Genomic DNA, 72089 nt, shown 5'->3' on the forward strand with positions numbered 1-72089 from the left:
GCAGTCGCGACAGTGAATTCTAAGTGTCCCGGCATAGCTCGGTGCACATTGTAATCGTGTTCTTTTAGCCTTGGATTAAGGCAGCGGCCAGTCTGGCCTATATATCTCTTCCCACATGATAGGAGAATTGAACAAACAACCTCAACAACGCAAGACCCAAATAGCTTCTTGTGCACGGCCGAACAAGCATTGGTGCGCAGATGGAACGGTTTTACGGCCGTACAGAGCCTGCGTAGCGTATCTGGCGCGGAAACACTAAACGCTCTGTTCTTTCATCTGGCCGGCGCGGCTTGTTAAGAAACAAGCTCAGCCGCTCAGACGAAAGAACAGAACCGCAACGTAGAAAGGAAGACATTTCTACGTTGCGCTGTACCAACTTTAGAATGCATTTATGATACCCATTTCGAGAACATGCGTGCTTGCAAAAAGGTCCGGACAACAGCCTTATAGCTGAGCACTGCAAGATCTACAGCACTACAACCACGCTTTTACAGTGCGCAGTTTTATGAAGATATTCTGAACAACGGAAACGTATAGCTTTTGAAGCCTTCGCTATCCTGAACGCGGTAAAATCTGCCTTCGTGCCTTCGCTATCTCTGCATCACAACAAAATCACGTACCTACCCAGCACGGCACGTAGCTCCATAAGCGTCTGTATTACCGGCTTGTTTGTTACCTGCTTTTTATGTCTCTTCTAATGATTGCGCTTTCAGTAGATACTGATGTGGACGCGCAATGGAAATTGGTTGTTAGTCAGCGCCGTGCTTTGTCTCTTCTTGTAATCGTCCCGTGCCTAGCGCTGCTACCATGAAGTTATTGACAATGTTCAACATTCAGCATGAGAGCATTGTTGATAAAAACGAAAATCCGCTTTCTACATCACTGGAATATACCTTTTTTTTACAGCGAAGCTTTTAGCCTCTACTTGATCGGGATTTCTTGTCTGCGGATGCGAGACCTTTTCTCACACGAAAGCGTGGGCTGATCCCGGAGACAGTGCACAGAAACGGACAACGCACAGTGTGCTGCTTCTCCAAGAGGCACAACACGACGCCTACAGGTGGCATCATCAAATGACGAAGACGTAATGTGACGTGATGATGACGTCGGAACAAAAGCGAGGACGACCCAGCTCCGGCAGCGCTGGGTTTTGAACTATTCTTTTTATTTTTTATGTTGCACTGCGCACGCTGCGCGGCCAGGAGCTAACTTCCCTCTTCTTGACGGGCGCTGCAAGCGGAGCGAGTTGTGGCCTGCGGCCCCAGTTTGAGTTAAGGGGCGCTACAATGTGATCAGATTATGTCATCCGGTGATGCCGCCACCAGACGATGCCGTTATCACGCCACTTCTGATGTGATGATGCAATCACGGTACCATTGTTGTGGTCCCGTTATCACGCGACCTTTTACGCCATTACATAATCACGTTACGTCATCATGAGCCGACCTCGGAAACACTAGAAGGAAGCAGGAAGTGCAAAGTATGCTTATTCTCCAAGGGGCACCACATGACCTGGTCCGGTGATATAACCCCGGGATGATGACATCATCGCGGGAAGCCAAGTTTGGCGTGACGATGTCATCACATGACGTCATCATGCGATATAGTTACGCGACGATGCTATTATCACGTAACGTAAGGTTTCACGGACTTATTTCAACCCGCCACCTTTGCTTTAATGACGTCATAACGCGACCTCTGAGGTTAAGACTTAATCACGTTTAATCTTGGGCTGGTCCTGGAGACTGTGTAAAGAAGCCGGAAGTGCACAGTGTGCTGCATTACAACTTGCATAAAACGGAATTAAAGGAAACCATTGTATCTATCATGATTTTAAAGCTGCAGGTCCACGAACCAAATGACCTAGCAGGACGTTATTGTTCGCGAAAAATAATTAGATGGTGCTATAAATTTGCAACATTACAGCACCATGAACTAAATGTGTTGACGCGAGATAGGTGTTATTGTATAATTGGGAGACAATTTCTTCTTGGAGTAGGTGAACAGGCTATTTTTGTGCTGATGATGATCGTCGATGCGGCGTACCACAATTGGGGGAGCCCATGAGTAAGCCGGAGTCTGTAAAGCGGATTTGACGCTGAGGTGGGTCTTATTCAGCCTGTATTGTGAATCTGTACGCAGGTATCATTGGTCATAGTAAACTCTTAGTATTTACGTCGTTCGTAGCATTAGAAAGGAGACCATGCGACTGATCTTGGGTGGTTGGCAATAGAACTAGCCTTCAGTATGTTTTTTTTTACCCAAAAATCATGAGCCATTCCCCTCTGTGAAGGTGGTTGGCCAGCGAAGTTGTTTTGTACACGACAGGGAGATGACACACAATTTTGAACAAAGGCATCAACTCATTTATTCTCTTGATGGGGTTCATCGTGACGAAAGGTACGCATACTCATTTCTTGTCTTGATCGGTGGCCATTATTTCGCTCGCGACTGCGATCACATTCTTGGATAATGTCAAATCGATGCACGCAAGCCGCTGGGAGGCCGGCTGGGGCGGTTCGATGTGGCATCGTAAGAGATATGTCTGCAACACGGAACGCGTAGACTGCTCCCATTTTGGTACCAACACATCCACATAGAAATCGGCGACAACAACAGCAGGGGTAGTGTCATCGCAGCTAATTCACACAAAGTGAGTAGCCATAAACCACATGGGACTATGAGTCATTGAATTTTTTGCTTGCTTACGGGGGTATGAGGCATTCCTGACGGGCAATCGCTCATCATGTATAAGCCATTGATGATGACAGTTTTCGACATGCTTTTCCGTATGTTGTATGCGTGATTAGAATATAAGCTCTGTGAGCTTCGCTTTGCTGAGTGCTTGTAGCCTCTGCCTTACGGGTCTATGAGCAGTTGCATTTTTTGCTTGCATACGGGAGCATGAATGCATACGGGGATATGAGCTATTAGGGATGATAATTTATGTTCACGGAGAACAAGAATGCATTAAACCCTAGCCATATGCAGCTTCGTTGTAAAAACACCGTCTGCTCAGCCTAACTCACTACGTACAAAGACTACGCCTTCCACGATGTCGTACTCAACTTGCATTGGGGGTGTTGTATCAAAAAGATTACTGTGGAATGAGGGGAGCTCCCATTTGCTTGCAGCACTGCTGGTTTGATGACTACGACAAAAAAGTAAAAGTCGAAGATTTGATCTCCGGCTGCTACAGCCGCATTCTGATTGGAGGGATACGCAAAGAAAGCGCTCGTGTTCAGACCACATAAAAAACACACGCCGTGAAAAACAAAGTCCATTATTTTGCCCCCACAACTACGTCAACTATGCTTAAATATGACCTAGCAATGTTAAAGCCCTCAAGTAATTTCAAACTGTATATCTGAATGACGTATGCCGAAGTACAAAAGCTCGAACCTAGTGGCTAATTCGCCGACACAAACTATAATTTCAAGAATGAGGACTGCATTGTTAGGCATAAGCTCCCGTCCTCCGAAAAGCAAAGTAAAAAAAAAAAATAGGTCGACTGCATTCGAAGCGAATAGTCATGCAAGGCGTGGTGAACGTTGCATAAGTGCGGAATCGTAAAGCAGGAACACTTAAAACTGTCGGTATACTCTAGAAACATTCAAACCTGAGCCGCATTGTGCCAAAAGAGCTCGTTTCCAGAGCTCGTGTCCACGAACCTGATATTTGCAATAAAAGGGGGCGCGAACGTGTAGAGAAAACCGAAGCATATAAATATTTTACAAGCAAGCATGGTCGCTGTAGCTGAGGCCTGGGGAAAGACAGTAATGCAACATGTTAATGGAGAATGCTCCAGCTCCTCATCTGCGTACTGTCCAATGTTTACCAGTGAATCAAGTTTAGAGCTCGAACAACGAACTACTTTTCTTGCCGTACGTAAATGGAGTGTCCGGAGACACTCTTATGCTCGCAGCCACCCTCGATTTGTCTTTTTTTTTTCTTGAAGAGGTAATTGCAGCCGCGCACGGCTCTGACACTGCAACTTTATTCAACCACGAAGTGGTTTGTACGTGTCATGCCTTGCTCTACCTAGTTATCTGCACCTAATGTGCACGAGCATTTGTAATGACGAGGTTTACGTAAAACAAAATGAACACGATTCTCGCTGAGAATGTCTGTCAGTAAGCACGTAATGCAATTTGACTCTGGCGGCGATATGGCGGTATATGAATATCTGTATTTTACATCGCACCGCGTCGGCATGCATTAAAGAGAAATTAAGCGTCGCCGACGACATAGAACACGTCAAAGTGGCGGGCCTTTATTTGGTGCTGCAGCGTCTTCACGATACGCAGCTTTTGTGCCACCGTCGTCGTGTCGTTTGTAACGGTGTCATCGTCACCGTTTTATTTTCGTCGTAAGCGTGCCGACATAGCCATCATAATTGGTCGTCTTGATAGCGCCGTCATCGCGCCGTTGTCTGTTTGTTTGACAGTGCGCGCTGTATGAATAATTCATATTCATAAAAAAAGCCGTCGAGCCGGAACAAAACTTGTGTCTCCGAGCGGAGTGCAAGCTCATCACGCTTGTTTTGTGAACGAGCCCCTCCATCCGATTCCCTGGGCAGTTCAGCAGGGCAGAAGCAACAGTGGGAACAGGTTATGGCAAATCGACCGCAACTGTGCAGTTAGCAATGAGACGTGCCACTTTGTGCATAATCCCTTGAAGAGCTTAAGGCTCAAGTTGATAGCATCGGAAATCTACAATTTGAATGAAATAGTTATGTGGGAGGGCAATCGCTATTTTGCGCATGCTTTTCAGAATTTGGGGTGGAAAGCGTTGGAGCGCTACCGGGTTGTTGAAGAAAGTGTTGCATCGATGACACCACTGGCACCGAAATAGAGGGCTGCCTGTTCTTGCCGCAAATTGAGAAGCCTTTAGAGCGCATGTCTCCATGACCACTTGAATTGCTTCGGAGCATGCATCGTATTGTTCGTCTTCAAAGATCTAACATCGGAGGTTAACTGTGTAGCACCTTCGGCTATTGCGAATACATCTTGTAGGCTGTCGAAATGAAGTCTCTTCGTTCCTTTTTTTTTCTATATTGAACGTTGCCAAGAAGAAAACGAACCTAAAATGGCAAAGTTACTTCAATATAGAGTTCGACAATAGTGTCATATCTCTCGATGGCCTTTAAGAAGACACTAAAGGCAAATAGTAAGTCAAGTTTGTGATAGATTAGTGGTCGAGAACCTTTAAGGGGTCAATATTATCCCAAACAGAGCCTTAGTAATCGAAAAATTGAAGTACATGCAAGACACAATTAGAGGCTCCCTGGAACGTTCAAGTACTTGCCCGATGACGAAGGTATTCATCATTTAAGTTCGCTCACTAGTTTTCAACCATTCGTTATAAAAACATCACTGCATTGTATTATAACAGTAAATAAAATCTGACTTGTCCAGTCCTATTTTATTTTTAGGCAAAATAATCCATTCGCATTACCCTTGATAGCGACGCAGGCGGTGGAAAGATTTCGTTTTCGCTCGACTCTGCGCCGCCCGCTCTTTGGTCTTTCAATAGCTTCGTCATCGCGTAGTGCGGCGTTGGTTTTGCTGGCTCGCGAAACTCGCAAAAACTACAAGTAACAGAGAACTCCACTTCTATTTGATGTCGCGGGCTACCCGAATGGTCCACGCCACTTGACCAAAAAGCAGCTGCAACGGCGAATCCAGCGTTTTGTCTTGCCTCGGTTTGTCCATACACACTAAACAAAAATAACGCGAAACGGGAGTAAACCGCTCGTCCTGTATCGCATTCCCGTTTCTGGGTTTTTTTTACTACGTACCAGTCAAGGTAAAAATTTACTACCATGCTGACCAAGTTTTTTGTATGTAGAAACGAGAGTAATTTTTTAATCTGTGGGAAGGTTTTTAGGGACGATAGTGCGACTATATTTTTACTCCCATCACGAAGTTCTAGCGGCTATTCCTGAGAGCTATTTTTCAAGCCCATTCGCGAGTTTCTTGGGTCTGATGTGAGAGTATTTTTTTACCTCCTTCATTAACTTTTTTCAGCTTTATCTGATAGTAATTTTTCAAGCCCATTCTGGAGTTCGTTGGAGGTGATGTGGGATTACTTTTTTACATCATTCATCCAGTTTTCTAGGCTATTCCTGGGAGTTATTTTCAGGCCTATTCTCGAGTTTGTTGGTACTGATGTCGGGGTATTTTCTTACCTCGTTATCAAGGTTTCGTAGCTCTACCTGAGAGGAATTTTCAAGCCCATTCTGTGGTTTCTTGGAGCTGATCTCGGAGTATTTTTTTACCTCGTTCATCAGGTTTTCTCGGTTCTTTCCGAGAGTAATTCTTCAAGCGCGTTCTGGAGTTTCTTGGGCCTGATGTGGAAGTAGTTCGAAGACAATTGAAAGATTACAAGGATGATTTCATGGATCCCAAGCATGAGTGATTGTTTATTAGTTGTGACATGCTTCTCATAAAAAAGTCAGGCATGAGTTAATCATCACAAAACTATAGCCTTACAAAATGCTGTGATAAGCATAATAAATATCTGTACTAATACACAGACTGGGGGCTGGTAACTGCCCATTAGATCTCTCATAGCAAAATAAAATACATCACAATACATTCAATGTGCAATCCCACTAAAGTACAGTGAAAACAAGCAACATTCAATATAAAATCTAACTGATAAATATACAGTCAGTACTAGAGACGTTCACATTAAACCCACTGAATATGCAGGTCATTCCTTCAAACAGGCAGTTGTCCAGAACATGGGTGTGCAGTGCATCCAATGGATTAGTATGAACATAACTATGCAACATAAAAATATTGCAATTAAGGCCAAATGGCATCTGCTGCTAACGGCCATTACTGCGCCAGACAAAATGAAACAACCATGTGGTAAATACAGCAAGCATTCGTACTATCAGATTAGTGCCGGCCACTGCCCATCATATCTCTCACTGCAAAAGGAAAACCATCAACCCATTCACGATGTAGTGAAACTAAAGCACAGCGAAAACAAAATGACACACAATACAAAATCTAACTCACAAATACACAGGCAGTACTAGAGATGTTCACATTAGACACACTGAATATGCAGATCATTCCTTCAAACAGGCAGTTGTCCAGAACATGGGTCTGCAGTGCATTCAATGGATGATTATGGACAAAACTATGCAACATAAAAATATTGCACTTAAGGCCAAATGACATCTGCTGCTAACGGCCACTACTGCCTCAGACGAAATGAAACAACCATGTGGTAAATACAGCAAGCATTCGTACTATCACATTAGTGCCGGCAACTGCCCACCACATCTGTCACGGCAAAATAAAAACTATCACAACACATTCAAGATGTAATGAAGCTAAGTCAGCAGTAGAGATGTTCACATTTGACCCACTGAATATGCAGATAATTTCTTCAAACAGGCAGTTGTCCACAACATGCGCGTGCAGTGCATTCAATGGATCATGAACAATACTATGCAACATAAAAACATTGCACTTAAGGGCAGCTAGCATCTGCTGCTAATGACCATTACTGCCCCAGCGAAACATTAGTGTCGGCAACTGCCCACCTTATCTTTCATCGCAAAAGAAAAACTATCACAACACCTTCAAGATGTAGTGAAACTAAAGTACAGTGAAAATAAACAAGTGACACAATATACAAAATCTAACTCTTAAGTATTGCAACAAGCAAATGAGAGGGCACTAGAGATTATCATTAGACCCATCGACAGCATGCTGACCTTCAAACAGCTAGTTGCCCAAGACATGGGTGCACAGTGCAATGAATGGATAGTTAGGAAGAAAACTGCAACAACCATGAGCAACATGTTCTATAAACTTTCAAACTTTCTAAAAAATGACCTCACTCAGATAAGGAAAGTGGTGATTGCTAATACACACGACAAAACATATATGTGAAAACAGCCATTAACTGATACTAAAGCCCCTCCATACACGTTTCCGCCGACCAGGTTAAGTACCGCCAACCTACCCTCTTCCTCCACGTTCCTCTGCCACTCGCCCCCTTAGCTTCCAGCGTCAAGCGGAACTTCCGTACCTGCAGCTTCCTGCTCCGAGTGGAAGTAACGCTATGTTTTTCTTAACGTTGTTTACTTTCGCGTCGATGGAAAGGCTTTAATTGCACCAGCTGCGGTTTAAACTGTGAATGCGATTCCATCCAAGTACCACCGCCTATTGTAACCAGCGATCTGATCGTGTTCGCTGTTTCGCGTCAACCTGCGATGGGTTGTGCCACGAGACAACGTACAGTGGAATGTAGTGCCTGGGCGCTTGGAGACCACTGCCATTTTTCGTGCATTTAGAAAACAGCGACCGCGAATTACTACTTCAGGGGAATACAACAGCTTGTCGCCTTTGCATTCTTCTCATGGTGACTACCACAGCTCTGCTAAGCACGCGTGGGCATCTCACCATCGGCAGTCAAAGCGGAAATTCCCGCAGCACAACTCCAGGAAGCGGTAACGCCGGAACTGGAAACTTTGAAACTGGAAATGCTGGAACCGGATTTGATGTGAGGGGAAAAGGCGGCGCACAACAAAGGTTGTCGCTACTTAAGAAAGCGGCAGTGGCGCGTGGATGGAGGGGCTTTAACTGATACCACTCCCCCTTGTGCTCCAAGAAAACGTATGCAGCCCTTTTTCCACACAAGAGGAACATGTTATACAACTGTATTGCAGTACTTATGGGTACAAGCCAGATGTCAATTTCGTTGCCTAAATATTGTAGTGCTTCTTAGATAGAATAAAAGGTAATTGAGTGTGTTGCCCTTGCCTCTTTCTAGGCATGCAGTTGTGATGGATGCCATATGCTTGTGTGACAAATTGAACATAGTGCTATAGGTACGACTACAAGGATGTATATTCGTAGCTGCCCTCAAACCCCTTCATGTTGCCAGTCAGCATCTATGGTGTATCTTTGTATTGCTCATCTAACACTGTTTACACACAGAAGGCATGTCTGAATACCAAACCACCTTATTCTTCACAGTTACTTTAAAGTGAATGCGTTGTGACAAAGTGTAATGTGAGAAGTCCATGCTAAAGAAAAAAAAAAATAAACAGCTAATTCAACTCCCCCCTGAATTACCAATTTCTGGGCCATTAAGTTTTGCATAATACACTTGTGGTGATTAACACAGAGCCATGTTGGCCTAACCCTAGTGGCACAGGACATCCTTCAAATTATCAGTTGGTACAGAATCACTGAGCATGCTGCTGGTGCTCTTGCCCCCGCTGAGAATACCTGTCGCAAACTAACACACATATTGTTGCTAAAGGTCCATTACAGAGATACTAAAGAGAAACAATAAATCATTTTAGACTGATAAAACAATCTTTCAGAAATGTATTCATGAACATTGTGGCAATAAGCGGATTAATAGATGAGAAAATGAAGATTTAACTTTCAAGTTTTATTCAGTGCCAGCACATCAGTGTGGAGTCATACTTCAACTAAGTATATTCTTTGACACCTTTACAACAGAATTCATCAATATTGGCCAGTAGAACATTAGCTAGACCCGAACAGACACCGTCAAATTCCATATCACAGCGAGCTGGTGCAGGAATTATAAGGTGGTGGTGGCGACACCAGTTTTCGTTTTTGCAAGTTATCTGGCTTATCAAGCCAATTCTCATGGAGGGAGTTGTTTTTTCGGTGTTGTAGAAAAATGATTTAATAACGCTCAAATAAATTTTCCCTTTCGTGTCCCTTTAAAGCAAGCACTGTGCTACATGGCTTGGGCAAGCTGCCAGCCACAGAACCCACGAGTGCTTTTGTTAGGCAAAATAATTTTTACAGAAACTTTCTTGAGGATATGCATCTGAAAATTTTTTTGCCTAGCAATAGTTCTTGTAAATATTGACTAAATCCAATGCTTTCACCTGCAGCTTTGTGTAGCTCAAATCCAGAAAGCAGTGCTCAATAAATGTCAAAACCCTGTGGGCCTTTTCGAGTAGATAACGTGGAAGACCCAGAACGAAGCGAAAAGGCAGGCCAGGCCTGCCAGCAGTGACGATGTCACAAACAATCGCTGCGCATCCATGTGTAGCGCCTCCCTTCAACCTCTTCTTTTGTAAAAGGAGCCTTAAGGAGGCCCCCCGCGAACTGAAAGCCTGAGTTGTTAGCATCCAGGCGCAGCCTCTTCAGCAGGCACTTTTCAACATATACACCGTCGCCGATGTCTACCTGTGAAACAATAGAACAAGCACAGATTAATTTTCTACACTTTTGATCAAGGAAAGGTTAGGAAATAGGGTAAGGTTTGCAAAAACGGAAGTAGCTGCTTCTTGTTGATATGGTTTAAAGAACAAAGTACCCTTACGTATACCATACATGCGTTGTGCTGAGCTGTGTACTTTCACCTAAGACTAGAAAGTATTGGGAACTTCAATGCGAAAGAAAGACATTCATCTGCCTAGCTCTAAGTGAATGCGTTCCACCCCTTGGCACAGAATGAGATCTGGTGCTGTTCTGGCGATTAGCAGACATTGAAAGCTTCAAGCCTGATTTAGTATTAGGCCAAGGGTCAAGCTGTGCTCGATTATAGTCGGATACAACTTTAGAAAAACAGGGGCGTTTACTCCTCCGAGGCGGATGCACACAAGCATCCACTAATGGTTGCGCACTCTGGACTGATGTCATGCGCCGGACGGCCGGTGGCCCACCGTCGGAGAAGATGGCCGCCCGGGCTTCGAACTAGGCCAAGTCGCGTCAGCTGTGCGCGTCAATGCCTCGTCACAGTGAATTCCCAAACAGTTTGTCATTGTCTATCATGCCGGAAATATTACTGCGAGCTTACGATGCGGCATCTGTGCTGCGTGCGTGTATTCTAAGCCGTGATCCGGCGAAGAAACATTGCAGCGAGCATTGCTGATGCTGCGCTATGCTTTGCCTGAAAACAGGATGTCTTGGTGACTGCTGCATACACACATCCTGCCTGTTTGTTCCATGTTTTTTATTTCGCTCCCAATGAAGTTAGGACAAGAAAAGTTTTCCAAAGTCTGGTGCCTGCTGTCAGCTGCGGGTGAGTTTGTGTACCGTGTCGCTGCATTTTCCGTCGGACGGGGTAAAGTGATGGAGCAAAACCATTCTGAGGAGAAATTAGAAAAGCGTGCGTGCATGAAACAAACCTACGAGCGTCTCAACAGAAAATATTTGCAAAAGAAGCCTCCAATGCAAAGATTTGTCGCCGTCAACTTAGCATGAATGATTGTTGTCAACAGTGAGATAGCCGAGCGTCTAACAGCGGTGTTCGAGCGTTGTGTATAGCACCGTCGATTGATTTCTTTCCACCAGTGCTCACCGCGCACGCAAGCTGTAGAATGCGTGCTGTGGCACAGTCACGCATAAGTTGTGTTGCCAGCGTTCCTGCTTCCATGCGTGTTTGCACTTACTCATATTTGTCCTTTTATTTTATATTAGCATTTGTTTTTGCTAGTTTTCTTTCAGCAAAGTCTTTACACATTTTCATTAGCCAATCTCATTCAAAGCACTAACTCCTGTACACTGCACAACTGGCCTCTTCCATCTCATTAAAACCTTTCTCGCTGGTCTACCTCGTCTTCTCAATCTGCCTACTCGCTGCGTTTTCTGTCCTTGTTTCTTGTGCTGTTGCTGCAATGTGACTAACCAACTTGCTCAAAATCAAAACAAATTTTTATCGCCTATCAAAACAAAAAGGTTTAGAGATACATTTTCTTAAAAGCGTCATGTGGGTTGCACAGTAACTGTGCCTCTTACCTCTGTTCATGTTTATGCGTCAGTGCATGTGGCAGCTAGCCAGAAGTGCACATGAAAGGCTGCATATTGTGAAACACCTTGCTATGCTGTTGAATTTTTCATGCATGCAGTCTTAGTAAACAAACGGTTTCACTGCCTATCACATATGATGGTGAAAATTTTCAGCACGAATAACAATGGGCAGTGGGGTGTGATTTCTGTCTGACGCTTTCGCCGTTGCAAAGACATTATTCAGTGAATGGAGCCCAGCAAAGCAGTGCACTCAGAGCTTTTGCAACTTTCACCCTTTATTACTTCACAAATGACATTGTCTGAACCTGGCCGTTGATCGACATGCCGATGGCTTGTGAATTAAATAATTGCCTCAATAAAACACATTCAACTTCACTCAGCATTTTTTAGCACAATGCTAGCAGAGCTATTCAGGGTGAATAATTGTGCTTACATTGGTGTTACTTGCCCGGTCAGATAAACAAATACAACAATGGCTGCGGTATGACTGTGATTTGACATGCAGACTGCTAATGGTGCCTTTTGAGCGTGCCCTTGACTACTGCTATTAATAGCTACCCGCCTGGGTATATTGGGCCTAACTAAGCTAATGATGTTTGATAATTGTTCTCTTATTCGCATTACTTGCCTGGGCCAGGTAACCAAAATAAACAATGCCACCACATGAATGTGTGTTTGCATGCAAGCTGCCAACAGTGGCTGTCATTCTCCATTGATTGCTGCCATTTCACCAACAGTGACGACGGATTGACTGCGCTTTGACGTGCAGACTGCTAATGGTGCCTTTCAAGCGTGCCCTCGACTACTACTATTAATAGCTACCCGACTGAGTATATTGGGCCTAACTAAGCTAATGATGTTTGATAATTGTTGTCATATTCGCATTACTTGCCTAGGCCAGGTAACCAAAATAAACAATGCCACCACATGAATGTGTGTTTGCATGCAAGCTGCCAACAGTGGCTGTCATTCTCGCATTGATTGCTGCCGTTTCACCAACAGTGGTGACGGCTTGACTGGGCTTTGACGTGCAGACTGCTAAGGGTGCCTTTGAAGCGTGCCCTGATGACTGTTATTTCATCACAGGGCCCGTCATGCTCATAGGTGGCTGCCCAATAGAGTATTGGGCCTTCTGACATTGGCATTATTCATCTCAACGGGCTGGAAAAAACAGTAGGGGCAGCACAACTGCACGCAAAGCACAATGTGCTTTGGCGTGCAGGCTGCTAAGAGTGGCTGTCAATTTCATTCACGTTGACTACTGCTTTTTCGTGTGAAGCTGGACAGTGGATGCCCGAATGAGCATTTCGGACCCCACATAGTTATTCAGGATTAATAACTGCATTTGCATTCAGATTTTCCGGTTTCAGCACGTTTCCATGCCAACGCTTATATTGAGCATGATCTGTGCAGGACGTTGCTTCTTCAGAATTGGGCTTCCATTAAAAGGAATATGTCATCAAATGAACTGCTTATTTATTTGAGAGGCCACGGGAGAATGCTTGGCTGCTGTGCTTGACACACAGTACACCGCTTCAGTGATGGGAGATCCATTGTTGCGTTTGCCGAGGTATGTGTGGCTGGCAGGAGGTCTGGACCTCGCTTCACGCAGAGTCAGAGACGAGGAGAGTTTTCTCTGCGAATAATTCCTTATACAATGTTTACATGTTGTCGTCGTTATCAGGACAGAGACCAACAGAGCGGCTGCAAGCTGCTTAAATAACACCCCTCAGTCCAAAGATCCCCCAGACAGTCCCCAAGGACGAAACAAGGTCGAGAGAGAGAGGGTCCGGGCAGCCTCCGGGGTCCTAATGCCGCTCTCGGTGGCCGGCGCTTCCTTGAACCGCGCTGCGGCGTCGGGACGATTTGGCGGTCGGTCAGAATGGTGCGCCGGTCAAGTTTTATGGCCCGCATAGGACAAAGGAAACCAACTGCAAGGCACTGGGTCGAAACACAGCCCTCCTTTGGAAACTGTCCCCAACACAGCGAGAGTCGTTTGTGGTGCGGGCGCCGCCGGACAAACGAGGGGGAGGGGGGGTTGCATTGCTGCCGGGACGGGGAGGGGCTGAAAAGCAGTCCGTGATCCGGTGGCTGCTTCCATCGTGGACGCCGTGCAGCCGCGAGGAAACCCGAGCCGTGCACGTAGTCGTGTCCGAAGCAGGCAGGCACCATGCAGGGATGAATGCTGCCTCCACGGTCGACAAACCATAGCACTGGCCTTCCGTCAGGCAAATCCCAGGGCACAAACATAACACCACATACGCTTCGAGAACTCGTTAGTGATCTTCTCGATCGTCGGTATCTCGTTGTGGTGAAAGAAATCGTGCACACGACCTCAGCGCACATGTGTCCTACTTCGTGCTGCTTCTTCTTTTCTCCACATTTCGTGGGCGTTTTCACGAGGGTGTCGACAGTTTGCCACCCGAAATATGCGAAGCTTTGACCTCCCTCCTCACCTTTAACCCGGTGCTTTCGCTGACACTGAGCATCTTGGGTTTGTAATGGTTGCGATAAATGCATTGTTTTATATAAGTACTTGTTCAGTAGCAACTGATTCATTTGAAGCTCGGAACAGGAGTAGTAAATGTGCCGTGTACATGTAAACAAGCACAAATGCCATGCAGAGTTGCTCTTTCTACTTTTGCCACTTGCAATGAAGCTAAAGAGCAGACGACGGGCAGCGTTGTGGAAGGCACGGGGTTATTTTTCTGTCGCGATCTGGCATGTGCTGTAGCACATGAGAGCTCTACTAATCCAGTCATCAAAGTCTTTATTTATACCGAGAATTGCGCGTTTCCGAAGCACGATTTTTCGAGCGGGATTATTTTAGTCGCGGAGGCAATCAGACGTCGCGCTTCAGTCATCTGGGCGGGGCCTCCCCTTTTTTCTAAAGTTGTATCCGACTATAGTGACGCACAAGTGCTCGAGAACTATTGAACAAGACGCAATTGTTTTCGATTTACTGACTGCACTTGGGTGTAAAGCTTTTGTCTGAGAAATGAATAAACCACATACACAAGCAGCATTTTCACAGTTAGCACAGTCTTTAATAGGTACTGATACCTTCAATTTAGAAAGCCCTGTATATTGGGCCTCATCAAACTAATTTCATAAAAGGTTTGGCAAGGTAGAAGCATAGAATTTTAGAGTCATTAGAAGACAGGTGAAATGAGTCATTTATTGCAATTATTACTCAAATTTAAAATTTAGACCACTCGTCCAGTTTGTACATGCCACATAAGCATGTAGATATCAAAAATGGGAATTAGAGAAAACCTTCCCTTGGAGGTTCATTATTGGAAGCAGTCATGCCCTCGAGGAGAAATAACTTCTTTTTCTGTAGGCAGAAATGAGGCTCGGGTATTTTATTGACACATATATATGCCCATGCATATATGTTATCTCTGCTGTAAACCTTTTTTTCATGTATATGCAAGGTGTGTGTGTAACATCTCATTGTGCACAAAATCAAATCCATAAGAACCCGACAAGAAGCTAAACAAACAAGAGAGCAATCCCAGTGACAAGCCATGCTAACCCAACGAGGTAGCCATCCCAGTAACAACCCGTATCAAAAATTTTACTGACATGAATTCTGACCTTTGAAACATAACATGTGTATATGAATACTATCTACATTAGGGCGATGGGCAACTTTACACAATGGCTACGCCAACATCAGAACTACGTGGATGAGAAAAGAGTGGCATCAAATGCTTTGGCAGAGCATGCAGCAATGACTAAACACAATAGTGACTGGATAGTGTCTAGCATAATCGGCCAGGAAAGAAATTGGAAGCCATGCCTGTACCCGGATTCCCTGGAGATGCAATCAACAGGACACACGTTTATCTGAAACCAAGGAGCCCACGCCCATCTTATGCTAAAACTTACTTAATTAAATATGCACTTCCACTTTTTTTAGCCTTATTGTGAACAAGGCTTCCATATGGAAGCCAAAATGTATTGCTTTTAATGTTGTATTTGGTTGGTCTATGTCTTTCTTTGTCATGTTTCATACCGACCACACAGGCTTCTATGAAACTCTTGATGATACAACTTTTGTGCGAAAGCATTGCTTAAGGCACTTTTGCCTAAACCATGTCTTTAGGCGGTACAACGCATTTTTCGAGACACGAAACCTCAATTCATGGTTCTTAAAAAGGCATTTTGGCTAGATTAATATAGTCTATATGGAGTATATAAGGCATAATTACTCAAGCGTCCAATTATATTTAACTCAGAGGAGGCTACTTTAGGTAAATTCATTAAACTGAGGGCACTCCACCAAAACATAAAATTCGTGATCAGCCACTAGAAATCCTGAAAATGGCAATACAGTAAAATGATTGCATATTACACAAATGTATCCTACAACTCGAAAGGCAGCGCCAGTTTTGTACGCACCTTTGAGAAAGCACACAGATCACGTGCTTTATTGTCGTGCTGTCCAGCTTCCAGCAGTGCAGCAGGTTCCTGCTTGATGTAGGGATGCCTCCAGAATCCGCATAGCCTTCAAAAGTAAGAAATGTTTAATGTATTGTGTTGTGAACCTGGGAATTTGTGATTTACCAGTGTCATGTGGAATTGCAAAGAGAGCCTCACACAGCCAGCTGCATGAATTTGCGTCTGGTTGCACAAATGTCTCTTTGTTATATCTAAGGAGGTTACACTGATATTTTGTAACAGGCGAAGTTTCAGAAAGGAACGAAATCAGCAACAACAGGCTACCAGGACAATCAAAAACAAAACTCAAATATGCAGTAAAACGTGGCGCATTGGATTAAACAAAAATATTAAGCACATGAAAAGCATTCTGAAAGCTAGATCGCGATTTTGTAGCGATGCTATTCCTTTTCGTTATTCGTTAGTGGTTTGACCGTCGCCCCGGCCCGTGCTACGTACTGGAACAGCCGGCCGTTTGCGGTGGGCGACAAGAGTGGTATAGAATCGAGGGGTAAGTATCGCTACAAAATCGCAGTCCTTACTTTATTACGCACTGCCGTATAACCTACGATTGCAAGAGCTGGCATCCCGTTCGTAAGAATTGGTTGGTCTATGTCTTTCTTAAAGGCCGGTGTCTGAAATGTCTCGATTAAAAATAAACTTCGTTACTGTAATATCGGCCTATGTCGGGTCTGCAACATAGAAGACAAATACGCGAAGACACTCAAGAACATAAACAATACACAGGTTCTCGCGACGTGGTCATCCAAACCAAACTGTATACATAGAAAAATCTTCATACAAGCTTCTATCTGCTTAAGCGTCAAACATAGGAATCGTGTGCCAACGCGCGAAGCCCATGATACATCGACGGATACATTACACATGTACTGTACTTGCGGGAATGCATATATAACGAATAACTTCTTGCCAGAAAACTACCGAACGAACAGCAACTTTCAGTGTTTTCATAATTGTGTGCCCATTCAGGCATAGCAATCAAGGCGGGTAGCATATATTTTACAGCAGAATGCAAGTACGCTGTAACATCAGAGGAAGCCTTCGTGAAATTGTTTGCTAAATGTGCACAGCAAGACGGTCAACCTACGATCAGAAAGCGCGTTGCTCTAACTAGTTACACAACGTTCATTACGTAAATCATAAGTTCAAGAATGCGCGCAAGGGCCAAACTTGCTTACCTTTCAAAAAGACTTGGCCAACGCTCCTTCGTCTCAAAGGTACCGAGGCACCGACGTTTTTCTGGCGCAAGCACTGTAGAACTTCCGATGAACTCCAGCTCCACAAAAGCACAACCTTCAACAGTCTTCCATACACTACGATTCGAAGCTCCAGTACCAGACTTTTCACGAGAGCGCGGGCAGGCAGCTCGGCAGAACAAAGGCAGCTCGGACGGGCGCTATAGTAAGACACTCACTGTCGACACTGGTAGATCGCACGAAACACACGGCGAACTAACGGCGTTACACAAGTCCGGAGGGTTTGCGATGGTTACTGCACACGACAAGGAGCAGATTTTGTCTAGGCACTTCTAAAATATAACTCAAATACCGCCTTACTGCAAGGTGCATTCACTACAACCAACGTGGTACGTCGACCAAACAAATACTGCAGTGGCGCCACTCTACGGTTTTTAGAAAAATGTATCGTAAATGAGAAAATTACGTGTTTTTTCCTAACTACAATCGGTAGGGACACTTTAACAAATTTCTTGGGTCCAAAAGTGTTAACTTTGTATAAATATGCACTTTTTTATACGAAGTTTAAGAAAATGTACTGTATATATTAAAAAAAAAAAAAAATGAAGCGGATGTCGCCTTCAAGATTCGCAACCGCTTCAGTGGCATGCATTTTACAAAAGCACGGCCTTCGAAATCGGACTTTGTCGCTCAAACGAAGCCGCAGCTGGGAGGAGGGCAGGCATTTAGGCCCCAATTGTTGGGTTTACAGTGCCTAGGTAGGCTTCCTTATTTATAAAGAATATACAGGGACTTACGCCGAACCATGAGCGAGCTTTAAGCAGGGGACACACGGTACGATTTGGCGTCCGATCCAACGTGCGTGTATCCGAACGGTCGAGCGGCGCGTAAGCTCCGCCCAGATCCAGCCCCCCCCCCCCCTCCCCCCCCCCGCTGGAGTACATATTCACGTCGAGAAACGCAATATAAACAACTCTGCACAACACTGCTTCGCTTTACGTGAATACTGTCAATAAAATTATGCCCCTGCAAATGACAGAACACTTCACGACGGCGCGTTGTCCACTGCCGGCTCCGGTGACAGCCAGCGATACGGCCGGCAGGCATAGCTAGGCGGACGCTGCGGCCGACGGCGCTTGATTCAGCCCGAGCTCGATGAAGAGGGCTTATTTTTGCCAAAACAATTAACGCTGTGCACTTAGGTAGCCCGTAATTAAATACAATTGGTTTACTCGACGCAGTCGTTGCGAAGGGCAAACGTGCAAGCGAAGCGAGCAGCCTCGCTCAGACGGTCGGCGTGTGCTGTTTGTCCGCGGAAAGGCCCTCGCGTCGCGGCTCCCGATTTCGACGGTAGCTTAGTGCTAGTGTACTAGGCGCTGTTTTGCATAATAAGCACACGTTCGAGATAACTTTATTGAACTGGTAACTATTTCGTGTCGGCAACAAACTGCAGCAGGCAAGGAAAAAGACGGCGAGAAACCGGCCTGCCAGCGCCACCTCCGTGGAAGGAACGTCAGAGAACGTCACATTAACTGCGGCCAAACGACGGTGTGGTCAGTGCGGTTGTCGGACACATCAGACGATGAAAATTTGCCCGGTTGGTCGCACGCCGGACGTCCGATCCGGCGGTTCGGCACGGCAAAACACCTCGATTCCGGCTGCCGTTCAGGCGCGTTGGACGCCGGATCGGACACCGAATCGGGCCGTGTGTCTCCCGCTTTAGCTGGCGAACACGAGCCCATCAGCGCGCCGTCCGTGCAGCTCTGTCTGCTTGCAATAGTGGATGGCCTACGGGCTTCTTTGACGCCTACTGAGCACAAATTCATGATCACCGCTCGTATACACGCTTCCTACAGCGCTAGCTGTCGTGTTTACGAGATTATATGCCCTCATCTTGAATTGGTGAGACCGCTCGACATGATCGCATCTACTTCTAGTGCGTGAGGCTTTCCATTGACTGTCACTACAACTTACCAACGTTTTGTTTATTTTGTGCTACAGTGGGTCGTGACGATTCCGTTCACAGCTTCAAAGTGGACAAGAGACAGTCGTTTTCTAGCTCGTAGAAGCATGAAAAAGTGGGCTTGTGCTTGGCAATGAACTTTGACCGACACGCTTGCTTCAGGCCGGAGCAGCAGACGCGACAACTCGCCGTTTGTAGGCTGCCGGCCGATGGCGGTATCCCTCGCGAACGGCAAGATATTTACCTGCCGTAGAGAGGATCGGTCCAGGAACGATTCTTGAGGCGATTTTTGTCGCTGAATGCGAGCATGGCCACGCCGGTTCGCCGTGCAGAGCGGAATCGGAACATTATTTTTCGATGAGTTCGCACTGACGCAATGCAGTCGATTGGCTCGTCGGTCGTGCAACGGGCGGCGCGCCGGCAGGAAGCCGCGTCCACTTGAGGCACCTCTTACGCGACGTACATACGTTCTAAGTTTCCAACGTTCTGCCGTTCCGCTGGTGGATGCACCGCCACGGCATCGATCTTTGCTATTTCTGCCGCGGCCGTGCCTGTCGCCGAGCATAGGCTTAACTGGATTGGGCGGAGCTTGCAATGATCGAGACCTTGGGGAGTAAAGTGGTAGTATTTAATCACGTGATCTTCAGGTTGGTTCCAGATCACGTGGTTTTAAACTCTCAATAGATGGTTTTTGGTCACGTGATCTAAAACTCCGTACGTCGTAAAGCCGGCTCATGACATCCTTTTACTACGTTTCTCAGAGATGGTAGTAAAACGATGTAATGTAACGCATTTTACTGCCTCATGCCAGAGTAATTTTCTGGTGCAAGGTAGTCTTCAAAGCTCATGAGCCGCAAAAACCCCAATGTCGGCTAACTTTTGTTTACAGTGTAGCCGCGCGTTTGCGTTTTGTGCGAAAATCCGTGCCGCCCTCTGTCGTGCGCAATTTTACTCCCCGACGGTCAACGTTACTAGATGTTCCCGACAGCAGCAAGGGGTGGTGATCGCGCATGCAACGTCACCACTCCCCCGGCAGGGTGGCGGGAGGTATGAGTTTCGAAAAAAAAGCATTCGCACAATTAACACACAATTTTCTCGTAAACTAAGTCTTTTCTTGGCACGGAAACAAGCGTGGCGAGGTGTCTGGAATGTTGTTTAAACAGCCCACGCCGACTTAGTATTTGCCTTTAGGTTACTAATCAATTTGGGCGCAGTCACCAATTCTGCATTTTACTCATCGTGAGCATCCCTTGAATGAGTATTTTAGTTACTTTTTTTCGAGCGCATATCAGCAATGTGACTAAGTTTGAGAAGGCGCGCTCCTAACATTACGCTTTTGCCTGAAGAAATACTTGGTCAGTATTGCACAACAAGGATTGGTAATAACTTCCCCATCATTAGTGTCGCAAAAAAAAATTTACCCGCACGTGCATGCATGTAACCTTAATTAGAGATGACAAATTCACCTTTTATATGCATAATCGCCTCTAGTATGGAATACTTCAGCTGGTATAATAGAAAGCAATTACAAGAAAACACAGAAATGATAGTGTAGTGAAAGAAAGTTTTGACGTAATGGACGGGCCCCTTATAAAATGAATATTTTTGAAAGTAGCTACGGATACCTTATACCCAAGTATTTATCTGGCATTAGGAGAAAAATTTAATCATTAACTGTTTCAACCACACACGGAGTTACCACACTAGAACTTTAGAGGAAATTCACTTAATTTATTGAATATATATGCTATACACGTGAATAACAGCTGTAGTCGTGACACCCGTTATATTTATAGATGACAAAGAAATTGGAAATGAAAGATCTCTTGTACAGCTGGGGCCGAAATAACTTATCGGACAGATCAAGTACAACGTCTTCATGACGCGTGTGGTTCTCTACTACTTGGCTGCGCCGATGGCTATCGTTGAGTCTACTTTTTCTGCATTTGTCTAGATGCATTGCACCTACCTTTGCGAGTAATAACAAGTGCCACTTACGACAATGGCCGTATATGTTCAAGATCCTCTCAACAGCACGCGAACCGCAGTACGTAATCTTGAGAGTAGGGAACTGGCCAATGAGCCATCATTGGTTGGTTCAAGGCGTTATAACTCCTACCGTGTCCTGGTAGTTAAGTGTACTCCGTGGCGGTCGGTGACGCTTCCAATGCTAAGGTTAATACTTTCATGCTAATACTTAAGAAGAAGCTTTAGCTCAGGCCCAACTCCAACGCGGCCTATTCAGATACATGTAAAACGGAAAAAACGTTTTTATGAGATAACCCCTGGACCGATCTTAATGAAATTTGTTGCATTTGAAAGAGAACATTATATTGTAGTGACTGTTGGAAGCGTAATTTCGATTTAGGGCTTGAATTTTCTTAAAACGATTTTCAAATATCTTACCGTTTGAAAAATATAGAAGCACGAAGTTTACAAATTCATAGTTCTGCCCCAAGAACCGATATCGCAGTTCTGTAAATGGCATCCATTAGGTCATTCAGAGCGGACAAATTCTGTGTGTTATTTTTACATCTTACGTGAATTTGTTACGTCGATTACAAGGGTTCTGCGAAAGCTGTATTTCCGAATTACTAAATTATTTATATTCATGTGTAACATATCAATTTTGTCCGCTTTAGATAGGGTATTTGATGAAATACACAGTATTGTATTATCCTTTTTCATTGTTTAGTTACAGAGTTGTAAACTTGACAGTTTCGTTTTTTGAAAATTTCCGATTTTTGCGGATATTTGATAAAAAATGTACAACTTAACTCAAAAATTCGACACCAACAGTCAGTAGAATTTAAGTTTTTCTTTTAAATGCAACAAACCTCGTCAAATTTGGTGCGATGGTTGCCGAGAAAAGCGAATTCTCCTCTTACATGTATTTAGAGAGGAGCAGTCGAGCTAAAGCTTCCTCTTAAGGCGAGAAAGAAAAGGGGTAGGGGGGCGCACAGCACGTGTACTGCGTAAGGCGCAGAACGTGCCATGCGTAGTTTGTTGGCTCAAGTGCTACCGGCAGTCTGTTGTCTGTGTTTTTTATTCTCACTTGCCTTTTCGTTTAGCGACATATAAATCATCAGGTGAATTCGCTACTTGCGCATATTTACGGGGAATTTCACTTAGAAAAGGCTGTTCACTTATCATGCTCTTTACATGTATTTAGTGTTCGGCCACCCGGGTATGATATCCAGTGATGTTGCACAAGTTCTTGTAGATTCTTTCATGTTATTTTTTTTGCACTAAATGTGTGTAGGCAGATGTTAGCGCATCACAGAGGCACCGACTACTCTACTACAAGCGATAGAGAGAGAAAAACACCGAGGAGCACAAAGTCATGGAGCTACAAAAAGCACTCACGCACGGCAATCCTCGAGTCTTCTACCTGATGTTTGTTTCTAGCGGTGAAGCGTAGGACTTAAAGTGTGCCCACGCTATCAGCGACACAATACAGTACGAACTACTTCATGACAAGCAGGCCATTTAAAGAACACGGCCAGCTCACGCAAAAGGAAAGACATTACGCAACGCGCATACGCAGTGCAGAGCGTTTCAGCAGGCAAAACCAAGACGCGCAATGAGCAGTGCCTTGGCACCACTCACAGCAAACTTTCTTTATTCGTTTTGTGATTTCTACAGTTAGTTACAGTTGCGAATGCGGCAGCCATTCTGATATCTCGACAACTGTTAAGCAGGCCATGCCCGTTTGAAGAACATTACAAACGCAGACTAGTTCTATAAACATATAGCCTCTTCACGTCGGTAAAAAAAAAAAAAAGCAATAACCGTCGTGTTGTCGCCAAGAAAGGGTACGCCTGTTCTCTGATCGGGTGTGGCACTCATCGATCGACGCTTTCCTAAGGAAGAAGCGTTCTCCTTCAACGAGCGCTCTCTTGCGCTAAAGGCATTCGGTGTCGCTTCCCTCAGGACAATAGCATGGACAGCCTTATTATATATGCACCACCGGCGTCAAGTGTTGACGGGATGCACGTGCCGTGTGAATGCGCAATTTCGGCTTAGTTCCGACACGCGGCCTCTCATCAAAGGGAACTCTCTCTACTACGGCTAAACATTCCTACTAGGCACGTGCTGTTGACCAGTAAGGCAACTGCAGCTCCACTGTGGATCCTGTAGCGTTCACGCAACCCCTCTACTCCTAGAGCTTGCTTTCGCGGACACGCGAGGACGCTCCCGCTGCAGGTGTTTGCGCCAGGGCGCTAGCTGTAAAACGAGACAGACGAATAACTCCCACAACTGTATTTAGTTCACTAGTAGACGTGTAGCTACGCTTAACAAGAACTACCCACAACGCGGTCTCGTGTTACGCCCAAGTCTAACTCGCGACTATTCTGAGAACAGCAAACTCTGCAGGAAGTTGCGTCAGCCCTTGCAACACGTTCGTAACACGCGCTCGTGAAGGATGATCTTAGCTACTAGGGGATTCGCTAAACAGCCACAGGTCCTCTGAACCACCGCCTATATATAGGATACTCGCGTTGACTCCGGACGCTCTGTAGAAAAGGGAGAGCAGCAGTGAAAACATGATCGTAAATAGTAGAAAACACGCAGAACAAAGAAGAGGACCCAGCACAAGAATGCCAAACTGCGCAAATGCTTTGACCAGGTTACTATGAAGTATCCAGACTATTTCGCCCAGGTATTTATTCTATTACTGCGATGACAGGTGTGGCTAACGTGCCTATGAGTGCACGTTATAGTTCATGTTAAGCTTGGGGCTTCTCATTGAGAGTCTGTTGCGACAGGAGGCGTGGTAAAATTTTCTCTCACGTGTCGATAAATTGTAGGCCGTCTGAACGAGCGAGGTGGCTGAAATTGAGCAAGGAGTGTGCTGCCTGTTAACCCCAAAAGCCCTACGCGCCATCATGCGTTTTCGACCCACATGAATTCCTCTGACTCCACTTTAAATCCTCGTGCGTGTAAATGTCCTGCCGGGGCGTTCGATCTTTTTCTATGCATTATTTGACACTTGTTTCTTCCGCGCTACCACATACGCCGCTCGTATTAGGATTACACAACTGAGCGCTACTCTTTGCAACCGCCGAGCCTTATTTTTATTTACATTCTGAGTTTAGCCCTTGCTTCCTTTCTCTATAGGGGATGTACGAAATATTGGAATACGGTCTTTCCACACCATTAGGTTGCGTTACACAGGATAGCCGATCTACTGCTCTTTTCAATGTTGAGTCCGACAATATATGGCATAAACATCTTTGAATGAATTTGTAATGTTGTTTTCTATTATTTATTTAATCCGACGATGAAACTCTCTAAAACTGTAGCTCACTCTTCATTGCTTATTCCTATATAGGGCGTCGCTGCTCCCTGCAGCGCCATTTGTAGGCGCGTGCTTGAAGCCACCTGAAAAGAAGAAAAAGGGGATGAAATTAACTTTCTCAGCTTGCTCCGTTCGGGCTTCGTTCGAACGCTCCTCGGGCCTGTCTGCGGCTCCTGTTTCTTGGCTAAGTTTTGGATGGTATTAAACTTTTCTAGGCTTAATGGTTGCGCTTCCTATAATTCTTGCGCCTGCTTCATCCTAGGCTGATGACCCAAAACTCTTCCGGCAGGGGTTTTTCCCTTTGGACATCATCTGTTCCGACAGATGAATTATCCATGAATTTGTTTACCCGCAGTGGCGTGAGCAGCATCGCTGTGGCCCTGGTTCATTCTAATGGAGGCTCTATACGGTTGACCAACCCCCCGGCTATCCAGAAATCTCTCCGTGCTGCCACCTCTGCATACCAGACCATCACAAAAGTGAGACAGTTCGGCCGCGGAGGTATCGTGTGCAGATCACCAGACCAGACCTGTGTCGCGGTTTTGCTTAATTGCTGATTGTTCGCATCAACTGCCGGTGAGTGCCTTCATCCCTGCTCACCTGGCATGCCCCAAGAAAATAGTCAGATGTGTCGATGCTGATCTGTCTCCATCAGAAACATTAGGGAGATTCTCTGAGACTGGAGCAATTGCTGTTTATGGCTGCAATCCAGTGATAGACAATAAGAGGATCTCAACAGAATCGGTGATTGCAACATTCGCAGGAACCTCCTGTACGTCAACATTAAGGTCTGGCCCTTTGTGTTCAGAGTTGAACCTCTGGCATCGCGTCTGCTGCAATGCTGTAATTGATGGCGATACGGCCATATATTAGTGCAGGATGCAAGTCAAGTCAGCGTTGTTGCAAGTGCGGGGACGAACACGATCAAAGTGTTTGTAGTGCCCAAGATGAGCGATGCCTCTGTGGCGGAAGTCACCCAGCCAATTATTCTAACTGCTCTGTTTGATCTCAGGAATTGCAGGTAGTAGAAATAATTGACAGACTACGTTGCTAGAGGAAGGAGGCGGTAAGCATCGTGAAAGAAAGGGCGCTTGGTTATGTGGATGTTACTGAGAGGAAAACTCTTTCATTTCATTCATTTAATTTATTTTCGCCTCAGCGGCCCGGATGCATTACATTAGGGAGGGCTTTAATCCTTGTGACAATGCTAGAAGAAATGTACAGAACAGTAAAGAAACAACAGTATACAAAAACAAGCCAGGAACAATTGGGAAAAAAGGGAAACATCGTGTTAGAGTAAGGGTACGTGGGATCGGTAATTAGGCAATGTGGTTATTTAACATTTCGCGGAACGTTTTACGGTCAGTGCTTGACACGATATGTTCTGGGAGATGGTTACAATGGGTTATTGCACCGGGGAAGAATGAAGTGTTCGTGGCAGATGATCGGGTGTTAATGTTTGCTATGGGACGACTGTGGCTTAAGCCAGATGGTGTACGTAAGGATGGATTTAATAGGGAATGCATGGAGTGTGGATGGTAATAAAGGGCGTGAAGCAAGCAGAGACGAGAGATGATCCGGCCAGAAGCAAGTGATGGTAGTTCAAGTGTACGTTTTAGTGTGCTTATGCTGGTTTCACGAGTGTAATCGGAAGTTATAAACCGACAGCGCGATTTTGTATAGCTTCTATGACATAGGTAAGATATGGTTGGAAAGGGTGCGAGATAGATGAAGCATACTCTAGCTGCGGACGTACGAATGTCAGATATGCTAGCTTTTTTATGTCTGGTGATGCGGCTTTCAGGTTACGTTTTAAATATCCAAGGGTACGTGAAGCATTAGAACAGATGGTGTCAATATGAGTTGCCCATAGTGTCGATGTAATGTGAACGCCGAGATATTTGTAAGACGGGGCATGATTGATAGGAGCAGAACTTATTGTGTAGGTGTGACTGGTTAGGCTGTGGTTGCGGGTGAATGACAGAGCTATGCATCTTGTAAGGTTACACAGCATGAACCATTTCTCGCGCTATACTGCGATGGAATCGAGTGCGAGTGTTCTAGCGCGGTGGTGCCATTAGAGCCTCTGATAGGGGAATATAGGACACAGTCATCCGCGAAAAGACGTAAATTATTCCTAATGTTAGCAGGTAAGTTATTGATGTAGATGAGGAAAACTAGAGGTGATAAGCCAGCGCCTTGTTGCACACCCGATGTTTCGCTGCTAAGGGATGAATTATGGATTTGCAGAGGTACCTCAGAGGTACATCGGACGTATCACTAACAGCAAAGGCCGCTGTAAAAAAGGCAGTTACAAAAGCTATGGAACGGCTGGCAATGAGCCTTAGGGAACGTATATCACAGGCCATCTCTAGTAACTTATCTCATTTGATGCAAGCCAGCTGTCTTAGTCCTACCATGACCCAAAAAGTTGATTCCACGCCACAAACCAGTGTTAGGCGTTCAGATACCCATCCTTCTAATGACGGTGTTGAACCTTCGACTTGCTCTTCCACACGGCCTGCCAATGATAATCTGGTTAACACAGATTCGGAAATGACAGATGTGGAACAAAAGGCTCGAGCGTATAAAAGAACAATGTCACCAATCAATGATTCTTCCTCCGATCCTCACTCAAATGCTTAGAAATGTCAGCCCAGTGCTATAGCATTCTACAGAAGGCACTTTCGGCTCACTGTTGCAATCACCGATTCTGCTGAGACCCTCTTATTTTCTATCACTCGATTGCAGCGATAAACAGCAATTGAGTCACTGAAAGTGCTTCAGTGGAACTGTCGCACTTTATATTCAGCTTCAGTACATTTAACTTGTCTAACTACTGAACCTAAACCCTGAAATAATTCTTTTGAAAGAAACTTGGTTAAATTCTGCAAAATATTTTCAGATAAACGTTTTCAGATAATTCCGTCTAGACCGTCCTGCAAGAGGTGGCGGATCAAATACATTTATTTAGCCTCACACTTGCCATAAGGCTAAAATTTCTTTTGAATTTTCTAATTCTGAGTGCGATATCCTAGCGATACACGTGAATCTCCCTGGATGTAGCCCCTTTACCATAGTAAATGCACATTTTCCTTTTGGAGTGCAGGACACACGCGCACTGGACATGGTTCTTAGTTCCTGTGGACGAGACATCCTATCGTCAGGTGACTTCAACTCTCATCATATATTACGGGGATTAAAAACAGATTTGTATGGCACCAGATTACGTAACTGGGCTATGGAAAATGCGTTAACGTGTGTAACCTCAGGATCTATTACGTTCATGCGGGGTAGATCCTACGCTGCAATAGATCTTACATTTTGTGGCCTAAGTGTCTCCGTATCTTCTTGGTCGACTGTTGAGTATGCGACAAGCAGTGACTACCGTCCAGTAAATTTTTGAGGTAGCACGCCCTGTAACGTTTATAATCGATCAGCTGCGCACTTTCATTATATACAATGCTTTTAGAAAATGCTTACGAAATACTCCTTGATCGCTGTCTGACGCGTGCACTATGGAAAAAAACTACGATTATCTGTTTCGCTTTGGAAGGTTCTCACAAAAAGTCTGAATTTGAGATTCGTCTAAGCAACAGAAATTGATACAGCCCTTGGTGGAACGAAAAATGTGCTTGTGATTATAGAAAGAAAAAAAACCGCCTGGAAAAAAATAATTACATAACCAGAGTTCCAAAAATTGGAGCGATTATAATTTTTTTCGAGCTGTCTTTACACATACAGTATCAAAGGCCAAGACAAATACGACTGTAAGCCTTTTGACTTCCTAACAATAAAAATAAACGCCCTTTATTCAGTTTTCTCCGCAGTGGAAAAGTTTTGCGTCCAATTAATAGAGACTCTATAGTCTTAAGTAGTGCTGAAATGAAATGTAACTAGAAGAAATCGCGAAGTTATCAGAAATTAGATTTTCTTGAGTTTTGACACATTGGTCCAGCTTATGAAGGAGATCAGATGATTTCATAAGAATTACCATGTTAGAATTGGCTGAAATCGTGGAGCGACTGCCAGATTCAGCTTTCGGAGCAGATGGGGTAACCTCTGCCATGATCAAAATTTATTTAAGGAAGCTCCAGACGACCTTTTAGCTATTATAAATCACTCAATTAGATTTTCATGGATCCTGTCTGCATGCAGAATTGCTAAAAATAATTCCAGTTTTTTAAATATCACGGGAAGGATATACAATAGATAACATTAGACCAATCGTGCCACCCTCAAATTTGGTGAAATTATTTGAAATAATATTATATACACCAAAGGCTTGCTTAATTCCTGCCAAATTGGATTCCGACCATCATGTTCATTTTGGCATGCTCACTTGGACTGAGAGAGTAAAATAAAATTAGCACGGCGACAAAGACATAAAGGTGCTATTGTGACACTAGACATCTCCAAAGTCTACGACAATGTAGAATATGTAATTTTATTGGATATATTAAGAGATCTAGAGTTTCCAAATTACCTTGTAAACCGGTTATGTGAATATATAAATGGGCGAAAGTTTTACTGCTCTCTAAGAGGCTTTTCTTCGAGCACACATAATCACTCACGAGGTGTTCCTCAAGGAGGTGTCATTTCTTCATTATTATTTAACGTTCTGATGAGTTCCATTCATTGGCATCCGAGTGTACAAACCTATGTATACGCAGATGACATTGCTTTCTATGCATCAGACAGCTATATTTACTCCCTACATCATTGACTACAGAACTATTGGTTAAACAAGATTCGCCTTTCACATAACGTGAGAAAATGTTCAACATTGGATTTATCTTTTAACAATCCCGTTAATATATCACTATCCTACCGTCTCGACACTATACCTCAAGTGGAGTCGGTGAAGTACTTAGGTGTAGTCTATGACGGCTCCATCAGTTTGCTTGGCCATATTGACCACATAGTTAAAAAAGGAATGAGAGCAGTTGGCATGCTACGTGAGCTATGCAGCAGTCGGTCGTGGATGTGGAGAGGCCCACTACTAATGATTTATAAAATGTACGTGCGACCCATTTTAGAATTTGGATGTGTGCTCTGTTCTTGTGCGACAGCTTATAAATTACGCCCCCTTGTTCTGATTGAGCGGGTAGCCCTGCGATTGTGCTGCAGATTACCGAAATTTGTGGCTAATAATGTATTGCATAAAAAGTCGTGTTGCCCTCAATATTGTGAAGATTTCGGTTGCTGACGGTGCAAAGATTCTTAAATATGTACGAATACCCTTATAGAAGATTGGAAAACGTATTCATTTCCCAGCCTGTATCATATTTTGGAGTACACTGGCCCCGGTTTCATACACCACAGGTGGTCGTTGTAAAAACATTTATTAACCCTTTAAATGTACGTGTTTGGGAGGTGCTAGCTGTTTTTTATTTGCGAAAGAGTCTACAAATAATCTATGATGATATCGACTCTAATAATGCAAAATTTTTCTCTCAAAAAATATTAAATGGACTATTGCAAAATCATTTATTAAGTTTAGGTATAAATACAGTCATCGCAACAGACGCCTCGCAGTGTAGAAAAATATAGAATTGGCATTTTCGCTCCTGCTCTAGACTGGTCATTCTCAATTAGGATTATGGACTACTTATCCGTATTTCAGGCTGAATTCTAGCTGTAGTATTAGGCTTACGTAAGCTAATATCAGCGATATCGGCGCTAGTGATAATAACAGACTCTTTATCTTTTTGTACATCGCTCACAACAAAGAGTGGTGCTAGCCTTCTAGTACACTTCATTTTCTAGTGCCTGACCGCATAAATTTAATTTGATTACTTTTGGTGCCTGGTCAACGGGGATGAACGAGATGGCTGACAGTCTCGCGAGAGCGTGCCTCAATGACCCTGCATTATCATTACTTCCGGCATCAGCTTACCTAACTACTACTAGATACAGGAGGTATCCAATTGCTCTAGACACTTTGAATCCAGCGATAGCAAATTTTTCAGAATATCGACACCTCCTATTCCCTGGGGACAAAAATTCATTTCACACCAGCAAAACTGAAGTAGTTTTTACCCGGTTACTCTCTCAAACACCGTTAATAAACTTTTATCGCCACAGGGCTGGTCCGGCACCCTCCCCTCTGTGCCCATTTTGTGGAGTAGATGAAACCATCCATCCTTCTTTCTTATTCTGGCGTCATTTTTCTGCTTTAAAGAAAAGCATTTTAGAATGAACGTTCACGCAACTTGGTTTAAATTTCTCCAATTAAAATATCCTTTGTCTAGGAGCCTCCTATCTTGGCAACTGCCACAGAGATATCTGCTCAGCCATGGAGGAATTCGCAGTTGTTTCAAGACGTTTTTCTTAAGTTATTCAAACATTATTTTTATTCCTTTCCACATTACACTTTAACCAGTTTTTGTACCACCAAAATCTTCCTAATACGATGCAAATCTTGGCCAATCCCCCGCAGTGGTTACGCGCCATCGAAAAAGGAGATCCTATCCAATCGGAGAAGGATTGAGTAATGTCTCCATTGATATCGTACTGAGTACCATGCACGATATAGCATAATTAGCAACGAAGATTTAACAACCCATGTGCCAGCAGTTTGCCTTTCATCTGTGCCTTCGATTGCTGCATATCATCTTCTATGATGAGTATTTCGGGGCTACAACCACCACCTCCGTTCCTGTCGTCACCTGGACGTACCCGGTCATCATATATGGGAGCAATGGATTCAAGTGCTCAAGAGCTACATGGGGGCGTCGGGCGCCTCCGACCTACCTTCCAAGCGTAGGAAGGCAATTCTGCTCAACTGCTTGGGCTTGGAAAGACAACATATCTTCCAAACTCTCACCTCCGAGGACGACCCGCGCTTTTTGACTTCGAGCGTGTCCGGAGCGACGCTGATGACTCCTGCCCCAGCTGAGCTCGACTGCGATGTTTCGACGCTTGAAGGTTGCTACAAGAGCTCTGTCAATGTCACTGCAGCGCGTCACCGTTTCCGTCGACGTGCGTAAGCTCCAGGTGAGACTGCGGTCGATTACATTACGGCGCTACAAGGTCTCGTGGGAGCGTGTAATTTCGGTGACTTAGCGGACGACATGATACGCGACCAGCTCATCGATAAAAACTACTAGCGAATACTTGCGCGAACGTCTTCTACTGGAAGAATCTCATACGCTTTCTCGGGCCCTTACCATTGCGAGACAACATGATCAAGCAAATAGAGAAGCGAGAGAACTTGCACGACATGGAGCACAAGTGCATCACGTTAAAGACAGAAACCCTTCAAATACGAGAGAAAAGCACTGTGTCACGTGCAAATGCTATAAGACGCCAACTGAAAGTCGTCGAGCTTTGAAAGGGCAAGAATATTATCGTTGTGGTTCTTTAGAACTTCTGGGGAATATCCCTCACTGCAAAGCTGACAGATAACTGTCGCAAATGTTTAAAGACTGCAAGAGCTTCAAGAAGTAAGTGCCGCCCATCAGGTTATCTCTAAAGTTAAGCAGTTTACCACTACTTCATGGCCTGACAAGAAATCCTTGTCAAAGAGCTACTGCCTTACTTTCACGTGCGATCTGAACTCCCTGTTGTTAGCGACATCCTGTGCCGGGGTGAGAGTATTGTCGTGCCTACAACTATGACCCCCTGTCTTATGGATCTGGCACATGAGTTACACCCAAGAATTAGTCGTACCAGAGCTCGTCTCAGAGAGACGTATTGGTGGCCATGCATGGATAATCTCATTGAAGAACTTGGGCGAACATGTGTAACGTGTCAGTCATGTGACAAATCCGCACGTACCACTGCAGCTCCTATACGACCCGCCACTCTTCCCGAGAAAGCCTGGAAAAAAGTTGCTATCGACCATTCTGAGACCATTTACGCAAGCTTCCGCTGACTGCCGTTTTGCCATTACGATTATTTACTATTACAGCAGATGGCCAGAGGTGGCTTTCGTACGGGATATAATGCCTTGTGTACTACCACTTCTGTAATGAACGAGAAGAGAGGGGGTTAACCGAGGGTCCCGATTTTTTTTTATTAGTCATATCATTAGAAGCCAACAAACACTGACACCAAGGACAACATAGGGGAAATTACTTGTGTTTAATAAATGAAATAAAGAAACGATAAATTAATGGAAACTAAAGTGGATGAAAAAACAACTTGCCGCAGGTGGGAACCGAACCCACAACCTTCGCATTCCGCGGGTTTGTTGACCAGTTGCCTTCACCCAAAAAGATTGCGTTCTCGTGACGCCTGCGGCAAGAAGGACGTTCCACGTCCGCCGCGAAGGTATGTGAGTGATGGCGCTGGCTAACACTCCCAGGGTTCTACTAGGGCACATAAATACCCAAGAAAGTGGATGGGGAAACAGCGCCGCGGTAGCTCAATTGGTAGAGCACCGCACGCGTAATGCGAAGGTTGTGGGTTCGGTTCCCACCTGCGGCAAGTTGTTTTTTCATCCACTTTAGTTTCCATTAATTTATCGTTTCTTTATTTCATTTATTAAACACAAGTAATTTCCCCTATGTTGTCCTTGGTGTCAGTGTTTGTTGGCTTCTAATGATATCACTCCTGTAATGGTGCTATTTCGGTCTAAAGTGAAAGCAGGTGGCGCTTAGTTATTCATTATCGACATGACGGCACAGCGCGAGAAGACGAGGACAGAAGAAAGGACGCAACACATATTCTGACTTAGTTGAAGCTTAGTTGAAGTCAGCACCTGTGTTGTGTGTCTTCTTTTTTGAGACGCGCAACATGGCCTTAACATTTAGATGCCAAACTCTGAGCAAGGGTGCACGGTTAACTTTAGGAGTGCTTTTTGATCTGAGCTTCTCTTGGCAGACTTGATGAACGCTGACACGTAGAGATCACGTTTTCTGTTGTCAAAATAATTGAGCCAAAATTTTGCAGTTGCCAATTGCAAAAGTATGCTATATTAGTGTGATGGGTTTCCGAGGTACATATTTTTATGTATAGGTACAATAACTTAACATCCAACTCCCCTGCTGGAATCCACATCACTCGAAGCTTTCGTGATGTGGTTATTTAAATGCTGTCAAAACATTTAGTTTCCGCACGGCTTATAGCGGCATAGTGGTACCTGCTCCAGGAATTGCATGATAGTGACTCAGTTTAGTGTTGCACGATCTCCAGGATCGGCACGCGTTTTCTGTCACGCGGGTGCCTGCAAAGTGTGTGCAGTCTTCCTACCATTCTATTACATCATCAGGCACATTTTATGTAAAAAAATGCGTGAATATGGCGTCGTCTCCTCCATATTCTGTGCGCAATTCTTAACGTGAGCATGGTGAGCGAGAGCTTTTAGGCGAAGCGCTAACGGGGCTTTATGCACGGCAATTATTGAAACGCGCCCAGAAATCAAACTGTCTTCTTTATTATGCTTTTGAAAACGTTCTTCTTGTTACTGCCCGAGCATAAAAGCTCGTGTTCTGCTTGAATGTAGAATTATCAGAAAGCCGATACTATATTCGCAGTTACTTCACACTGTGGCGTAGCACGAATAACAAATCGATGTTTTTCACAGGACGAACAGTGCTTACGCATCTGAACACCTACAATCGTTCAATGCCAAGCTACGGCCTGTAACTTGTCCAACGCACGCTACACAGAGCACGTGGCAGTGACCATGCCAAACAGGAAGCGAACGTACCAAACTACTCCACATGCGGCAAGGAATACTCAGGCTATATGCCCCAGCAACAATTGTTGATCAACTGACGTGAATGACAGCTCATAAGATGGACGTATGACGCATCGGCGCCATTAGTTTTCTTTATATTCACCGGCTGCGGAGTATATACATTTTATATGTGGTGCGAGAGGTGAAATAATCACTGGCATTATTTACAAGGCTACGTTGACGTAACAATATTATGTAGAACTACATTCAGGGGAATTAGTCGTGGTTGATCCAGTAATCGGGTTGTTTTGATCTAAAGTTATGCATTGCTGGTATCTTCTAGTAATGGTTCAGCAGTAGGAAAGGAGTTGCTGTGCTGCTTATCGCTTGCGAATTATTAAATACTGTACGCCATTCCAGTGAGCTTTCGTGACAGAATACCGTGGTTTCGTCGCTATAACCATTAAAAAAATTACAAAATTTAGGGCACTGTAAGTTATCATCGAAAAGGAAAGTGTGCAATCGGGGCATTTTACAGATGCTGACATATGGAGCAGAAATTTGGAGACTTACAAAGAAGCTTGAGAACCAGTTAAGGACCGCGCAAAGAGCGGTGGAACGAAGGATGCTAGGCGTAATTTTAAGAGACAGAGAAATAGCCGTTTGGATCAGAGACGAAACGGGTATAGACGATATTATAATTGAGATCAAGAGAAAAAAATGAAGTTGGCTGTTCATGTAAATGCGAAGGTTAGATAACCGGTGGACCATGAGGATTACAGAATGGGTTCCAATAGAAGGGAAGCGCAGTCGAGGACGGCAGGAGACTAGGTGGAGCGTTGAAATTAGGAAACTCGCGGGCGCTAGTTGGAATCGGTTGGCGCAGGACAGGGGGTAACTGGAGATCGCAGGCAGAGGCCTTCATCCAGCAGTGGACATCAGATATGATGATTATGATTATGATTATGATGATGATGAAGTGAGCGTCGTTACAGCTCATGTTAGGTATTTTTTAGGCGTTGAGTATGGCGAGTAGCCATAGATGTCCAAGGAAGAAGTAAGCATTTGACTAGTTCGATCTCACACAATTCTGCAGCGGTAATTGTGCTTGCCAGACCATTGAAGGAGAAGACAGCTTTGGTCGTCGTCGTTCTCGTACAATTTGGTTCATACTCACTGCAGGGATTTGCATAGACTCGGGGGGATAAGGCGCTATGAATATATGGATTGAAAGTCACACACTAATTCGCGAGAACTGGTAAATCCTTTATGATACACGTTCCAATGCTAGTGTCTTCCGAACTTTATTTTCCGTAGGTACTCTGGCACAGTGCCCGCCACTTTAGCCCCTACGTCATCATAACCATTGTCAAACAGCTGATCTTTACTCCAAGAGGAAGGCAGGCCCGGTTGCCACTGGAGTAGGGACCAATCCAAAAAAACCCTGCTTTCCCTTCCTTATCATCAATAAATGTTTATTCCTCCCGCTCCTCCCACTGAACTCAATATTCGAGCTGTATATTATGCAAGAGCACCCGCTTGAGTATACGGTTCCCCCACCTCTGCCAAGTTCTTTCTTTCCTTGCGTAAATTTGGTGAACCTCTTCACTGCCTCTTTACCAAAAATGCGTCCTCCACAATGGCGGTAAAGTACTCCTAAACTGAAAAAAATTATATTGAATCAGTGTACACATATGTCGTCCTACTTCAGGTAGTGATATTATTTACCGGCTACGATGTTTGTGCCGTTCTTGCCTAAATAAATAAGTAATTGTTCAAAATAACGCACTTGTTACCTTAGGTTGTTTTATAATACTTATGTAATTAGAAACATTAATTATACTATTGTCCATGTCAATGTTCCTCGCAACATCTGATGTAATATCATGTAGTGATTACGTGTGTTGGTATGTATATTTATGCCGGTGTGTTTTGTGCTGTAATTTGCTTTAGCATAATGAGTTGCCAACTTGCCCAACAGCAAGTTCTTCAGTGATCTAAATGGGTCTGATGGCTGGTTTCGAGCCCTGCTCCCTGAACAGAGCAGCCGTTACGTTCAACCATAGGATGGTTGAACACACACGCACACGCACACACACACACACACACACACACACACACACACACACACACACACACACACACACACACACACACACGCACGCACGCACGCACGCGCACGCACGCACACACACACACGCACGCACGCACGCACGCACACACACACACACACACACGAAAAGTGCGTGAAGTAGCGTAAGAATATTACCACAGTACACATTCTTGTCCGAGCTGTTTTCCCTTTGTCAGGCCTGCCAGAATGCTAGATGGCAAGCATCCGTTTTAATGCGTTTAGCATCCTTTGTCTACCCGATCCGTCTTTTGAGCTTATCTATCTTGCCCCTTACGCCGACCTAGTAACCCGATTTGTCTACCAGCTTGGACCGCTAGGTATACCTTCGTGGTGGTGATGCCGTCGTGGTTATTCGATGGTTGTCATTTCAGCTTCGTCATCCGTCTCTCATCATGCCGTCATCGTCACACCATCGTCGTCATGCCGTGGTCCTGCATTTGTTGTACTGTCGTAGCGAGGCAAGTCATAATCATTCTGTCGTCGTTACACCAGCTTTGTCATTAGACTCTCGCCATGCCGTCGCCATCCTGTCTTTTTCACCGATGCAGTGGCTCTTTTTGTCTGATAGCTTGAGCCACTTTGGTTTATGCTCGTAGTCATGACGTCATCATGATTACTGCATCATCGTCATTTCAACTCTTCTCATCCGACTTCTCATGCCGAACTTATCACGCCATCGGCGTCACACAATTGTCGTCCATTTGTTTCCATAACGCCGTCGTGAGCGTCTGGCCGTCTTGGTTGTGCCATCTTCGACATTCCGGCTTCGTCATTAGACTCTCACCATTCCGCTGCGGTCACGACATCGTCGTTACACGGAGATCGTCGTACGATTGTCCCCATGTCATTGTCGTCACGCAGCCGCTTTACCGTCGTCATCCCAATGTCGCCATGCCCTCGCAGTCCTACGGCCTTCGTCGGCCCACTGACGTAATTCCTTTTTTTTTGTTATTCCATCGAAAGCATGCTGTCGTCTTTATTCGTTCTTATGGTATCGACAGCATTCTGTCTTCTTCAGACAGTCACAGTCACGCATTTGTTGTCGTGCCAGCGTCGTGACGCTGTCATGGTCGCCCCGTCACTGCCATTCCAGCTTCGTCATCAGGTTGTCGTCATGCCGTGTTCGTCGTGCTGTTGTAGTTGCACCATAATTATCAGTTTTAAAATCGTCGTCAAATTGGGGTCATGCCGTCGTTGTCGCTCGATCGACTTCACTTCTTCTTTGTCATTCCCTCGTAGTCACCATTCCCTCATCGGCCAATGGCGGGGGCAGTGTATGCCTCATACAGCTGAAGCAATTACCACTACGGATTTTAAATAATTGTGATTTCAGCAAAACGCTCGGTCACTACACTGCTTGAATGCTGATCGCATTACCGTCGACAATCCTCTTGATTTGGTTTCCGCAGCAATTTTTGACACCAGCTTGATGTCTTCCTATTATTATTTTGAAAAAAGGGCGTCTCACCAAAAGTGCTGCGATCTCATGAACTTCTGTGAAGCAGCAATCTCTGTAAAATTACTCTCAGTATATGTGAAACGTACATTCAGACAGAAACAAATCTTAGACACTGCTCTAGATAGTGCGTTATTTATTTCCCTCAATCGCTGTCCCGCATTTTCATCGGCTTTTGCTTGCAACGCGTGCTACTCTTAAGTAAAACATAATTTTTCTTGCAATTTAGTTCCTCTTCCTATCTGGAACCTTTCTGTAGCTCGATTAAAAGTGTAGCTGGGGCCATGCTTATGTGGGATAATGTCCAGCATGTGTAATATGCTTCAAAGTAGGTGTTTGTGAAACTATTTTCCACACAAGAGTGGCGATGTCACTGGAACACAGTTCTTCCATGTAGTTTTCGTCTGATGGTAGGAAAAGTAAGATTCTAAAATATTGAAGGCCGTTCCACATATTTCGAGACTTTACTTCCCAGCTATGCAATTCCATGTAGGTAAATGGAAACTATATGCAAGAATTTTGTGCATACAATAAGAAACTCAGTGGAACGGGACATTAAGTTTACAGCTGAGCCTCATCATCCTGTTCGATTGACTTGTTTCTATCAATTGCAGTATTCTGCGCATTTGTCAACATTGTAATTTTTGCTTTATTGTCTAACTGTAAGTCGCTGAGGAATGTTAACTAAAGCATTTATTTCGTGTGTCGTCAGCTCAACCAGAAAACAAAAGAGTCCTCTGTGCTCCATCTCACAAGAAAAGAACTGTAGATGATAAAAGATCGCGTTTTATATTCCTCTTTAGCGTGTTATACTTGCTCTTTACTTAGAGCATGCCCTTTTTATTGGTAGGAAGTAAAATATGACAATGAACATGGATGATTTACTGGAGTCACAGAATAATTACCATGTCGATGTATTCTCAAGATCTCAAGACGATCTTACTTTTCGCAGGGCAGCGTGGCTGGTACTGAATGGCTTTATTTTGCCGTTGTCACTTCTATTTAGTACAACACAACGCTGCTTCACTTCTGACGAATTAATTACGGAGCAGTGGTTCTGTGCTTCCTATAGAGAATTCTGTGCCTGGGGTTTCCCGATTATTCCAACGCTGCCAAATGGTTAATGGACTGGGTTCAACCATTGTCGGTAGGCTTTGAAAATGTTTTATGTTCTAGCCGACCCGGTATGGATTACATGCACTAATGCGGAAAGCCCCTTGCCGCAGAGTTTCATACACATAATGATAACGTCGAACAGGACAACGTTACTGGCATGTAAGCCCACGAAAAAAAAGGCACATCCGGCAAAGTTAACGTTCTACTTTTTTCTGTACTAAGTGCACTGCCTTAAAGAAAAAGAGAGGTTACCGGACATGGTCGTAGATATAGTGTATGCAGAAATGGGAGCAGGTTTCGAGATGAAGGCAGTCACTGACCAAATGGCAATGACAAAATATGCTGAAAATTTAATTGTTAGCCTTACTTCCTCTTTTCCCCTTCTTTTGGCTTCCGCGCACTCTCTTTGTCGAAGAAAAACTGGAAGAGTGCCTACATAGCAGAATAAACCAGAACGAAATGGCCAGATGTTTCTTTTCTAGTTGTGCAATACTGAGAATATAACCATCATAGTGATTCAGGTGTCCATTCTTCTTTCATTTGCATTCGTTCCTGTCTTGAAAGTCTCATTCCGATTTCTCGGCCTTCTTATTGTTCCTAGACTTTCCTGTAATTATCGAAAGCCCATTCTATGCGATCCTGGCCGGAAATGAGCTGGGAGTCAGGTGCTGCCAAAAAGTTCGACATATGCATGCTGAAAAGCCATGGGTAAAACAAAAAGTTGCGGAAACGAAGGCATTGGCTTGTAAGGCAATTAGTAGGGAACTTCAAGTGACAGGCTTTGTAGAGGCAAACGACTCAATTCGCAGATATTATTTTTTCCGTTCGGACTTTTTTATGTAAACTTTGTGAGCCTCCAGTGCCGCCGGCGATTTGAAGTCATCTATCCAGCCCTGCCACTCCCTCTAACACTCGACAGAATCGCCGAGAAAAGTGGCAAATGATAAAAGCTAGCGCACTGCGATTGCAAGGCAAAAGCGTTTTTGTTTTCTCTTTTGAACGCTTCTCATGCTTGCACAGATGGCATGATGTCCAAGCGTATGAATGAAAAACAGAAAAGAAGAAGTCAATTGGTCACCGGGCGACCCACTATGTTGGCGAGGCATGGATAGCGATGAATCTTTTTAAATATCCCTCGTTTTTGAATGTCTGTGGCTGGTTGCTTAAAGAGATCGTGACCTAGGAACTAATTACTTTAGCAGGCCGTTAGCTGAAAATGAAGCCAAGAATACACAAAAAGCCATTTCCAACTGGGTAAAGTAATTCTACCAAACTATTCGTAATAAACGTTATTCCTGCAAAAAAGCACAACGAAGTGCAGGAGAAACACAGGAGATTTCGAAGCCAAGGCAAGCATACGTAAAATTACTTGCAATCTTAATTTAAACATTGAAATTACAAGGTAGAAGGAAACTATACTGGACAAAAAAAAATAACTTGCAGCTGTTAGGATCCGCACTCACGACATCTGAATTGCACGTTCGTTGCACTACCAATACTAAGTCCCCGTTCTTATTATTTGGCTGTGTGGTGCAGCGTGAAGTGGGACAAGGTACGCAGAAAAACGGGGATAAGCGCTTTCCTGTGTTTTTGTACCACTTTGTGCCGCACCACACAGCCTCATGGACAACAACTAGCCTAAACCATCACCCTTTTATCTTCTCATTTATTGGACAGCGAATGTCGACTCCGGTAGATGTGATAGCTGCAAGTATTATATGAACGTTTATAGCCTGTCCTAAAGTCAAGTCAAAGTCAATCCTAAGGTTCACGTACTACGTGAAGCCGTCGGTTAAAAGGGTGCTCCCCAATCGTTGCCACTGTCTTGCGTGGCACTGACTAGCACTCCACACGTGAAATCTTCTACGAGTCCGCATAAATGCCCAAGAATGTAGACGTAGGAACAGGCATCGAAGTAGCACAGTGGTATCACCACGCACGCGTGCTCTGGATGCTATCGGATCGGATCCTAAAAGCATCACATTGTTTATGTCCACTTTGGCTGCACTTTCTCTTATCGTTTCAACATTTCAATTAAATCTACAAATAATTCGCCGTACACTTTCCTTGGACTCATTATTTTTCGGCTCGATATGTATATAAGAAAGTGAAATTGGTCCCCTCTGTTCCCCCTCATCTCGTAAAAACACTGTAGTTGATGCATGCCTTATTTCTTTTTTCGTGGTGCAGCGGCGTGTAATATTGTAGCTGCGTCAAGGCAGCGTGCGTAAATATTTGAAGAGCTAGTTCTAGAACCTGTACCGTACGACGAGTACGCTTCTGTGTCTCTGGATGGCAAGCACGCTTTGTATATAATGCTATATCTCTTTTTTTTTTTCTCTAGGGTGCAAATGTTACGTTGTCTCCACTGACTCTAAATGTAACAGGGAGCACAGCATAGCTTGCATCAGCCCGGCCCCAAAAGAAGCACAGAGTCGCGAGCACAGCTGCCGAGAAGCTGCGCAGTGGCCTGCACACTGCTATACTACCGAAGTAAAAAAAACAAAACAGAATGAGTTAAGTCATCACGGGTAATTTATGAGAGATATTCTCAAGAGCGGTATTCAGGACCAGCATGGATGTGTGTGACAAGTAAATTGTTCGAATAGGTAGATAACCACTTTCGGTGTTATCGCACTATAATTGTCCAATGTGTATAAATGCACAACCAGCAGGTGACATGTTTCGGGTAGTTCTTCTAGCAATTAAGAACATAGCTCTTTAGAAAAAGTGCACATGTATATAACTACATTCACGTGCTTTTCAATATCGCCAACAGGCTGTAACGCTAGCTCTTGGCGTTATGCATTCCTTGCAACCTGCCATCTGGCTACACTTCCATTTTACAGGATTTAGGCAGCAGGACCCGTATAAGCACTTCGGAAGTGGGCGAAAGATTTCGGAATGCCTGATTAAGTTGGTTAATTACTTTATTTACCTAACGGAGGGAACAAAGTGTTGGTTCACAGCCCAATAGTGCGGTTACTGAAATGACTGGGAAGTGGAAAACGTTGAGTTGTTCTTCCGAGGTGCTTGCGCAGTGCTGTACCAAGGAAGGATCTGAAAGGCCAGGTGTCGAGTAACTCGGGACAGTACACGAGAACCGAACTTAAGGGAAAAACACTCGTTTTCGCCTCGAAGGATGTTGACATTGAAGCCACTGAGGTGGACAGTGGCAAGTCGTCGGCGCACGCTGCGGAGGGACTTTGTTGCAATTGTTTCTTCGCGCCTCATACGGAGGTGTCGGGCACGTTGAGAAGTAGTGTGACGAGTACATCACCCTCGCGGCTTGTAACAACACCGCCGTCGTCCCTACAAAACTGAAGCCCACTCCAGTGACAAGTTCTCGAGCACATTGTATGGTTCAGCGCGTTTACAGTGGCGAGCGTCTTCCCACCACTGTAAACTAGTGGTGTGGGGGGACGCTCACTTACAACTAAAGCTCATTCGAACGTTTTCCAAGAAAGCGGAGGGGCCCGTATGCGGCTGAAAAGGTGCATGCGAAGCCCGTTCAAATCCTGAGTGTACAATAGTTTGAAAAGGTAATAGAAACTATTGAAAAGTAAGGTTCCACTTCATCAGACAAGTTATTTATTTATCCGTCAGCGGTACAGAAGGAACGCTAACGTACGTGTTTGATTACGTGCTTACAGAGGACGCACTTAGCTTTGGGGTATGCAAAGAATTTAACTAGATGCTAGCCTTGCTTTGCAAATGTTTGTTTTTAACATTTCGTATACTGCGACTTTGAAAGCGCTCTGTATCTGCCTCTTAACGGCGCCTGCGCGCCCTGCTACTTCCGCGGGAAATGTTCTAATGAAGTTCAGTTGCAAGCGAGTGAGTGTCTGCGCTGCCTACTTACATTCTTCTCGTATTAGTTATTGCGATAGAAGCTATATGGACACTCCAGGCGCATTCCTACCGTCGGCCTAGGCGTCGCCGTGTGGATCCGCATCAATTCTATGGGCGATAAAATCGTCGCCGCGCGTCGTATTTTGTATGTGCGAGTGAAAGCGTGCGAGGGTGAGCCAGTGATCATGGCTCAATCTCGCGCTCGCAACAGACGAAAGCGGGCAGGAACTGCGCCGCCTTCCGGGGCGCGCAAGGCTTTGGGGGGAGGGTAGGGGCGCGAGTTCATCTTCTGGTGGCCCGGGTGGCCGGGCGCGCGCAGCCGGGCCGCTGTATCTTGAAAGCCATCGGCGACGGGTACAGAGTCCACGCTGCGCTACGTTTTTGCGACTTAGTTCGCATTGATGCGAGCGGCTGCACGAAGGTCAATTCGCTCGCTGCTGCTGCCGCGTTAGCCACTGCAGCATTTTGACATTGGGTGTCCGCGGTCATCGAGCGAGTTGTCTTCATGTTTGCTTGTGCTCTCGTGACACCATGCTTCTTAATTTAGTTAGTGAGCAAATGTATAGAAGCTTATACGGCCGATAAAGCTACTATCCTTACTTTGTATAGCTAGCTGTCCACTAATTTGCTATGGCAGTGAATGCTTCGCCTTACGGGAGAAACGGCGACTTCTTTTTTCCGCTGAACAATACAACACGCTGCTCAGACTGGCCCAGCATGCAACTATTCTGCAGTTTTATGTTGGCAACGTGCTATGATTCCTTGGTTATTCCAAGGCAGACACCACTACGCAGACATATACAGGGTGTCCCTACTATCATGCACCAAGATTTAAATATATGCATATGCCACGTAGCTGGACAGAACCAAGGTAATGTTGTAGGCCGTCGCTTGGGGATACTCAGGTTACTTTTTCATGTCGCCTAATCACATAATTATTCTTAAATATTATTCGACGTCTCAAATATTTCCATTACACGAATAGCGTCAATGAGAAAATTGTAGAGCACCATAAAAAACTCCCGATACAGCTTTCTGTTGCTCAATACCTGCTACATAAAAGTGCTTTATCAGAGCCTGAAAGGATCCCGCGAATACAGGCAAGATTTCAGCGCAACGGCCGCTCGAGAACGATGAAAACTAGCCTTTCTCTTCCATCTCTTGCAGCTCAACGTAAAGTTCCCTGTTTATCAATATTTTACGAAAACATTCACCATATAACACTGCATGATGTATTCATTCGTACTCCACCCTACTTGTCGCATCGCATCGATTATTCTTACAAAGTTCGCCTTCCTTTATCGCAGCACAAGTACATTTTTCCACTCATTCGTACCTCAGTTGCCACTAGAGAGGAACCGCCATCCTGCAAACATTCAATCAGCGATAATTTCTCGTTTCCTGATGCCTTGGACATATTTTGGATTTGTTTATTTCTATTTTTTATTTTTTGTAACAGCTTCTTTTCTTCCTGACTCACTGTATTTGTTTATTTATTTATTTCATATACCTCACAGGCTCCAGAAGGAGTATTGCGTAAGGGGAGCGGTGCAGATAACAATGATGGAGCAAAAACATGTTTTTGTTACATAAATATGAAGACAAAGAGAATCCAATAATAAACAAAGAACTTGAAAAAGATAAATAGAAAGGAAGGTAAACTAACAGTTGTTACCTTTTCAGTATACAGTAAAGAAAACAACCTTCGAACAAATTCTTTCATCAATACACAACAATGAAGTCAAGAGCAACAAAACTAAAACAGATACTTGTTTTTAGCTAAGTACTAGCCAAATATTGCACTGATTTTTTGTCAGAAGGCTGATAGGTCGTTTATGTCAGTGATGTTATCAGGAAGGCCATTTCACAGCGCAATCGCACGTGTCAAAGCTGAAAAGTTGAATGCATTGGTGTGATCGAAGATGCATTGGAAAATGAAATGATTATGCAGACGGCTAGATGTACGGGAGGGACGAACGAGTGGTAATGCAGATGGGCGTACATCATGCATGATATTGTGCAAAAGACAAAGTAATGCTGTATTCCTGCGTGATTCCAAAGATGAAAGCGACAACGACAACTTGATGTTAGTTACGCTCGAAAATGGGATGTAATCTCTGACAATGAAACGTGCAGCGCGGTTTTGGATAGACTCGAGAATATGGATTAAATATGCCTGATGGGGAGACCATATAGATTTTGCGAATTCGAGCTGGGGTTGCACTAATGTTTGGTAGGCTATCTTTCTGGTGAGTGAAAGCGCGCTGCGAAGGTTACGTTTCAGATATCCGAGAGTGCGCAATGTTTTAGCAGTTATTTTCTCAATGTGAGATGACCATGAAAGGCTAGGTGTTAGAATAATGCCAAAGTACTTGTACGAAGATGTGCGAGCGGCGATACTAGTACCAAGTGAGTAACTGAAAATAGAGTAGGATTTTTGCGAGTAAAAGTCATTAGATTGCCTTTGTTAGTGTTCAGGGTCATTTGCCAATCCAAACACCAGTTAGTGGCACATTCAAGGTCATGTTGAAGAGCGACCTGATGAGTGGGGGAGCGGATTTGACCTACCAAATTTTTTGTCAAATTGTACTTGTTGTACTGTATTGCTTTTCTTGTGTAGTTGCTGATATTACCTGTAGCCCATTACCCTCTGCAAAGTCTTAATAGGCCTTGAGCATATAATAATTATAATTAAATGAAATGAAATGAAGTTATTGTCGAAGCAGAAAAGTGAGCAACGGGTTATACTTCAAGTGAATAACTTTTTTTTTACAATTGCGTTTCACATTAAGATAAACTACAGATTATGTACACATCTTGGTGCAAGACGAGCACCCAAGTTCGCTGACGTAGCGAAACGAACAGCGCGTTATAACTAACGTGTTAAGCGGGTGTGCATTTTTATGGCAGAAGTCATGAAATGTCGCTGCGCAGCAAGAACCCTTCTGATATTTATTGCGGATGGTGAATAACAATTTGTACGAGCAGCGACGTTCTTAATTCAGGAAGAAATTTGCTCTGATTGTTTGCTTTGTTGTTAAGGGATACATTTAGAAAGAAACGACCTGAAGCAAAATACAAAACTAGAAATACAGGAGAAGATATAATAAGATCGCCAGGCTCTATAAGTATGCGTCGTCTGGCGTCGCTTGTTTTTTATACTCGCTATTACTTTGTGTTTTGCGCGGAATTCGACATTCTCTGTGTTTTGCAGGTTTAGAGGAGGTGTCGGCTACATTAATGGTAGTGAAGGCGTTGCACTGCCTACGATACTACCAGAAGAGGTAGCCTCGTGAAGCTGCCCGCAGGTTCTGTTGAACGAAATAAAATTTGTTTGGAGTTCGTCACGCAAGGAGTAGCTACGTAGTGACGCCAGATGAAATGAACATGGTACCAGCTTAGGCAAATAAAAAAAATAAAAAGAACAATTGTCTGCGGAATGATCGTCGTCAAGGAGTGTAATTTTCTTCTCTGTTTGTAGGAGAGATATAATCCGAGCATGTAGTAAAGTCTAGCATGGCATGCCTCCACAATCGCTGTCGCCTTCCGCGTGACGCGAATACCAAGAGACAGCGACAAAACAATGGACCATAAATGCCGAAGCCTAAGGCATTCCTCGGCAAGGCGTAAATCAGAATGCTGAGCACGTTGTGCGCATGAGGCCCCACAGAATGCAGTGCGAAAGCGCTCGGAGAGATTCTGAGCACGAAGTGCGCCGGAAGTATATTACACGCCAGTTGCACACGCGAGCTTGCGCCTCGCCTTGCTAGGCGCTGTGTAGACAGCGCCATCGCCCAGAGCACTCATGACATTCCCGGCTGACGTGCGTTTATACGGGAAATCTCGTCCGGCGCTGCATTCAGATATCATGCTACGCTTTAGTCGAAGGCTCGCATAACCTTGAGCAGCATGCCCGGACAAATAGGTTCCGATAGGAAGCACGTGAAACAAAGCCACGGAGAGAGCACTATACATACACAAGAACAGTCTGTGCACAAGTACAATGCTTTCATGCTTTGCATTGTTTTGATGGCAGTGAGGAAAAAAAATGAAACATTTGAATGACCGAGGCAATGTCGTAGGAGGCGTCGGCGTCACAATGAAGTGAAAGCTTTCTTTGTGAGGCGATATGGAAGTTGCACTTCGATTGATGATTACGTTTCTGCGAGTGGAACAACTTTAGAGATATATTTTATTGATAGGAAAGACGGAGAGGTCGCCCTGAGCTAGTGCAGGCTAGTCTGCTACTCTACACTGGGGAAGAGGGAAGCGGAGTGAAAGTGCTGGGATGGTTGATGATGAGAAGAGAAGCGGTAAGTTCTGATGTACATTGGACAGTGGTCCTACTAGAACCATTCATCTAGTTTCGTGTCATGCAGAAACTTCAAGCGAACTTTAGTCGTGCGCATTGAAGTTGCAGTGTCAGGCCATGGGAGGAGAATAGTGTGCGCAGACAGTAGAACTTTACAAATTTTGCGTGCGACCGGTTGTTATTTTGACCTAAAATTCAACTTCTACAGATAAGGTGTAAGTGCGACTAGAAATGCTCGGAAACGTTATGTGTGTTTTCAAGGTGTGGAAAAAGAACTAGATCAGTGGCCAAGTTTTTATTTCGAGTGGCAATGGCCCGAACCAGCGGTAATTTGCGCGCAGCTTTCAAGTGTTTGCGTCAATCATGTGCTAAATAATAAATAATAAGTGGCAATTTCTAAACTATCTTTTTCTGGTTGTTTGCGGACGTTATATAAGACCCTTACAATGCTTGTACGCTGTACTAAGATAGCCAAGGACGAATACAATTCTATATATGTGTTAAGAATGAGGTCTTTGTTATGGGAGACATGTACGGAACGATTGATGTGCGTGTTGGGCGCATTCAAATGTTATAGAACTGGTTGGTAAACCACGAGGGAAGTTTGCCCCATATCCTGGAAAAGCGCAGCGTGTGACAAAGTTTAAACTTTGAGGTAATAGGGAGTATTTTATGCGGCATATGTGTACAAAGGGTAAAAACTTTCGTTTGACTACTGCTTCTGCAAAAAAAAAAAAAAAACTTCTTAGGCACGACTACAAAAACGCCCTAGCGCTGATAGTTCCTTGGGCCATGATTTTCCTTATGACCCAAGGGAAATCTGTATCATACAGAGTTTGCATTTAATGAAAAGGGGGTGCATGCTAATTGCGGTACTAGACAAACCATTTCATTTTTGGCTGAATTAGAAGCGCTACAAATAATTACTAGGGCATGAATTTATTAACTGCTTCAATGGATTATACGGTGTTTGTCGTACGCCTCCCTAGTTTCCTAGGTAAACAAAATCGGGTACTTTGTTTATATCTGGTAAATGTAACTGACATCCTATGGCTGATGTGTACGTACAGTTATGGGTTATCAGTTGTAAACGCCAGCTAGATCAAGGCGAATGAAAATGAAGTAAGCACTTCGTCAAATAACTATGCGAAGTGAAATCCACGTAGATCAAATACAGCCTCTTTGAAGAATTCATAATAAAGCGCTCGAAAGCGTTATGCGGGCGCAATCCTTCGAACAGGTGATTCATATGCGGGCACTGTTCTGAAGTAAGTTGTTTAAGTGCAGACCCCTCAAGCTCCTTATACATATCGCCGAAAGAAACCGCTTCGATGGTAAATGAGCTGTGATTCAGCAGGGGTCGCACAAATATTCAGCCCTTTGTTTTCTTTCTACAGCCTGTCAAAATCGGTCTGTCTTCAGTCCTCCGCGAAAGTTAGCAAACGCTGCCGCTTGAGCGTCGACCATCCGAGACGACGTAGGAAACTCATATGGTCAGGCCTCCGTACAAAAGGAAATGAGTTATGTTGTTTTTTTCTCTTCGCATATTTTCGTAATGTCATTTAACATAAAGTCAAACATAATATTTGCTGCCATCTTGAGTAACACTGAGAAGATAAGTTTCGAGCATGTTGTCCCGTTGTAGAGCCGGTGAAGAACTAGACCGCGCTCACTCGCTTGATAATATCTTAATCAGCTGAATTTGAAAATCGTTGCTTCAAAAATGCTACTGAATTTGTGACGCCATAAAGAATGGTTCACACGGTAGTTTATGGTGATGACCGTAACTATAAAATTATAAAAATATGTATACGACCTGTGCTTTTTTTTAGTCATAACTACCGTTTCATAGACAGCCCGATTATGACGTTACCGATAGTTTTTAGTCAAACAGATGGAGAGTAGCCGCATGAAGAATTAGAATAATTATAGACTTAGTGAAAAGTATTCACGAGAAATATTGTTTATTTCGGCGCTCATGTTTCACTCGAAATCGAAGTGGAAGAGTAGGGAAGCTATTTTTCATCAGCAACAATACTAGGACTAAAGCTGGACATTAAAGACGTCCGTCCTAGTGCTGCTGCGCAACTCGCTATTATATTTTAGAGAGCGCCCGCGTAGAACGCTGGGACAAGTTCATCAAGAACACAAATGCGTCTTTTACATATGCAAGAACGTGGCTATATATACTGGTGGAGTTGATACTTGGATTGTCGCGTTGAGCCGGGTGTCTTGTAATATCGCAAATGTATCGTAAATCCTGCATACCTGTATCCTCTATGATTTGTTACGAACGGGTCCCAGGAGGAGGAAAGAACTTTATTGGGTCCTGAGGAACCCCTTCCCACCCACTCTTGGTTTAGTGGTCGGCAGGGGTCGCGGGCCGCACCCACGTTGGGACGGGAAGCCCGTGAGCCTCCGCCCTTTCGTGAGCCCTCTGGACGGCCCGAAGCTGGGTCTGGTGGTCGTCGCTTCGCAGGGCGTCCATCCAGTCTTCTTCTTTGCTGAACACGGTGCCGCTTAACGCGGAGCATTGCCAAAGCATGTGCGATAGCGAGCAGTACGATTCGCCGCAATCCGGACATTGCGGCTCTACGTCCGGTGAATAAAGGCTCATTCTGCCTCTCGAGGGGGTCCCAGAATTTGACTCCTTTCTACACCATGAAAGCAGCATTCGCATGTTCAAGTGAATTATGCAAAAATATATTAAGGCGGAAAGCTTAACTGGCTCACACCACCGATGGCCTTGGAGGAGGAGGAGGAGGAGTAGATTTTAATGGAGAGAAAGGAGGAGAGGTCGGCCTGGAGAGCGTGTCTCTAGCCTGCTACTCCTCACTGGGGAATGGGGAAGTGGGAAATACAGGGAAAGGTAGGTGGCGGATGATTATGATATGGTACAATGAGATACTATATACACGTTGTCCAATATGCGGATGCGCACTGGAGACGCAATACACTAAGAGTAATCTTGTCCATACAAAAAGTAATCTTGCCACAAAAAGTTTTTGCGCAAACACATTTCGCACTGACTACACGTCTCACAGCTTCTATAGGCGATCATCTAAACCAGTCTCACTTAAAAAGTTCGAAAGTGCTTTTATGGCACGTTTGGCACAGTCAACACTCCTCCACGCGCCCAAAAGCTTTTCTTCTGAAAAGGGGCGGGAGTCCAAGCTGTCAACTGTAGATTTGAGTTTTCTTCGTTCGGCCGCATATTGAGGGCACACGCAAAGTACGTGAGCTATTGTCTCGAGAGTGTGCCAGACGCTACATTCAGGGTCCCGTGTTTGTCCAATCGTGTGAAGGTATCGGTTGGTGTATGCCACACCCAGCCGTAATCGATGAATGAGCGTTTCCTGGCTTCTCCGCAACCGAAGTGGATGCCGGAATTGTAATCCAGCGTCAAGTCTATGGAGGCGTTCTTGTCGATGTTCGGGGTTGTCCCAATGTTGCGCCGTAGAAGTTTTAAGGGAGGTATGGAGCAAGGCGTTAATGTCATACCGGGAAAAATGAATTTTTATAATAGTTCCGTCAGTGTGCGCCTGTTTTGCTTCTGCGGATGGCCTTGGAAAGAAAACGCCTCATCCGGTCTGATTGTACGAAACTATCATCATCAGCAATGATGCATACCCCCCTAAGCAAGTACAAATTCATTGACTCATCCCTCTCGTAATGCCGAGACTTTATCACTCAGCAAAAAGAAGCGTACAGTGTAGACATTCATTGGAATCACGGATACAACGTACACAAAGGCGGCGTTTGGTGGAGTGGCATAAAAGAACAAAACATGAGACCTTCTTCATGGCTCATACCTCCGTAAGCATGCGTAAAATGCAATGGCTCATACGCCCTGCCAGATACGGACCATTTCTCAGTATCGCTTAAGTTCTCCGAGCACAATCCCTCGTCGACGTTTTCCACTTAAGGTGCGCAGGTGCTACCGTGCTACCATCCCCGCCAAACAGGCTGGTTGGTTATCCTGCCCTCCGGTGTCACTGGGGGAGCTTTAGTCTACCCCCCTCCCTGTGTGACGATTCCCCGAAAGTGTGCATATAGCTCGGCACGTTTTGAGGTAGTTCACCTTAGTCTCGAGAGAAGTAGCTTGCAGCACTGAAAGGTCGTTCACGGACGACCAGCCAAGAAGGCAACGCAGGACGGTTGCGGCCCATCAGAGGGAACGCCCGCATCGGTCGGGGCGTCCGACGCGGCGTTCCGTGAGGTCGGACGTGCGACGCATCGGCTCCGTCGATTTTAGACTGGAACCGCGGGCCAACACACGCCACACCGAAAATATTGATCTTATCCGACGCCGAACATCGCAAGGATCCTGCAGACACCGACCTGAGGCAGGTGGACCAATTTTAAGCGCTCTTACGCCAATCTGAAGATCGCATCATGCCGCGGTTGAGCTGACCCTAACGAGGGCTAAGCTCGGCGCAGCCGGCGTCGGAGGTTCTCCGGACATGGCGACGCAGAAGATCACCGGGTACGACCCGACATGCATGAATTGGACCGCAATCGAGCACAAACCCCGAGATGAGGACTTCCTGCCCACCGAAAGTGAGTGTCTTCAAGCACTTGTACGCCTGCGGCAACGCAAGCATCAAGCGAACATGGCTACCAAAAGCTGCGTTGGCGCGGCGTCGCCGACGTCAACGGCGGCGGGGAATTCCCTCCGAGCCGGGAATACGGACGGTGCTCGCGCTGCGCCACTGCTGCAAATGAAGACGGCTCGCAACTGGTGCCCGAAACAGACGCCCAGACTGCGTTCCGAGGAACTAATTGTGGTGTTGAAGCCCCGAGGCACCCTGGACCTGAAAATATGGCCTTCAAGCATGGTGACGTGGGATCGGCGGTGGCCCAATACGTGGGAGAAGTAGCCGCCGGGGATCTCAATGTGTGGCCCGTATGGGAACAGAATGTTATCGTGTGCGGAACCCAGACAACACCGATAGCTGACAAGCTGATCAAAGATTTCGACCTGCAGGTAGGGGAACGCTCCTATCCCTGCCGCGGTCATCTCAAGCTGAATGGAGAGGTATGCAAGAGGGTGATCAACGTCCGGGAGGATGAAACCTCCGCCTCTCTCAAGCCCAAGCTCTACTGTAGGGAGGGCGAGATCGCCTTTGTCCGAAAATTGGGAACTACTAACGTGGCGGTGGTAACCTTTGAAGGCCGAAGACTCCCCCGTTACATACAATATAATTATGAATGCGTTCCGGTCAGGGAGTATAAGAAGACCATACCCGCGTGCTACAGATGCGACACGGTGGGCCACTGGGTGCATAACTGCCCCCACCCAGAGGAAGGAAGATGCGGCTTCTGTGGCAAAGAAGCCGGCTCCACAACGGACGGACTTGCAGAATACGAGTGCGCACCATCCTGCATGATCTGCGGAGGAACCCACCTCACTGGTTCCGCAGAGTGTGTAGAAAAATTCCGGAAACTTAAGCGGCTGGGATCAACGACCCCAGCAAGAGGAGCGGCGACGCCATCAACGCGGCAGCAACGGGGAGGACTACAAGTACCACCACAACAAAAGAAGACAGGCAAGTCCGGACAAGCACCACTGGGACAGAAGGAGCAGAAGACGCAAAATGCTGTACAATCCGAGACCGGACCAAAGCCGCCTTCTTTCAAAGCAGGGGATTTTCCCCCTCTTGGTAACTCTTCAAAACAGGTGAGCAACTGGGCGGGAGTCGCCTCTCATTCCTCCTCTCCCCCCTCCCAATCTCCCCCATGGAACTCGAGATGCGGAAAGAGCTAGAAGCTCTCAGGAGACAAAACGTGCAGCTAGCTAGCAAAATTCATGGACTGGAAAATGCCAGGACGAACAGTCCGATTCCGGGAGGACCCATGGATGACGAGGGGGGTTCGGCACCTGTGTGCTCGGGCAGCACCGTAAAGTCGGCAAGCGCGTCGCCTACTAACAACCTAGAATTCCGGGTTACCGCCCTGGAGCAGCAAATGAAGGCCTTAACGGGGCAAGTGGCTCAACTCCCAAATCTAATCATTGAGCCAGTCCAGTCTGCCATTCAACTGCAAACACAGCAAATAGCCACAATTGTCACGCAACAGGTGACTCAAAACATCAAAACATGGATCCTAACTAACCCAAGACTCTTCCGCCGCACCGGTCCCATTAGAGAGGCCGGGCGTCCGAGCAAATTCCTCCGGGTAACGGAGGACGAGGAACATCACGAATTTGCTGATTCACTGGATACCATAGAGAGTGCCGGCACGGTTATTCATACCCAGCCAGAGTCTACTAATGCTAATTATGGTGCAGGGATCTAGAAAAAGGCAAGCTAAATCAAGACAGGAACCATTGTGAATCGTAGAGTGGAATTGTAGGGGCTTCAAGAATCGGACTAAACGCGCTCATTTCCGTCTCTACTTAGAAACATTGCAATCTCAAGCAGCCATCGTGGCTCTACAGGAACCAGTGGCCTCAGCTAAAATTTCAGGGTACAATGCATTTCAACGAGATCCATCTACTTGCATCCTTGTACACAAAGCGAACACCGCACAAGAGGTAGACCTCGACCTACAGGCAACTTATTCGTACACCATGGTCACAGTGTTACCTCTGCGACGCTCTGACCCACAAGTACACATCCTCAACATATATTGTTCGCCTAAGCTAAAACGTATCACTTTTGCAGACATCTTCACCCGGGCACTGAAGATAGCTGGTCGGGACCCCTTACTTATTTTGGGCGACTTCAATGCTCCCAGTAAGGTGTGGGGTTACAAGAAGGAGGAGGTGCGCGGTAGGAAGCTAGCGGAGCTCATCTCCACGCTAGGCATAACCCTTCAGACCGACCCAGCACAACCAACACGTGTTCGAAACTCCGTGACTCGGGACACTTGTCCCGATCTCACACTTTCCAAACATATACAACACGTTGAGTGGTACAACACCGAAGACACGCTAGGAAGCGATCACTGCATCATTAACACTTTAATTCATACCCGACCCTAAAAAGGCAAATAACTCAAGCGAAATTGCCGGACTGGACTGCTTTCCGTAAGTCCCTGCCGCAGGCCAGTCTTCTCGAGGAAGGGTACAGCTCGTGGGCTCAAAATCTTATGACAACACTCAAGAAACATGTGACAAGCATACAGATTGCGGAGGACTGTCCAGCGGTGGATAATCATTTACTCCATCTCTGGGAAGCTCGCCGCAGTCTCACGAAAAGATGGAAACGACAAAACACAACAAAAGACTGAAAAGACGTATAACAGACCTGACCCAGCGGGCTGCCAAGTATACCTCTCAATTAGCTGATTCCAACTGGGTTGATCGCTGCAACACGGCAGCCCGACAGATGTCAGGGAAGAATACATGGAAGCTCTTCCGCAGCTTGATTAATCCCGCTCAATCTCGAGGAGAAACACAGAAACACTTACAACGTATTTTACACAATATCCAGGGCACAACAACACAACTGGGAGAAACCTTAAGGGACAAGTATCTCTGCACCAAACAGGACCCTCGAGGTCAGGAATATCTCTATGCAGGCCGAGATAATCCAGAGATGGATCAGTCGTTCGAACTCTACGACCTCAAGGCAGCCTTAGCCAAAATGAAGAGAGGCACTGCGCCCGGTCGGGACAAGGTCACAGTGAAGCTTCTGGCCAACCTCCCGGATCGCGCGTATGAAGCCCTTCTTGACTACATTAATGCCATATGGAAAGGGGAGACTCCCATACCCCTCGATTGGAAAACATCCCTTGTCACCTTCAATCCTAAAGCAGGAAAGGAAATTAATACGGACAACCTGAGACCTATCTCGCTCACATCGTGTGTGGGCAAACTAATGGACACGATGGTGCGAGATAGGCTCTCAGAATATTTGGAAAAGCGTAACACTTTTGCAGACACCATGTTCGGCTTCCGCCCACACAAGTCGGCACAAGACATATTATTACAACTCAATCACGACATATTACAGCCAACGGAGCACCCTCACAGCGACAAAGTTGTCCTGGCCTTAGATCTAAAGGGAGGTTTCGACAACGTTAAACACAGCACTATCTTAGCACACCTCCGTGAGACCCACTGTGGCAAAAACACATTTAATTATATCAAGGATTTCTTGACGGATCGAGCCGCACTCGTCAAAATCCAAGACACTGAATATGGACCCTACGAAATGGATACTAGGGGGACGCCACAAGGCGCTGTGCTTTCCCCGCTGCTATTTAACCTTGCGATGGTGCATCTCCCGGCCCAGCTAAACGGTATTGAAGGAGTGCGGTATGCGCTGTACGTCGACGATATCACCATCTGGGCCGCAGAGGGAAACATAGGGCATATAGAGGAAAATCTGCAAGCAGCCGCCCACGTAGTGGATCGCTACGCAGAGCGCTGTGGACTTCAGTGTGCACCAAACAAATCAGAATTTGTGCACCTTAGACCAACACCTAAGGACACTACACAAATACATCTCTTTTTGGCTAGTGGTCCCATACACGAGGCCAAGGAGCTCCGAATTCTGGGACTCTTTATCCACAATCAAAGAAGAGTCGACACAACACTAGAAAAGCTCCGCAAGGTTGGGGACCAAGTGGGCTGAATGGTGCGGCGTGTGTCCAGCAAGAGAGGGGGATTACGAAGCAGGGACGCTGTGCGCCTAGCTCATGCTTTCGTAACAAGCCGAATTCTATATTCGGTCTCGTATCTCTATCTGCGGAAACATGATGAAGCCAAACTCGAAGTCATCCTCCGCAAAGTGATGAAGAGGGCCCGTGACCTCCCTGTCACAAATTCGAACGCGGGACTTCTCGCTTTGGGAGTAGTGAACACCTTTCAGGAGCTCAAGGAAGCCCACCTTACCAGCCAGTACACAGGTCTAGCTCAGACAAACTCGGGACGGCATTTGTTGGACCGGCTCCACTTGAAACACACCTTTCACATTCAGGAGCGGATCCGAGTGCCCGAACTCTGGAGACGCGCCATCAGAGTTCGACCCCTCCCCACAAAAATGGATAGGGAAGACCACAGTGGTCGTCGCCAGGCGAGGGCGGACGCCTTGCAACGCCACTACGGCAACAAACGCGGAGTCTTCTACGTGGATGTGGCCGGTCCATGCCGCGGGGAGTGGTATACGGCAGCGGTCATTCACGAGGAAAAGCAAGTAGATGGGCTCACTTTCAAAGCCTCGGGCTCAACACATGCAGAAGAAGTAGCTATTGCCCTGGCTGCCTCTGACCCCCGGTGTCAATATATCATAACCGACTCGCGCGGGGCTTGTCGAAATTATGAAGCTGGTTGGATCACCCCACTAGCGGAACGAATATTCGAGAACTACAGCAACGGGGGAATTGATCCTACCCCCCGTTGTCAGGTCTGGACTCCGAGCCACCAGGGCCTAGCAGGAAATGAAGCCGCGAACACGGCGGCCCGAGCACTCATATACCGGGCGTCCCAGTTAGACCGTGAGTACCTGGAATCCGAAGGCATTTATCTTGTAACATTCAAAGATATCACGACCTTTTACAAAGATAGGCATCGCCAATACCCAACTCCTGCAAAAGGGCTTGGCAAGGCTAATGAACGGATCTTCATTCGACTTTTCACTAACACTTTATTGTGCCCGGCAATCTCGAAACATTCCGATTGATCCTTCACTGGCAAGTGCCAATACTGTGGTGAGGTAGCTGACACCTACCACATGGTTTGGGCTTGTCAGCTAAACTCAGCTCTTCCCCTCAACCCTAACCCAACCCGAGAGGAGTGGGAGGCGACGCTGCTCGGTTGCTCGGACCTTCAGGCCCAAAAGGCCTTGGTCCAGAGGGCTGATCTGGCGGCTCGTACCAATGGGGTCCCGGAATAGAGACTACACCCATTGCGGAGCCCCATAAGGGCTCTACTTCTCTTCCTGTTTTGAATAAAAGCTTTCAAGCAAGCAAGCAAGCATCGGTCGAACATGACGCTAGTTGCATGGGATCTACTATTGGATAAAAATGACGACACCTGTGCGGGCTCGCCAATTGGACAAATATGACGACATCTGCATGCGCGTGATGATTGGCTGAAAGTGGCGTGACCCGGACGAACTAAAGAGTTTATAAGCCAGAGGACCATCAGCAAGAGAACGACGTTCTTCTTGCCACCGGCCGCAGCGTACAATTTGCTGCCGTCCGTCGATGCCTTCTTGCTTTTATTTTACGTGTTTCAATGTCCTCTACATTATGTAAGACAACCTTGATCTATATATATATATATATATATATATATATATATATATATATATTCCTTACATTTATTTATTCAGATCACCACTAATTTTTTTCATAGAAGGGCGACATTAGATTAGGGTTGTGCGCATAAAAAGAAAAATAGTGGGCCAGGTAAGATGGCGTGGTTCGAAAGATGGATGGCCTTCTTGAATGGCAGCGTCAAAACGGGAACTCTCGGTTATGAGGGCGATGTGGGAAGGAAGGGTATGCTATTCGCAGGTATATGCACAAAAATGGAACCATAATACGTCGCAAAATGGGCACGTGGTAGATGAACAGGGTTGGGATGAGCTAGTTGGGAAAAACGATGCGCTGGAACGATGACTTGCTTGTTGATAGGGGTGAAGGGGGGGAGGGGCGGCGGCAGGGAATCAGATAACCTGAAAAATAAACAAAAACGAGCAGGTTTGAGGCGGGAGATGAGCGTGAAAAGACGTAACCAGGATTTTAAAGCAGATATATTTGTTTTATAGGAGTAGTCAGAAACAATGAACCTTGCAGCTCGATCCGATCTCGACCAATTCGAAAGTAACAATAATGTTAACCTGATGGCTGTCATAAGTAGCTTAGACATACCCTAGCTTTAATTGGAAAAGTCTTATGTGCAAGTAGATTGAGTGAGGGAGATGCTAATCATAAATTATAGCATAGATAAGCTGGAATCTGAATAATGCTAACTGAATAATGCTGCAACCAGTTAACTGAATAACATGACAGGTATACTCTATGTTGCGTGAGACATGTATTCCTAGGTATTTAGATGTATGACGTTGGGCTAAAATATGCCGTCATTGGAGGTGGAGGACAGTACATAATTACGACTGCAGCGAAAGTACATGTGTGAGCACTTAGTGACGTTGAGAGGGATGCGCTCACAGTGGGTGCGTTTGCAGGAGATGGATGGATGGATGGATACAACTTTCTTGTATGTCCGGCAAGGTTTAACGCGACCCGCGCTCAGGTCTCCCACGGAGGAACGTCAAGGCCCTGCCTCAACGCCGCTTCACGGGCTTGCTGGACTGCCCACATCATCATGAAGATTGGAACAGTCTAGTAATATTTGCGTTGGTCGGTATAAAACGCAATCATTAGCAAAAAAGGGCATGGTGGATGAGTTACGTGAAAACCATTAATATGTATGAGAAGGACGAGAGGCCCAAGGACAGAAAAAGCAGTGGAGAACGCATTGGGGAACGCCAAATTGAACTGGGTATAGATCGACGGAAAATATGTGCACTCGAAGACACACACCAGCACAACATACATAAGCACACACAACAAAGACAGGACAGACACCACCTGTCCTGTGTCTTTATCGGCTGTTGTGCATGTCTTCTAGTGCGCTTATTTCCAGACGATCTTCAATGCACCATCTAGCCCGTATGCAGGTGTTGTTAAACTGGGTATAGTGTTTACGACATCTCGCTAACGGAAACACATTGAACGGAATTTGTTATAAATTGGCGGATCCAATTAAACACGTCTTGGTGAAAATAAAGTACGAGAGTTTCTTGCGGGAGAATAACATGTGGTACTTTATCGAAAGCCTTTTCAAGTGCAAGAACAGTGTCAGTGGGCGCATTAAGATCAAGGTGATAGTACAAATCACGCGAATCACACAAATCACGTTTGTCACAAGAATGAGCTTTACAAAATGCCTGTTGTTTAGAATGAAAGAAAGTGACAAAGGACTGAAGAGTGGCAATGAGAAATGAATACTATGCACCATTGATTTCGCACAAACACTGGTAATGGAAACTGTACGGCAGTTGCTAGGATTAGTACTGTCACCATTTGTTAAAATATAAATTATTTCACAAACTTTGCAGTAAGTGGGGACAGATATAATTGGAACGGACTGTTGAATGATTAGCCATGGAAAAAAGACTGCATATGTGCTTAGTGCTTTTTAGTACTTTGCAGTTAACGCCGTCAGTACCGCACTAAGATGGATTTTTAAATGAGTCGACAACTTTAAGAAGTCGATTCAAGTCGAAAGGAGCAATATTTTCCAGAGGGGGATAAGCAGGAGGGGGCAACACGGAAAGAATTCGAGATTAGTCAAATGTAAAAACCGAATTGAAACCAGTCCAAAGTATGAGCAATCTCAGATTCGGTGACTGGGGAGCCAGAACTGTCACAGAGAAAATAACATGTTAGTCTGTTACCCATTACTGCATTGACAGAAGCTTTACAGGTTATTGTGCGACATACAGGCCAACGCGCTTGAAAAAAAAAAGCTATGTTCTTAGTCTGCGGCCTGCTTGTAATACAGCTTGACTGCAAGGAAATTTTTCCCGCTTACGTTTCAGATCAGAAGACTAGGAAAACGTAGGAGAGCTATTTCTTATTGTTCAGACTTTCTAGTAGGCTTATTTAGTGGGTGTTTCTGTTCAATAATTGTTATGCTATGAACGAAGGTTTCAACCAGACACAAGAATTCTGATATGAGCAATAATCAGTGGGGCCCATGGTAATGAAGATGAAAGTCGGCCGTGAAATTGTCGTAAAACCTTGTTAAATAACGGGTCATGATCTTATAGTCACTTGTGTCATAATATACCAGTGTTTTTAAATTAACTTGTGTTAGATGCCGTGAAAAAGTAGCGTGCAGTATCTTATGGTCACTGAGGCCGTCCAGATATGTGTTAGTGGAAGGGGTTTGAGGTTGTGAAGTTAGTACTAAATCCAAGATATGAAAAGAATTGTCTACAGTTATACCATTTATAAAAGTCCATATACTGTAAACATGATGCCCTGATGTTAAAAATAGGGTGTCCTCGTGGATGATAACTTGTTGCAACCTTCTCTCCAAGAATGCATAGATCTTTTAGGAAAGTGTGTACTGCAAGAATAACGAAGAATATGCCCAATGCAAATGCTCCAGCCTACTCCGCTTTCTCTAAGACAACGCAGTACTTCGTGGTATTCTTAGTACATGATATTGAGAAACAAAAATTATCATTAAAACCGGGAGCCAGCAAATTCAGTCACAAATATCATGTACAGTTTAGTATGGCGGTGCTCTATGGGACTTTGAAAACTTGAATTGCTCAATGACTACCGAAGTGGTGAAGTGCAAACGACGTACATATGCGCTCGCTCGGTTCATGCCCATATTGTCATTGCTCCATCCGCCTGGTCTGCACGCGATGTCGTGGCCCTTCCGAAGGCTAATATAGACCCGATCACTGAGGGGATAGGAGACGTCTCGATGCGCCGTACACGCCACGGCATCACAATTCTCACTAATGAGCGACACTCCTTCGACCATCTCAAGGCTGCAAGCGAGTGGAACCCGTTAACTCGTTCAGCGGTATCCTTCAATGTAGCCGAAAAACGCAACCCCATGTTCGCATTTCAGGCGTAATTCCTTACGTGCCCACTTATAGCCTCCTCGCAGCCATCAATGCGCGTAACCCATCTCTCGAGCTCGACCCTGAATCCTGTAAAGTGCGGGCCTCTTTCCGCGAACGCTCCGGTGGCTTCCGCGTCCTTCGCCGATGCAGCCTCTTTCCGCTCCCTTACCGCCCTCGGAAGGTTACTCATTGGATGGACTTCGGTTACGGTGCGGGAAGTTTTGCATTTCCCCACCTGCACCTACTGCTCGACGTACGGGCACTCCAAACGCGCCTGCCCGCATAAGTCGGACCCCTCGCGGATAGTGTGCCCGAAGTGTGCCGATTCACATATTGCGGAAACGTGCTCGGTCCGCGTGGGGGACGCGGCGGTGTTGTGCGCCGAGTGCCGGCGGGTAGCGAGGGCGTCGTCGCATCCCACGGTCGATGCGACTTGCGCGGTTTTGCTTGAACGCATTGCGCGTATGCGCATGCGCAAAGACTATGGCTAGGCTAACACGCACCACCTTTTCCTGTCAATTGGGCGCTGCGTGGTGGATCTTCTCATTTGTACCTCCTGCCGTCAGACGCTCTGCAGCCAATCGTCGCGCCTTAGAATCTAAGGCATCTCTCCCTCTCAATCTGATTTGGACCTGGGCACGGCGCACTAAACTCACAATCAGTACTGACAAATCCTCTCTCCTCTACTTTCCCGATAGCCACTCCTCTTCCTCTTCACGCACCCGTCCTCCCATTGTTCACCTTAACGGTTTCGCCTTCAAATCTCAGTCGAGTATTAAAATTCTTGGCGTCATCTTTGACACACATCTTACCTTTAACATGCATTTAACGTACCTCCGTACTAAAGCAGACCTTCTCTCTTCCCGCCTTCTCCTGTTCCTTCGAATGCACTATTCGATGCCTCCCTCCGCTCTCCGTCTCCTCTATAATCAGGTTCTGCTTCCTTCCCTAACATATGCTTCTCCTGCCTGGAGGCCGACTTTTCCTACGTCACAGTTTGAACTAAAAATTACCTCTACCCAACGTACTCTTCTTCTTACGATCACCGGTGCTCTTCGTAGGACGCGTACCTCGTCTCTTCAGGTTCTGACTAATGCACTACCGCTCCCCATTGAACTCGACCGCTTAAGTGCACACTTTTCTTTATTTGCGATCAAGGCCCTTACCTATTATGGCCCTGACACCTACCATCCGTCGATTGTCCAACACCCCCTGAACCCCTGGGACTGTCATCCCAGCCTCAAATCTCGTTTTTCTCATCATGGCCTTCAACTTCAAAAGGTAGCCTCTGTTACCGCTCTGCCAGCCTACCAGCTCTATACTGATGGCTCATATACTTCCCACTCTGCTGGCGCTGCTTACATACTTTATAATCCAACTGGCCTATCGCTAAGGTCGGCAAGTTTAAACTCATCGGTGCCACTTCTTTTTACGCCACTGAAACTGTCGCTTTATTAGAGGCACTAGCCTACATACTTACTTTGCCTCATTTCACCCCTCCGCACATTTACACCGATTGTCTGCCATTGCTCACTGCATGGATCACTTTTACAACCATCAATACCTATGTCCCAGACATCAGACCGCTCCTTCTTTTCATTTCAACATGGCGACGGGTGTCTCTTTTTCATCTGCCGGCACATCAGGGCGTCGACGGCAATGAGATGGCGGACTTCCTTGCTAACTCCGCCGCCTCCCATGGTGTTTCTAGGTTTCTCCTTGCCACTTCTTCTTCCACAAAATCTAAGATGCGTGCCTATTCCTTCGCCCAGAGGAATGCTCATTGAACGCGAGAGACCAGTGACACTGGACTTCTTCAATGGATCGAAAACGTTACTCGCATTCCCCCTTTCTTCCCACCGAAAAGACCCATCGTTCACCTGATCACCGCTCAAGGCCGCTTCCCTTTTTACTATTTCCGCTTTCATCTCTCATCTACCTGTAATTGCGCATGTGGTGCTCCTTGCTCAGACTTGCTACATTATTTCAATGACTGTCCTCTCACTTCTCATATTACTCATCTCCTTAAATATAATCGCCAGACTACCGTGACACCTGATCTTTATAACTCGCTTCTTACCGACCCACGAAGCCGGGCACTCGTCATCGCGTCATCTCTTCGTTCACTTTTCCTGACCCTTCCTAATTTGCTCTTTCCTTCAGCCATCCATATTTATTGATTGGTCTTTTTTTCTTCTCTCTCCCTTTTCATTTTCCCTTTCCTCTACCTCCCACCTTGCTCTTCGCCTTTCGCTCTATAGTGTCCTTAGTTATGCCAACTAAGGTGGAGCTCGTCTCCGGGGACACTATAGACGGAATGCCTGACCTCCCGACTCAGCCCCTTTTGTTTTTCCTCCTTTTCCTGTCTGTCTCCTTTGCTCAATGCTCAATATACACTTACTGAAACTGCTTTGCTGCCGCTTTCAAGCCTCTTGCAGCTTTTCAGTCGCGCATATATTGAGTCAAGCGGCCCCTGCGCTCTGCTTCTGCTGCCTAGCGCACTGTCGGACCTACCTGAGACTTCCGATCACCTGTACCAGATGCGTGCCGCCCCACGAGCCTTCATGCATATACCACTGCGGTAGTCAACGGGGAGCCACCTACCAAGTGCCAGTCCATCTCCAGCCTCCTGCAGCTCGGCTCACCCGAACATCTACTCCTGCTGTCCGGCATCCTGCTGGACCTGCCTAGGCCTCGTCTGGCCCTGCCCTCTTCTGTCGTCCTGATTCTTTCTTCTTTCCTTTTCTTTTGTGGTCCCTTCTCTCCCTCAATTTCCCTCTTCGTACTTTTCTTCTGCTCTGTGGCTTAATAAAGAACTGGTCGGGATCCCGAGTCGTCAAAGCCGTGCCAATGCAGACCTATACTTCGCGTTAATTCCTGCTCCTTACTTTTCATTTGTATTCACTTTATATAGACTTACCTAGTTTTTTGTTTCTTTCTGCAATTGCCTTTTTTTCAAATTACACTTTGGGTTTCTCCCCCTCTTCATTTATATTCGATTGGCTTAAACCTGCTATACCTTGGTGGTGCGGGTTTCCTTCGTTCTTATTTAGGTTGTTTTTGTAACTTGAGGGCCTCAAAAATGCGCCCATATTGCGTGATTGGTCATCTGATGAAGGCGAAGAATTTATACGAAGGAACCTGAGACTGTGGAGTCGTCGGTGTCCGTATTTCAGAGGCAATAAAAATAGTGCGCTCACGTACGTATTGTTTGGGCATTCAATGACTCCTAGAATTGCAGTGGTTGGTGGCTGCTGCCAACGTGACAATTGACCCGGAGAGGAATGTTCAACTGTATAAGGATGTGGAAGACATAGAGGAAAGGCGTTGAAACTTTTGCACCATCAACTACAACATGTTACGCTATACACTAGCATCATGGCATTGCAAGCACTTTGAAACAAAGTAGAAAGGAGAGGCTTCTCACAGAAAAACGATGCAACACACCAAGGAAGAGACATGCGAAAGGAAAGGGCGTCACTCGCAACTACTTTTATTCCGTAAAATATCGCAATATATAGCCCCGCTATGCATGCGCAGCAAGATTCCGCGCACTATACCGCCAGAGATCTGTCAATATAAAACATATGCTAGTTTAAAAAAGTATGTAAAAATTCAAACTCGACGCTTCACAACACTACTGGCGTATCGCTAATACACACATCTTTTTGCTCCTTATGTGGTATTTCTCCAATATTTCTTCTGCCAGTGCCTCGTTGCGTCTGCCAAGAATGACGATCACTTCAAATATTGCCTTACATTTAAAGGATTTGCAGTGGACGGATAAATATGCCGAGAGGTTATTCTTAAGGGAAAGTTCACGTTCTCTCGCTCTGTCGTTAAGAGGAAGCTTCAGCTGGGGTGCTCCTATACATATACATGTAAAAGGAGAATTCGTTTTTCTCGGCAACCACTGCACCAAATTTGACGTGGTCTGTTGCATTTAAAAGAAAAACTTTGAATCTAGTGACTGTTTGTTTCAGATTTTTTATTTATGTGGTCAATTTTTTATTAAAAATTGGCAAAACCGAAAATTATATAACACGAAACTATCAAGTTTACAACTCTGTAACTCAGTAAAGAAAATTCATAATACCATTTCGTGAATTGTATCTTATAGTACATCTGAAGCGGACAAAATTGAAATGTTACACATGAACCTCAAAATATTTAGTAATAAGGAAATATTGTTTTTTCAGAACCCTTGTAAACAACGTAACAAATTCACGTAAGATATAAAATCACGTATCGAATTTGTCCGCTTTCAATGATCTAATGGATCCTGTTTACAGAACCGAGATATTTGTTTTTTATGCAGCGCTATCAACCTGTAAACTTCGTGCTTCTATTTTTTTTCAAGCTTTCGAACTTTTGAAATTTTTTTAACAAAATTCAGCATGTAAATAGAAATTCCGCTACCAACAGTCACTAGAATTTAACTTGCTGTCTGAACTGCAACAAATTTCATTAAAATCAGTGCAGGGTTTATCTCAGAAAAACTTTTCTGTTTTTTTACATGTATTTGAATAAGCCGCGTCTGAGTTGGGCCCGAGCTAAAGCTTCCTCTTAAGACATCGGCCCATTTGGCCGATGTAAACGTTGCTGCTGCTGAGCGGAATTTCATAAACCACACCCACCCCACAATGCATGCATGCATGCCTCTTACCACATATACTGCAGCAAGGCTTGGGCTACTTGGTATTTCATTGCAAACTTGACTACAGCGCGTACAAAGGACTAAAGCGCTGACTTGCATCTGAATTTTTATTTCGAATAACAAACATATATAACCAAGACACCCTGACAGAAACGCCCCCTACAAAGCACGAAGCAAGAAGGAGTACGCATGCTAGGTTTCAATTGTGCAGAATGCGACTGTATTCTGTGCTTTGAAAAGACCAGTATCTTGGCTAAGCATCTCAATTGAAACACTAGGCTTATCATTGAAGCAGCAGCTATCGCTGAGAGTGACTGGGTAAATAAGCCGTCAATGACATTAGCAGATAAAGAAATTGCTTTCTTGAGATCGCACATGCGCTCTCGTTCGTCTTATGGTAGGCGGCTCTGGTTCGTTTGAATTTAGACTGAGTGCTCAGGCTGGCTTCGTGTTTTGGAGTTTCTGTCTTGGTGTCTTGAGTATATATGCTTGTAATTTGAAATAAAAATTCCTTTGGAAGTCAGCACTTGTCGTCGTCGTTCTTTCGGCCCTTTTGTCTTTGTACGGGTTGCAGTCAAGTTTACAACATATAGATGGCTCGGTTGCTTTTGAAGTTCGAGCGGACAGGCGTGACAGCTTTCTTGGTGCAGAGAAGACCAAATGTACTTTGTGCCTACTAGCTGCCTTCTAAAGGTTGTGCGCGGCCTTGTGTACGTAAGGAGCTATTGACCTTATTTGCTACCGATGTCGTTCCCTTTTTCTTGCTTGCAACTTCTGAAGGTGGGTTTCAGCTATAGCACCACCGACGGAGCGAGGATATCCAGTTAAGTAAAGCCAGTTGAGCTTGCTGTCAAAGCTCTCCGCCATCCTGCGAGGGCAAGATCTCAGCAGCGTACCTTCCAAAACAACAGAGGCAATACCTCTCTTGATGACTTTTGAGAGGGCCGCCTCACAGGGCATCAACTCTTTGCATGATCGAGGACAGTAGACCCAGAAAATACGTTGCTCTGACAGCGTGACGCCCCTATCTAGAAATAGTATGTTGTTATTAGTAGTCAGCGCAGGCGTGATAGACAACCCCTTCGCATGTTGTCTAAATTCATTTAGGATTTCATCCACCGAGATAATGGTAGTCACACACGGTCTGTGCTTTAATACAAGTAAAAAATCGTCCGCATATCTATAAATTCTATGGGCCTTAGTATCGTCAAGCGCCTGAGTCAGCGCTCTGTGAAAAGGAGCTAAGAAAATGTTGTACAGCACTGGGACTATACAGTCTTAGCACGGTAACGTTCATTAAAGGCGTATATTCTCAGAGATTTGTGCACCTTCATTCTATAAATTAAACATCAACCTTTACAAAGGTAACTTCTATTAAAGGGAGGTAGGCGTGTACTTAAACTGGAGGTTACAATAACCTTTAAGACTTTAACCTTTAGTATAGGCATAGAGTATTGAGCGCCTTTGCATAAATATAGAGGTTACTTGCTACAGTATACCGGTCGAACCATTGAAATGTTTACACAAAGCGGCTTGCTTGAGGTCCCAGATGGACACCACGCTGCGCACGCTCCGTATAGCCGGTGTCGCCTAGCAACGAGGACGCGGCTATTCTTCCTTTCGGGCTTCTTTCTGCGGTATGTTCCATAAAAGCCCGTTGCTCTGCGAATGATCCGCCCAGGCAGTTGTCGCCTAGCAACAGAGCTGCGTCTCTTCCTTCCTTCGTGCTTCTTTTTGCTTGCGCCTCTTTTTGCTTACGCGCTTCTTTCTGCGACCGTATTGGGCAGCCTACAACCATGCGCGGAGAAATGTGCGCTCTCGCGGAGGGCGCCCCTCGGCCAGTCCTTTTTGGAGGCTGCCTTTACACGCGCTTGCGCTTCGAAATAGTTCACATGTCCACCTGGTCCGGTTTCCAGGGCAAATGGTGTCCCAGTGTCCATCTCAGCCTAAGAAAAAAAAGAAACATTGTGTTTTGCAGACAACTTAGACCTTACGCGCACCGCAACATCTCCTGTTCGACCTCAAGGATATGAAGACATAAAATGCCACCTGCTCCCCAAAAAGGCGCAAGAAAGGTGACTGCGGGAGCCACAGCGATTTCTTTACTTTCGATTAGTATATTGTAAGTGACAGACACTTATTCTTTTGGGTTACAATTGTGCAGCTCCTAAGCAATATATGAGGCAAGTTTTCGCTTTGCCAACGTCAAGTGTTCCGAGCGTTGGCTAGCGCTGTTGCTGTTTTTCTCCTCCTGCACTTGCATTTGTGTTTACTTGATGGATAGCTCTTAAGGTATCATTTTGCATGCGAAAATGAATAAAAAATGAATTTCAGCTGACTGATTTTCTGTTTTAATTTTTGTATACTGAGTGACAGTATACCTTTGGAACAATACACACAGTAAACGTAAATGCATACGCAAGAGGAGAAATATAGCAACAGCACAGGTCAAGGGTTTGAACGCTTGACGTTGTTTATGGGCAAAGCAAATGTTTTCTTTATTAATTGCTTAACAGCTATACAATTCCTCCCAAAAAGAATATGCGTCTGTCACTGACTACGCCATTCGTAAGTAAAGATCTGTTCTCAAGCACTCACCTTTATTGTGCTTTTTGAGGGGTAAAGATAATTTTCTCACTACATATCCTTGCAGTCGAAGAGGAGATGCTACGACTTGTGTAAGTTCTAAGTTGCCATCAAAACGTAGTTTTTTTTTTTTGCTTAGGCTGAGAGACACAGCGACAACGTTTGTTGTGGAAGCCGCACGAAGTGGACAGGTGAACCATTTCGAAGAGCAAGCGCGTGAAGAGACAGTGTTCAAAAAGGACTGGCCGAGTGGCATCCTACGCGAGGGCTCACATTTCTCTGCGCACTGTTGTAGTCTGCTTAATCCGGCCGCGGAAAGAAGTACGCAAGAAAGAAGAGGAGCAAGCAAAGAGAAACGCGAAAGAAGGAAATGACGCCCTTCTGTTGTTTGGCAACAGCTGGATTGGTGTACCATGCACCGATTTGGCCTTTCTGGTACAAAACCCAAGAAGTGGCGGTTCCTCGTAGCTAGGCCGCACCTGGCTCGGCGGACCATCCTAAGAGCGGGGCCCTTATAAAATTCTCTGCAAAACAAAGCGCTCAGCTGAGTAGGGTAACCAAAGCTTACGTCCATTTAAATCGCTTAAATCCTTGTATTTCAGCCAGCAAAGGGCTACTACTAGTACCCTTTCGGATTTCTGACGAAATGAAACTCCGTGTGAGATACCCTATTACTCAACATTTGAGCAAATATGTAACGGTAATGTTCTCAGCAATACAGTTCAAAACACAATATGAAAGCCTGAGGAGAAGGCACAATTAGCTTGTATAAATAATTCGAGTATAAACTGACAGTTCCACAACTGGTATAGGGTTCTTTAGAATGCAATATTTTTATTTGAAAATGCAACATAGGATACACCACAAGTACAGCAGGCCTTGCTGGCACGAATAGATTTGCAACTTCAAAAGGATAGTGTCACTTGCATAATATCACAGGAAATCATTTGTATCATATCACGGTGTTTGAGCCATGCATGTCACCCTTAAATCCGTGTTAGCTGTCCATGTAAAAGTTTGTACTGCACTCAGGAAGCAATAAAACACGGCAAAAGGTTAAGTATAGCACATTGCAGGCACTATAGCATCAATTGGACACTTGTGCTCAGATCCACCTTGGACACTACAGAAAAAAGAAAGCTTTACACATCCTGTGCAGCTTTAGAGCAGGACAATAAAGACGCTCCCAATGCAATGTAGGAAATGCAAAAAATATACAGAGTTTCGGCTATGGTGACACCTGAAAAAGAAGAAGTGGCCATAAGGCCATGCATGCTTCCAAGCCAATATAAATGTAAATTGGCATCAAGATCAAAAAGAAGTCTTTCAGCCTACGTCTCAACAAAAATAACATTAAAAATAAATTTTCAAATTAAAGCTTTATACATGTCCATGTAAGCACTGGAGGAAGCATTTTCTCTGTGCATGTGAGCAATAAGTATCTCTCAAACGTATAGTAACATCTGCATCACAATACACTATGAACTATACATGACATCCGTGAAATATTTTTAACTGTCTGTATAAGTTTGCACTGCGGTTAGCAAACAAGAAAATTAGGAAAATTTGAACTGCACCATGACGTTATAGGCGCCACAACAGGAATGGGAAAACTGTTATTATATCACCTTTGAAGACCACACAAGTATTCTTAGACGCCCGGGTGTACATTAAGAATATGGTTCCAAAGACACTCCAAATGCAATATAGCAAATGCAAAAATGCAAGATTATAAATGTTTGATTATGGGTAACATCTGAAAAAAAAAAAGACTACCATGCAGCCATGTACAGCGCTTCCAAGTCAATATTATAGGGAAAGCAGGAGGGAGAGGAAAAAGCAGCCTTTCATGCGGTAATTGAGCAAGAATAAAATTAAGAACGAATGTTTAAATTACACGGTTATACATGTTTCACGCAAGTAGTACAAGCAATGTATACATACATTTGAGCTAATACTCAAATCTTAGGAAATATACCAGACCAATATTTCAAACATGCTGATTATGTGTAGCAATGTAAAATAGTAAGATCATCACACTTCAATTGTGGCACTGGTAGGAACACAAACACCACTACAGATATCAAGTATCAGCTTAAATGAAGTATAGCTCACTAATTACCACTCGTAGGTATTTAAATGAAATGCTCATAGTGCAAATAGAAAATCAAGGCTACTGAATTTGATCACACTGTTATATGCATTTCTATTGCTGGCATCACAAGTATTCACTCTCAAAGTCTCGTTCAAAGCACGCTGATCTTGTGAAACAGGCTATCGCCTAAGCATGATAGAAGCTTTTCGCTGTGTTTTACTGCGATAATGTATCAGGATCACAAAGGGTCGTGTGACACTAACAGGACACTTATAGCATCTATAGATGCTATGTTCGTTTGTACGCGGACAGTTTGGGAGTTCAAGGTTGCTAGCTTTTTTTCTTCACGGCCATGAAGCAATAATGAAAAAAACCGAGCACAGAGCTGCGTGGCAGCACACATGTATTGCTACAGCAGCACCAGGAATGATGCAAATATACATAAATGTTGAAGGTTCGTGCACAATATGTCTAAATATATATGCATATAAGTTTTATACTATCACCAAGAAGACGCTCTCAGCCGTGTTGAGAGCACAATAATGTATGTTTGTGGCCAATATGTCAGTTGTTAATTCTCCGATCTCCAGTGAAGCCTACAAGAGCAGAATAGTAATCTTAAAACATTATATTTACTTGTTTAAGTCGCACTGCAAACAGCTATCTACATGTAATTAAAGAGGCATAAATTAACCACAGATAAAATATTAGCACAGAACCTATAAATAAACATGCAAAATTTAAGTATGTTCTATCAAGGACATTTCGGTAACAATATAAATTCAAGGTTAAATATTAGAAAAAATATTAATCAATTTAAACTAATCATGCAAATTAATTTCCAAGTCAGTTCGTACTCCTCTTCAGTACAAAAAAACAACACTGGAAGAATGTGACAGTTTAACAGTAAAATGCGATATCAAGCGATTACAAACTGAATTACTGCAATTATTATTCTTTAATTAAGAAAAGTTTACAATTCATTTGTAAGCATATGACCATATCAGCACAAAACAACAGTTCCGTGCATGAGGTCTAAAGCTGTGCGCACGCACAAAATTGCAACATATGCCGAGCTTTAAGAATAACCAACACGGTGACTCATAGAGATTTAAAACAAAAGAACGTGTTTATGAAGCGAGCAAGTAGTGCGCTTCAGTAAAACTCAGTAGCGTAAACATGAGCATGAATTGACGGTGAAATATACGACACACACACACACACACACACACACACACACACACACAGACACACACACACACACACACACACACACACACACACACACACACACACACACACACACACACACACACACACACACACACACACACACACACACACACACACACACACACACACACACACACACACACACACACACACACACACACACACACACACACACACACACACACACACACACACACACATACACACACACACACACACACACACACACACACACACACACTAGCAAATAAATAATTGAACAAGAAGCATTGCTTACCTGGGTCGCATTTATTGCTGCCTTCAGTATTTGTTACAGCAGTCCCACAATAAGCTATGCTTACCGCACTCACGTAAGCGAAGAACTTTTACTATTGTACATCGTGTTACGTTGCGCCTACGACGCGCGGTATAGCCGGCGCGGATGCAACGGACGCCGGGGCTTCGTTCAAAGCGGCGGATATTTTGGCCCGTTCAGCGCCGCCGATACGCCTCCCCGCCAAGCGCGTCCAGGCATGTTTCAATGCCACGTGTCTTCAAGTGTGCGTGTGTGTGTGTGTGCATGTTGGTGCCCACGCTTGTCAAAGCGCGGCAGCCGGGGAGGGGAGCTCCCCAAGTGTGAAGCGAGGAGGTCTGACCGGCGCCGGCCCGGCGGATGCGTCACTACACTCGTCCCAACGTGTCTCTCAGCGTGTCCGTGCCCCGCAGTCACGTGGC

The 72089-nt window shown here is 45.1% G+C and overlaps 1 long non-coding RNA gene and 1 other non-coding gene across 2 annotated transcripts; one reads left to right on the forward strand and one right to left on the reverse strand.

Annotated features, from left to right (window-relative positions):
* Nucleotides 1–9353: 9353 nt before the first annotated feature.
* On the reverse strand, nucleotides 9354–18344 carry LOC140219417 (uncharacterized). Its single transcript, XR_011895675.1, has 3 exons — nucleotides 17417–18344; nucleotides 16179–16284; nucleotides 9354–10205 (listed from the first exon to the last, which is right to left on the reverse strand). It is a non-coding gene; the product is annotated as an uncharacterized lncRNA (long non-coding RNA).
* Nucleotides 18345–33059: 14715 nt separating this feature from the next.
* TRNAT-CGU (transfer RNA threonine (anticodon CGU)) lies at nucleotides 33060–33132 on the forward strand. The gene has a single exon. It is a non-coding gene; the product is annotated as a tRNA-Thr (tRNA).
* The last annotated feature ends 38957 nt before the right edge of the window (nucleotides 33133–72089 follow it).

The sequence above is a fragment of the Dermacentor andersoni genome, chromosome 7 (genome assembly GCF_023375885.2).
Source record: "Dermacentor andersoni chromosome 7, qqDerAnde1_hic_scaffold, whole genome shotgun sequence".
NCBI classification, from domain to species: domain Eukaryota; kingdom Metazoa; phylum Arthropoda; class Arachnida; order Ixodida; family Ixodidae; genus Dermacentor; species Dermacentor andersoni.